The 72,089-nt window shown below is 42.5% G+C and overlaps 1 long non-coding RNA gene across 1 annotated transcript; it reads right to left on the bottom strand.

The window, feature by feature from the left end:
- Positions 1-33,072: 33,072 nt before the first annotated feature.
- Positions 33,073-53,816, bottom strand: LOC116981616. Its single transcript, XR_004414256.1, has 3 exons — positions 53,722-53,816; positions 42,026-42,108; positions 33,073-33,193 (listed from the first exon to the last, which is right to left on the bottom strand). It is a non-coding gene; the product is annotated as an uncharacterized LOC116981616 (long non-coding RNA).
- Between the last annotated feature and the right edge of the window lie 18,273 nt (positions 53,817-72,089).

Below are 72,089 nucleotides of genomic sequence, written 5' to 3'. Positions count from 1 at the left end.
CTGTGGGATGGACCACTGGGAAAGAATGTTGGAGGTTGTCATCCTGAGCTATTTGAGAAGCTTACTAGGTCAGCCCACATGTCCAAAACACACTTCGCAAGATCAATGAGAGCAGCTGCTTTAAAGTATGAGGAGCTCACTGCCCCAGTCCCTGAGGAACTTTCACCAAACGGACAGGTCGCCGTCAAAGTCCAGAAGTCACGTACATCAACCGCCAATCGGGACTTCTTGGATTGGTGGAAGTGGGATAGCATTGGAGCAGCATGTGAGCCAAAGTGCGGGGGTTGCCGCTGTGGAAACTGCCAGCCAGGCGGAAAAGAAATGACTCTTGCTGAAGAGAGAGAGCTCGAAGTGGTAAGGGAAGGCCTCACCTACGTAACAGTAGACCGTCACAGTAAAGACCCACATTGGCATGCTAGCTATCCTTGGTTGGAAGACCCAGCTTCTCTACCAAATAATAAAAGTACAGTGGAAGCCACATTTCTCAGGACGGAGAGGCAGCTATCCAGAGAACCTGAATGGAAAAGTGCCTACACAGCTCAGGTGCACGACATGGTGGACCGAAAGGCTGCAATCAAATTGTCCGAAGACATGATTGCAAACTGGAAGGGACCAGTGTGGCATGTGAGTCACCTTATTGCTCCAAACCCCCACTCTGTCACAACCCCAGTGAGACTAGTGTGGAACAGCAGCCAAAAGTGCAATGGTGTCAGCTTAAATGATTTGCTGATGAAAGGTCCAGACGTCCTCAACCAAATTCGCGCCGTCCTCCTCAGATTCAGAGGCGGAATCTATGCTGCTCTGGGAGACATAAAGAAGATGTATAACTCAGTCTGGTTGGAGGACCGTGAAGTACACTTACACAGATTCCTCTGGCGAGATTCCGAGGACGAGGAGCTGGGAGAGTATGCTATCACAAGAGTGAACATCGGAGACAAACCTGCGGGGTGCATTGCACAGTTGGCAATGCGTGAGACTGCTAATCTTCCTTCTTTTACCCACCTCAAGGATGAGCAGCAAGTACTCCAGAAAGACAGCTATGTTGACGACATCCTCACATCTCACAACAGCCTCAACCAGTTGAGAATCATCACAGCAAATGTGGAACAAATCCTAAAAGCTGGTGGGTTTGAGCTCAAGCCTTGGGTTCTGTCTGGCCAAAGTGGGAGGAAGGAGGACAGTGATGTTTTAAAGAAAAGCAAAACAAAAAGCATGATCCTACCAAACCAAATGCATGATGATGATAACAAGGCACTTGGTCTGGGCTACATTGTTGAAGAGGACATGCTCCACATTATGGTGGGAATCAATTTCTCCAAGAGAAAGAAAAGGATGCGGCTTGGTCAAAGCCTTCTACAAGAGCAAATCAAAACTCAGACGCCAAATCCCCTAACAAGAAGAGAGCTTCTCAGCCAGGTAGCAGGGATATATGATCCCATCGGCATAGTGGCTCCTGTTAAGCAAAAGGGAGCGATTCTAGTACGCAGAGCTTTCCAAGAAGCAAAAGAGGGAAGCTGTTCGGTCAGAGACACATGGGACATGGCACTCTCAGATGGACTCAGGAGGATGCAATTAAGCTCTTTGAAGAGTACGTACAACTTGGAAAAGTCAAGTTCGTCAGGGCACTGACTCCCTCTTGCTCCGCAACTGAACCCTTGGGAATCACCTTTTCTGACGGAAGTGAGCATACCTGCGGGGCAGTGATGTACCTGAGATGGGATTCAGACCATGGCCCAATTGTCAGACTTGTGGAATCCAAGGCCAAGTTAACTCCCTTGGACCACAGAGGAGACGCTGTTAAAGCAGAGATGTGCGGAGCAGTGTTCGCCTCACGCTTAAAGAAGTATTTTGAGCTACACAGTCAAATTCAAGTGGAGAAGTGGTATCATCTTGTGGATAGCCAAACAATCCTTGGTGCAATACAGCGAGAAAGCTATGGATTTCAGACATTCTTCGCCAATCGGATTGGAGAGATTCAAACAAGCACCAACATTCAGGACTGGCGGTGGATTCCTGGCCCACAAAACATCGCTGATGTAATCACCAGAGGTGCCAGCCCTCAAGACCTTGATCAGTATTCGGAGTGGCAAAATGGACCGAAGTTCCTGGTATTGCCTGTGAGTGAGTGGCCAATAAAATCAGCTAAAGAACTGGCTGCCACTGCCAGAGAGAACATCAACAAGTTACAGAAGAAAGCTTTTGTTGCAGCACTATCAAGAGCCAAAGTAGAGAACCAAGAACCGGAACCAACAAGCCCAAAGAGACCACCTGCAGGGTCAGCTATTCAGAACCTTGTTGATGTCAAGCGGTTCAGCATTCTAACTCGACTGATCAAGACAGTCGCATGGATTTGGAGAGCAGCGAAGACGTTTCTTGGCAAGAACAAAGCCCTAAACAATCCAAAGTGGGAGGCCATCTCTTTGACAGGAGTCATTACAATAAGAAAACAAGAAAATGCTCTAAAATATATTTTTTGTGCTGCGCAATGGGGCACAACTTTCCCAAGCACCACAACAGATCGACTGGTAGCCTATAAAGACCAAGTTCAAACCTAGACTTCAAAGTTTGACTTTAAAGCGTCGATCTCCCAAGTGGTTCCATTGGAAGATCGAGTGGGAGGTATCAAGTCAAACTGAAATGAAAGAACAGGTGCAGAGAAATGCTACAATTGAAATCACGAGACAGTGATTAAAGTGGGCGGAACCCCAGCCTGCCGAGTTCTGCCCGGGGGTCAAAAGGGCACACAGCACCAGAAGCCAGTGAAGAAGAGACTTGCGAGCAGAGAACTTGAACAGTAAATCAAAAGGACTGTCCAAAAAGACTGCCGCGAGAGCCAGAAAAGGCAAGCAGGACTGATTTTCTACAGACCCGATTGGCAGCCGGTTTTTCACCTGATAAAGACCAAAACTGATAAAGACCAAAACTGTTAAAGACCAAAACTGATAAAGACCAAAAATGGTAAAGACTAAAACTGCTAAAAACTGCTAAGGACTAATCTGCCAAAATAAAAGAAGGAGAAAATAAAAAAGGTGGAAAAGAAGTGTTTGGTCTGAGTGAATCCAGTTCATCATTTCGGGGTAGATAAATCAAATCCCTTTCAAGCGGGGAAACTGCAAAAACATTAGAAGACTTGACAGTTATATTTCACAAGGTGATGAGTTTCTCGTACAATCACGGTTGAATAAGATTACACCGATGAGGTTATTATGTTGATCAGGATTTGGATGGTAATAAATATTCCTTCAACTGCTTGTGAAAACTTTGAGTTTATTGTCCATTCCTACATGCCCTGAGGAAATTACATCTCAATTACATTTTGTGGAACTGAAGTTGGACATGTACCACTCTGATGGACTTTAGAGAATCACTCAGATTTTTCCAATAATCTTGTTGGTTTCAGATCTATTATAAACTATAACATGTTATGAATTAGTTTTGAAGGTGGGGGTGGGTGCATAAGTAGCTGCTTACCATTTTAACTAAATACATATCAATTGTTTAGATTCCTTGAAAGTAACACAAGGATACAAACTGGGTGGGGGAAGGGGGGGTGGGGGAAGGGGGGGGGAAGGGGGGGTTGGGGTGGGGGAAGGTGGGGGAAGGGGGGTGGGGGAAGGGTGGTGGGTGAATGGGGTGTGTGGGGGAAAGGAGGATGGGGAAGGGGGTGTGTGGGGGAAAGGGGGTTGTGGGGAAGGGGGGGGTGTGGGGAAAGGGGGAGGGGAGAGGGGGAAGGGGGGCGGTTGCAGCAGACGCAGCTCGCACTCTGCTCACCTTTTGATCAGAGGCTTCTGGTTCAACCTGCTCTCTGCCCGCTCACAAACTCAGCCCCGCTTCTGGGGCTTTATTCTTCGTGGGTGCCGGAAGGGGCATTACCTTCATGGTGACTGACAGGCGAGAAGACCAATCTGCTGATCTCAAGATTTTTTAAGCCTTCATAACTTTTGTTCTATTCCACCGATCGGAACAAATCTTGGTGGCTTGGAGAAGAGGAGAACGGTGAGTAAGGTGGAGGAAAAAAAATCCTAGCAATATACATTATTGTGTTGTATTGTATTGTATTGTATTCAAATGTATTGTCATTGTCTCAATTAGAGACAACGAAATGAATTTTGCTTACAGGCAGTATCATAAAAATAAATAAATAATAAATGATAAAACATATTAAAAATAAAATTGAATTAAAAAAAGAAAAGCACAAACACAGAAAGTCCACGACACAACATAACACAGTGGCACCAAGGTGAGGAAGGCACCATAGTCCAGCCAGTCTCCCCTCCGATCTTCCCAGATGTTCATCCGTGGTCTGGGCCTTCCGAGCACCCGCAGTCGCCGCCCCGGGCGGCCCGATGTTCAGGCCCTCACGCCGGGCTGGTGGAACGCCGACGCAGATCCCTGACGGTGAACATCCTCCTCCTCAGCAGCTCCGTTTCTGCGCAAATTTAAAAAAAAAACACAAACCGGAAATGGTTAAGCTGAGAGTTTTAGTAATAGTATAGAAGACAGATAGAAGATAGATAACCAGTCAGAAAGATATTATGTTATGAAAGACTGTGGCAGCAAAAATATTATTTTCTGAAAAACCAAAGCCAACAAATGTGATTGTTACTGCTCCCATGTTGGTTGCTGCACTGTTGTGTTGTTTTTAATCTGGTTTCCAATGCCTATGTACATGCATGCATATATATACCACATTTATAAAACTGTGATCCACATTATTCGAATGTTTTCTGGAAGAGTGTGGATTAAACAATTCACAACATCAGCCGATCCTTTTGTCTTGTCAATGATACTAAATTATAGATCAACTAATGCCAATGTTAAAGTCACACAGCTTAACTGGTCCAACAGTAGAAAAGACATTGCTCCAGTGCAGCTTAGCTGCCAATTGATTTCAATTGCTGTTTAGTGCTTCCAGACTTTGTTAATGTTGGTTAGGTCAGGATGGAGTGGAATGCTAAGAACGAGATGTGTGAGACATTCTATCCTGCTGTTCATTCTATGAAGCATGTAAGATCACAAATGCCACTTATTCTGAGAGAGCTGAGTACATCATTCTCCCTTCCCAGTGGCTTCGAGAGGAGTGGAGGCTCATGATATGGTGTAACAACGATTCCATTCCCACACTGGGATCCAGCTAGAATATAACCATGCAGGGAATCATACGTCACCGCCCAGTATCTGTAAATCAACTTGGTGCCTCCCTTCTGCACCAATAATATGCAAGTTTCTGTGGCCAACCCAGCGGTGGTTACAAGCCCTGACCACAAATCACACAGCTTTTGACTGCAGTGCATTGCCCACAAGAACCAAGGCAACCTGCATGTAATAAACACCACGCTGTCAAACACGATCTGCTTGGTGTTGTGGAGCAACAGGTTCACTCTCTTTAGAAGTGCTGCAGCAGCAAGCAGCGAGGATAGCAAATCTCTGCACCTATGTTCATCTGTCTGCAGTGTAAGCTTGCAATCACTGGCACAGATCATGCACCTGCCATATTGATAGCTGCAGAGCAAGAGGAGATGGAAGACGGGACAGAAGCTGAGGATGACTATTAAAGGAGGAAGTAGATTATGATGAGGAAGAAACAAGATGGACTCGATGGGCCGAGTCCATTAAAACGAGTGCAGATTAGTTACCAATTGATTTCAATTACTGTTTGGTGCTTTGAAACTTTGTTCATTTTGGTTAGGTCACGACGGAATGAAGTGCTAAGGGCAACTAAAACTAAAAACTAAAGACAAGTGAAACCCGATGGCCATCAACGTTCAGTGCCAATAACATCAGGTTGTGCTACCATTAACAACATTAATTTCCCATTCACCAACAATTATTTTCCTACCTGATAATCAAAAGAAAAACCAAAACCAAAAAAACCCAAATAAAATGTTACAATCAAAAAAAGATAGCCCAAGAATGCCACTTCACTATACTTGTGTATTCCTCTTGTGTCATTCTTCCTCAAGGCTTTTCTTGCTCCTACACGGGGTGAGGGGGAAATAGGATGTGAGACGCAGGTGTGGGAATCAGGAAAGAGCGTTGTGTAATCAGTCAGCTCTGCTGATGGCCACGTCCCCACCATTGGCCGCTCCAATCTTGTGCACCATCTCCCTCCATGAACGTATGGACATGCTATTATGCCCGTGTATTGCCAGTTATCCACTATTGGTTACAGCTGAAATTCATCTTCAACACTAAATAAATTAAAAATGAATGAGACCTCATCCTTGAAAAACCAATCTTTGACCACCGACAGGGTGGTTTGGCAATAATTAAGGCACAATCTTAAGAATTCACTGAGGCTGAATGAACCTCCCTCAGTGTTTTCTGCTGTGTGTAATGAGTGATTAATAGGTTATTAAAGCAAGGTCAGAGCAGTGATAATCAGATTTAGAAGCCGAAGTGTAAAATGACATTCCAGTGTGGCCTGTGGAGGAGCATGAAACTCAGAATACACAGCAAGGAACCGGGCTACTTGACGCATCAAGCCTACACTTGTTCTTCTTTCTTCCTATTTATAAAAAAATAAACAAATAGCAGAGTTAATATGCAATTGATAAATGAGGACCCTTACTATTTTGATAGCTGGAACCCCATCTATTAACAATATGTAACTGATAAACAAAATGTGTTTTGATTATGATATGTATATGCTTCTAATAAAAGTATTATTTAAAAAAAAGTCTACACTTGTTTTTTCAGTGCTCATTCCAATTAGAATTATTCCCTCCACCACACACGCTCCCTCCCTCCCACTCTGTTTTCCTTATATTACTGCCATTCTTTTAGATCTCAATATACTTTATTTTCCTTTCAAATTCAAACTCTCAGCAAAAAGGCCACTACCTTGAAAGTTAATGTTGTTTCTCGCTCCAAAGATGCTACCTGGCCTTCTGATTAGCCCGTATTTTCTGCTTTTATTTTGTCTCACATACTACCATCCAACTTTGAACTTTAAGAGTTTTTTTAAACTTTCAAATATTCATAATGAGTTAGTTATACAAGTACTGTGTATAGGTTTTGAAAAGCTTATACTTCTGTTTTTACAGTCCACAATATAATTATCTAGAAATTTCAAAGCATTGGAAAGGCATTGGAATGGAAGTTGAATTAATTTTAGTTTATGTCCCATAACATGAAAATGTATTTGCTACTGTGGCCAGACCTCTACTCAGGAGACAAAGTTATCAGCCTCTATGGCTGTGGGGCTGTGGATCCGTGATGTATTTTCATCAATGGGGCTTCACGACTGAACAGAATTGTGTTTGTATAGGAGATGGGGGAGCAGAGGGGGAAAGGAACCAGGTTAGTACATGGCAAGTGGAAGAATAAAAGTATCTTCAGAATAAAAAGGACACACCTTTAGAAAGGAGAAGAGGAGGAATTTCTCAAGTCAGACAGTGGTGAATCTGTGGAATTCATTGTTGCAGACGGCTGTGGAGGCCAAGACAGATTCTTAATGAATAAGGGTGTCGAGGCTTATGGAGAGTAGGCAAGAGAATGGGGTTGCGAGGGGAAGATGGATCAGCCATGATTGAACGGTGGAGTAGTTTTGATGGGCTGAATGACCTACATTTGCCCCTATGACTTATGAACCTATGATAGGAGACAGAATGTGGCGAGTACGTGGGAGAGGAAGTAACATTCATGAACATTCGCAAGGCTGTCTTGAGTTTCTTGACAATCACAAATACAAACACTGACAAACAAGGAACCGCCAGCATTTCTCAGAATAATCCAGGCTATTAAATCAGATTGAAAATAAGTCCTATGTCTTCTTATTCAACCAAACCATTGGAATATTCTTCTCCTTTTAAACAGTGCCATTTTGCATCTGTCAGCTTTGTCCTTCTGGTGACATTCAGCAAATGTCAATGAATAGTCCAGAGAACACTGACTGCTTTTCTCACGACGACTCCACTGATCAATTCCAGCAAATTAAATTCTTTAAAGTGATCTTTTCAGATCTTACAATTTCAAAGGAAAACGGAACAGCTCTTGATCTGACAATTCACTTTCCTTTTATAAACAGCTAATAGATTTTTGAAACTAAGATCTCTTTTTATATAGAAATCACAAGGGCTATAATTTATGTATTGGCTCCACAATGCCCCACATTGAGTATTCCTGACAGTGGAATGGATGAGACTTCTCCTTTGAAAATTATTCCAGGAAGGTGACTTTGTGATGACAGATAGTAGTAACTGGCTTATCAGGAACCCTGTCAGCTGAACAAATTACTAATGTTACAATTAATACCAGTACTTTAAATGGAAGTCTTCTGATCAAAGCTTTTTGCAAAAATAGGCGACACACATGATTTCTACACAGCAGAATATTTATATTCTATGAAGAAAGAGGTGTAATGATTTCTAATGTTTGCATTTTCCTCAAGGAATAATTTATTTAAGAAATACTTAATCAATGTGGCCTGCTAATTAATTGCTCCATTAATGGTTTCTTCAAGAGAATGACATTCTAGGGTATATTACATTTCTAACCTTATTTGATATCAATCTGTTTTATAGCACAGATTACATTAAGCTCTGATTTTGCCAGTTCATATCACATCAAACATCAGATTCATGGTGTACTATTAAGTAAAACGTTCCAGCCTATTTTTTCTCTGTTTTTGCGTGTTGGCTCTAACCTATTGCTGGTTTCCATTTTTCATGCTGATTTCCAACAACAGGAACAAATTGCTGTTGCTGATGAAGAAAAGACACGAACTGCTGGAGTCACTCAGCAGGTAACAGGTAACTCAGCTGGAGAACAAAGAAGGTTGTGACCCTTCTTTCATCTGAAGAATGGTCCCGACCCAAAACGTCACTTATCCATGTTCTCGAGATGCCACTTGACCCACTGAGTTACTCCGGCACTTTGTCATTTTTGTTTTGTAAAAAAGCATCTACAGTTCTTTGTTTCTCTGTAGATTAACCCTTATTAATCCATGCCATTTATAATCTCCACTACACATATATGCATGCCACCCTTTACATGGTATTACGGTAATACACAGCTTTACACTTGCAAGGTCAGCCGGCTCTCACAAGCCACGCCGAGCTGGATGTGAATGGCTGGCGGTTTTAATGTTCCGGATTGCTTATGGAATAAAGATTGTTCTTTCACTATGTGTGTTGTTGTGGATCATTCACAAACATTCTCCTAATGATGAAGACTGTAATCAAGAAATTAACAAAACCAACTTGTATTTAATGTTCTATGGTTCTGACACTCAGAATATTTGTGTTGATTCCAAAAATGGAAACCTATCTGCTCAATAATATGGTCTGTTTCCATAACTACCGTATTTACCAGCAAAGAAGACTATTTTTTACCCCAAAATAACGCCCGAAAATTTACCTGCGTCTTGGATGCCGAAGGTTAGTATGTTAGCCAAGAAATATAGACTTGGCTATCCCTCAGTACAGCAACATCAAGAACGATGTTGGTGTACTGAGGGATAGCCAAGTCAAACCCCCATTGCTGGCAGCTGATTTACATTCTCTGGCTGGGCGGCTACGTCCAGTGTCATCCTTGCAGACACTTTGCTGATTATGACATTCTACCAGGACTCAGGTCCGGTTCCCAGGGCAGGAAGACGGAACAGCTATCTGCCGGGGCAGCAGGGACAGTGGTCGTCGACTGGAGTGGAGTTGGCCGAGCAATGACACTCTCGTAGCGACTGCTCCATGGAACCTCTAATGTAAAATCAAGTCTAAAGTCTAAATCTATCTTATTCCCAGGATTACAGAATAAAAGGAAGAATATAATGGAAGTGAATATGTGACCCACTAAAGAACACCAAGAAAAGAAGAAATAATATGTGAACTCAACGTTCTTGTCACAGAATATTCTAATACTGAAACATAAGCTTTCATAGAAATATAGAAAATATGTGCAGGAGCAGGTCATTTAGCCGTTCGAGCCAGCACCGCCATTCATTGTGATCATGGCTGATCATCCACATCAGTAACCCGTGCCTGCCTCCTCCCCATATCCCTTCATTCCGCTAGCCCACGAGGGCTCTATCTAACTCTCTTTTAAATTCATCCAGTGAATTGACCTCTACTGCCTTCTGTGGCAGAGAATTCCACAAATTTACAACTCTCTGGCTGAAAACATTTTTTTCTCATCTCAGTTTTAAATGGCCTCCCCTTTATTCTTAAACTGTGGCCCCTGGTTCTGGACTCCCCCAACATTGGGAACATTTTTCCTACATCTAGCTTGTCCAGTCCTTCTATAATTGTATACGTTTCTATAACATCTCCTCTCATCCTTCTAAATTCCAATGAATACAAGCCCAGTCTTTCCAATCTTTCCTCATATAACAGTCCCGCCTTCCTGGGGATTAACCTTGTGAACCTACGCAGCATTGCCTCAATAACAAGGATGTCGTTCCACAAATTAGGAGACCAAAACTGCACACAATACTCCAGATGTGGTCTCACCTGGGCCCTGAACAACTGCAGAAGGACCTCAAACTCCTGTACTCAAATCCTCTCGTTATGAAGGCCAACATGCCATTAGCTTTCTTCACTGCCTGCTGTACCTGCATGTTTACTTTCAGTGACTGGTGCACAAGGACATCCAGGTCTCGTTACACTTCCCTTTTTCCTAAGCTGACAACATTGAGATAATAATCTGCCTCCTTTTTCTTGCAGCCAAAGTGGATAACCTCACATTTATCTACATTATACTGCATCTGCCCACTCACTCAACTTGTCCAAGTCACCCTGCATCTTTATAGCATCCTCTTCGCAGTTCACACTGCCACCCAGCTTTGTGTCATCTGCAAATATGGTAGTGTTACTTTTAATTCCATCATCTAAATCATTAATATATATTGTAAATAGTTGCGGCCCCAGCACCAAGCCTTGCGGCACTCCACTCGCCGCTGTCTGCCAGTCTGACAGGGACCCATTTATTCCTACTCTTTGTTTCCTGTCTGCCAACCAATTCTCTATCAATATCAATACCCTAGCCCCAATACCATGTGCTCTAGTTTTGCCCACTAATCTCCTGTGTGAGACCTTATCAAAGGCTTTCTGAAAGTCCCGATACACTACATCTACTGGCTCTCCTTCATCCATTTTACTTGTCACATCCTCAAAAAATTCCAGAAGATTAGTCAAGCAGGATTTCCCCTTCATAAATCCACACTGACTTGGATCAATCCTTTTACTGCTATCCAAATGCGCCATTATTACTTCTTTAATAATTGACTCCAGCAACTTCCCAACCACCGATGTCAGGCTAACTGGTCTATAATTCCCTGTTTTCTCTCTCGCTCCTTTCTTGGAAAGTGGGATAACAATTGCTACCCTCCAATCCACAGGAACTGATCCTGAATCTAAAGAACATTGGAAAATGATCACCAATGCGTCCACAATTTCCAGAGCCACCTCCTTAAGTACCCTGGGATGCAGACCATCAGGCCCTGGGGATTTATCAGCCTTCAGTCCCATCAGTCTACCCAATACTATTTCTCGCCTAATGCACATTTCTTTCAGTTCCTCTCTCCCTAGATCCTCTAGTACTCTAGTACATCTGGGAGATTGTTTGTGTCTTCCTTAGTGAAGACCGAACCAAAGTTACCTGTTCAACTCCTCTGCCATTTCCTTGCTCCCCATAATAATAATAATAATAATAATAATAATAATAATAATAATAATAATTCACTTCCTATAAAGTACATAAAAGCCAAATAAGGTGAAATTTGATCTTATTGAAAGCTCAGATAGAATGGGGCTTGGGGCTCTACTTTACAGAATAGATAATGTGCAACTTGGGTGCTAATTAATGCAAATAAAAATTTGAAGGTCTAAGAACCTGAAATATTTTGCGCTGGTTAAATAACTAATGCAATTCACTAGATCTCCGTTTCACCCATCTTGAATGGATGCGCTGAGTTAAGTATTCCCTTCGTGCCCATTTTGTGCAGCCTGTTATAATTAGACTACTTATTCACGTGCAAAGTTACTGGCAGACACCTGGTGAGTCGGAAACAATTTAAAATTTGAATAGCATGACTGAAACATGGTTGCCACTATTAGATATTGAAAGGATTTTTTCTGAAAGTAAATTCCTCTCTTTAACTGCTAAAACATTGGCTGATGTCTCAGTTCATGAAAAATTCTATATTCGGAGGAACACAAGTGAAATGATCTGAAATTTAAGCAAAAATTATACTCTGCAAATCCGTATCATTTTAAATGCAGTTTAAGTTCGATTTGCCAATTGCACCAAAAGCATTCATTTTCCTGTTGCAGAAGTTGTGAAGCTGCTACATTTGCCTCCGAGGGACAGAAACTACAACATTTGTGACTAGTTGGAGAGAAAAATTAGAGAACGGACGATGATTGGAAATGGGACAGAATGGGTAACATGTCTCGAACATTTACTTGGATATGGTGAACTGATTGATGCAAATGGCCTTCAGCTGTGTTTTTTCCCCACAATGTACATCAGAGCTTTTGCAATAAATAAATACACCTTTTCATTTTAATCTCACCACATGGAGCACATATCCACAAGGAATAATTATGTGAACACGATCTTCAAAGATTCCCAGCATGTTATGATTGATGGACTTCAGCAATTGCTCCCCTTTGTAATGTGCTTGAAATATTTGCTCATTTTTCCACAGTTTCATGTTGAGTTCTAACTCAGTCACTTATCTTTCTCTAAACATCCTTTCTCATCCCAGAATTAACGCCATCTGTCTCGTGAAATCTTTGAGAGTTTCCAAAATCAACACGTACTGAATGATGGGATTTCCTTTTTGGAAAGTCAGCCAACATTTTCCAATATAACGTTGTCTGCCTGGACTGAAACATAAATGGAATTTGTAGTATTTTGTCCATTATATAACATTAAATGATAAACACCAAAGCCCAGGTTTTCTGACAGCAGGATCCAGTAAAGCAAGCTGCAATCCCATCAGTGAACTTCTCAGCTCAGAAACCTCTGATCATAAATAGCACAGAAAGGTTTTGACAGCCTTCTTAAATCACACCCTTGAGCTGAACCAGCTGTCAAAGCTTTCAGGCAGCTTGAATATTTGTGAATGCTTAATAAGGAATCAACTGTTTAAAATCGTGTTCCTTTTTAATAATTCAATTTTGACAAGTCTGTGAAGAGCGATACGATTATATAATTTTTACGAGGATGTTGCCAGGACAAGAGGGTGTGAGCTATAGGGAGAGGTTGTAGGCTGGGTCTCTGTTCCATGGAGTCTAGGAGGATGAGGTATATAAAATCATGAGAGGAATAGATTGGGTAGATGCACAGAGTCTTTTACCCAGAGTAGGGGAATCTAGGACCATAGGTTCAAAGTGAAGGAGAAAAGATTTAATAGGAATTCGAGGGGTAATTTTTTCACACAGAGGGTGGTAGGTGTATGGAACAAGCTGTCAGAGGGGGTAGTTGAGGCTGAGACTATCCCATCATTTAAGAAACAGTTGGGCAGGTACATGGATAGGACTAGTTTGGAGGTGGGACGAGGGTAGCTGAGAAATTATTGGTCGGTGTGGGCGAGTTGGGCCGAAGGGCCTGTTTCCACACTGTATCACTCTATGACTCTAATTGGATCAGAAGTCCGAACTTTTAAATAAAATCTCATTAAAAAAGCAGGTGACATATTATTTAGGCATGGTGTCTTTTGCAGGTGTCGTGGTGTAGTGGCACATTCTGTCTGGTAACATCACAGTGGAGTTTATGCAGTGAATAGTTCTGTGTTGCATATTCCTTCTGGTTAGGCACAGATCACAAATTAAATATTCACAAACATTTAACAAATTGAACAAGCATACAAGCAAGAAGATAAATGTGAGGTTATCCACTTTGGTGGCAAAAACAGGAAGGCAGATTATTATCTGATTGGTGTCAAGTTGGGAAAAGGGGAAGTACAACGAGATCTGATGGCCCTTGTGCATCAGTCACTGAAAGTAAGCATGCAGGTACAGCAGGCAGTAAAGAAAGTGAATGGCATGTTGGGCTTTTTCACACAGAGGGTTGGGAATCTGTGGAATTCTCTACCTCAGAAGGCAGTGGAGGCCAATTCTCTGGATGCTTTCAAGAGAGAGTTTGATAGAGCTCTTAAAGATAGCAGAATCAGGGGATATGGTGAGGAGGCAGGAACGGGGTACTGATTGTGGATGATCAGCCATGATCACAGTGAATGGCGGCGCTGGCTCGAAGGGCCAAATGGCCTACTCCTGCACCTACTCCTGCATCTATTGTCTATATAGGAGAACAAAGAAGGAGCTGACGTGGGAGACCACCATGAGGGGGGAGGGGGGAGAACAAAGGAGGACCTGGCACGGGGTACTTTGTGACTTTGTAAGTGCCCTTTATGTGGTGACAATTTGCATACCTTGGGTGTGCAAGCAAAGAATTTCACTGTGACTTGTCACGTGAAACAGTAAGTTTAAGAAAGAACTACAGATGCTGGAAAAGTCGCAGGTAGACAAAAATGCTGAAGAAACTCAGCGGGTGAGGCAGCATCTATGGAGCGAAGGAATATTCCTTCGCTCCATAGATGCTGCCTCACCTGCTGAGTTTCTCCAGCATTTTTGTCTACATGAGACAGTAAAGTATTCATTAATTCAGGAGCCTGCAATGTCCAGGAACAACATTTCCCTTGCAGCCATCAGGCTATTAAACACCACACACACACACACACACACAATTGTTTTTCATGCTTATTATATTGCTCAGAGAGTACTATGTTTACCTCTTCTGTTGTTCTGCAGCAAATAAAAAAATATTATTCTGTCTGGGAAAAATGACAATAAAACACTCTGACTCTATTGAACAAATTAACAATAAATCAGAACTTTAAAAAAAGGAAACAAAAGTAGTGTATTTAAATTAACCTAATGAAGTAATATAATGCTAAATTACCAGAAACATACTTTTCTCACTTGTGAAATGAAGTTATTGAACTTGGTCTAAGTTGGCCTGCATTCAGCAGGTAGATTGTCCAGAAAGTGGAAGAAGTTATAGCTCCATTATGAAGCACATGAGGAATTACCGCAGAGGACAGCTCTGAGGGAGTTCAGTGTTTCTACTATTGCACAAGTTCCTGTAGAAGTCCCAGACTTTCTCACACTTTCCAAATTCCAAAGCTGTCTTGAAATTTTAGGCCATTATTTTCATTATCAAATATAGCTGATGTGATCATCTTACTTGACCAACATGCTGTTCAATTTTTTCCAAAGGAGCACTAGTGATTTGTGCATGATGAGAAATCGGAACTGTCGATTGTATAAATGAGACCAATATGCTACCATACTGAATGTGACACCGCACTTGCACTTTAACAGATACCCTGCATGAAAAATTTATTATCCATTTTAAATGACATTGTATTCACAAGTTCGAACTTCAGATTCAATTACACAATCATATCACACTTCACAGATTTGTCAAAAGCAATTTATCAAGCAGTACTATCTCAAACAGTCCATTAAAAAGTCAAATGTGTGCTTACATTTTAATTTTGTAGCTGTATGGGCAGAAGGTTTAAAATAAGGATCATCCAGTTAAAGAAGAAAATTTGTGCTCATAGGTGATTAGATCAGAGAATTGCAATTATTTATTTTACAATGAATATCAAGAGAACAGATCATATTTAAGCTGTATTCTACTTGTATCCAAAAACTTCCATCACAAATCGTGAAAGAATGGTAACCCATAGGATAAACCAAGATGCATACGACCAATCACTATATCTTGGCATCTTAGTCAAAAGTAACTGGTACAATAGTAAGTGGAATTATCTATAGATTTGCAATTCTGGTGGGCAGCTGATAAAGCGGGATTGTGGTTGTGAATCTTGCTTTGCCACAATGCTGTGAAATGATTACAGAAATCCCATTATAGTTGATATTATCCAGTAGGTAGCAGGTGCTTAAACTACATTAAAGAGTGGATCTCCTCTGATAGAGCTTATGGCTGAAGGAAATAGAATATGTAAGATCACATTTCTAAGACTCCCTTGACAGGATACAATTCTCTCTTTAATTTGAACGTACATAACAAATGGCAAAAGGATCCAAAAGCCAATGTAGTTCTTATTTTACTTATGAACTATATCTCTACATTTGTTAATATGCTAAGATGATTAAATAACTTCACACCTCTAATAAATTAGCACTACAATGAAATACTTTGTCAGATTAATGTATTATTCCAGAATGATTTGCATAATAGAAAGCACAAAATGCAGAGTATATATGTAGACAGAAGATAGACACAAAATGCTGGAGTAACTCAGCGGTACAGGCAGCATCTCTGGAGAGAAGGAATAGTGTTGGTTGAGAGGATAATATGGTAAAGTATTAAAATAAAACTTAAGAACCTGTCGGTTACTTGATCAAGAACACAGCACAGAATCATTAATGATAATATAATGTAAGTATTTAATTTTAAAAAGTGTTGAAATTCTGTAAACCAATCACATTACAAAAAAAGTTTCTCACTTTAATCCTCAGCAACCTCTGTGTTTGTGTTGATGGAAGAATTAAACACGAATATTTCCATTTCAGCTTTTCCCTGTAACACAGTGGACAAAATTCCTTCCCCACCCCCTTTAAGGTTAAACTATTCACTTGCCCTCATTAAATAGTTACAATTCAAGACAATCAAGACAATGAGGAATTAAACTGCAAATTCTCTTTGGAGAATTTCACTGTGGAGATGTCCTGTAGATCTGGTAGTGCAATGTTTCCATATAACCATATAACAATTACAGCACGGAAACAGGCCATCTCGGCCCTACAAGTCCGTGCCGAACAACTTTTTTCCCTTAGTCCCACCTGCCTGCACTCATACCATAACCCTCCATTCCCTTCTCATCCATATGCCTATCCAATTTATTTTTAAATGGTACCAACGAACCTGCCGCCACCACTTCCACTGGAAGCTCATTCCACACCGCTACCACTCTCTGAGTAAAGAAGTTCCCCCTCATGTTACCCCTAAACTTCTGTCCCTTAATTAATTTCAATAAGAAACAAAACAAAAAACTAAGCAAAGTGCTCGTAAAATAAATTGTTTTGTATCTATAAAGTGAAAGTTGCCATGACACACTTTGAGACTCAAGATGACATATTTATTGCAAACAGGATATGAATATTCCATATTCCAATGACCATAACACACCAGGCCTTTTCAATATCTCTTAACTGCCTGAAGCAATGTGCTTAAAATGTGGTTAACAGGTATAAAATGAGGTAGCATTAGTTCTTGATGTTAAATAAAATCTAAAATAAAGTCATTTAGAATATCACACCAACATTAAAATGCTTAGAAGCATTCTTGCTGCAACTTTCTTTAAATTTGAGATCACACAAAAGCATCAAGTACTCTTTTCCCCATCTCGACATATGTCATGCACATATATTGAATTCTGGTTAATTTAAACTTCATCATTCCCAATCTGGTTTTTGAATCAGAAATCCAGCAACTATTCCACCATTTAGTAAGAATTAAAAAGAGAAAATGTGGAAAACACTCAGCAGGTCAGTTATCGTCTGTGGTCAGACAACCAGAACTGATGTAGGATCCTGGATCAGGTATATTAGCTATGTGTCTCTTCCCACAGATGCTGCCTGACTTGCTGAATGTTTCCAGTTTTTTTGCTCATCTTTCAGATTGCCAGCATCAGCAATTATTTTTTGACTTTCAGTTATCCTTGGGACCATTTCCATATCTTCTGTAGTGACTAATGAGGTCAACACAAGAGCCACTGATTCTTCCTCAGATAGGGCTGGACCTGCACAAACTTTGTAGTTCATGAGATGGTAAGCTCCCTCTGCCATTTGTGCACCTGGTAATCTCAATACCATAGTAGAAATGTCTTTGCCACTTTGTATAGAACATTAAAAAAGTACAGCACACAAACAAGTCATTTGACCCATAATGTCTGTGCCAAACATGATACCAAGTTAAACTAAACTAATCTGCCAGCACATGATCCAAATCCCTCTATTCCCTGCATTTCCATATGATCATCTAAAAGCCTCTTAAAAGTCACAGCCTCCACCGCACCGCATTCCAGACATCCACCACCTTCTGTGTGAAAATCTTACCCCGCATATCTCCTTTAAACTTTTCCCCTTTCACCTTAAAGCTATGCCTCTAGTCTTTGACATTTCCAGCCAGAGAAAAAAAGTTCTGACTGTGTACCGAGCTTTGCCTCTCATAACTTTATATACTTCTATCAGATCTATCCTCAGGTGTTCAAGGGAAAACAATCCAAGTCTGTCCAACCTCTCCTATAGCTAATATCCTCTAATTCAAGCAGCATTCTGGTAAACCTCTGCTGTACCTCTCTAAGTCCCAACATCCTTCCTTCATAGGAAGCGGATACAATACTCCAAATGTTGCTCAACCAACGTCCTATAAAGCTGCATCATAATTCCTGAATCTTATGCTCAATGCATTTCATATGCCTTCTTTCCCATTCTATCTACTTGTGTTACTTTGAACGGATATGGGCCAAGGATGTTACTTTTTTTCCCCAAGGAGATTTATAACACATCTTTGAATAGTTTCCTCTATCCACCTGGTAATCTCTTCTCACAACAGTGTTTCAGATATTCATATTAATGCATGGCTATTAAAACTAAGTATTTCAACTAAACCTTTGAGCAGAGTATTCAATTATTGGGTAAAAAGGAACTGCAGATGCTGGTTTAAACCGAAGATAGGCACAAAAAGCTGGAGTAACTCAGCGGGACAGGCAGCACCTCTGGAGAGAAGGAATGGGTGACAGTTTCAGGTCAAGACCCTTCTTCAGACTGGTTAAGGATATGGGAAACGAGAGATATAGATAATGATGTGGAGAGAAAAAAGAGCAAAGAATGAAAGATATGCAAAAAAGTAACAATGATAAAGGAAACAGGGTGGAAATGAGAAGCTTGTGCAACTTGGGTGGGGGAGGAATAGAGCGAGAGAGGAAATGCCGGGGCTACCTGAAGTGAGAGAAATCAATATTCATAACACTGGGCTGTAAACTGCCCAAGCAAAATATGAGATGCTGGTATTGTGAATGAGCATATTATTTGCCCGTCATTATATTAAATGATATTTCTATCAAGCACCATACACAGCAACCTGCTTAGTTAGATTGACAATGTAATTGTGTGTGTTTCATAGCCAAATGTTCAAACCTTAATCACAGTGCATGACTGTATTAATATGAAGAAATACAGGTTGTTAGAGAGTATTCAAAATAATAGACAGAGACACTATGTTATCATATCATGTGTAAATAATGTCCATGGAAACAAAATGCCCACAGTTACTGAGTCCTGGAAAATATTGTGCATTCTGCCTGTATTATTCTGATATGCAGTGGCTATATGCCGGGTCCTGACAGCAGTATTAAAGCATGATGAATGTACCCTTATATTTTAAGTAATATGTCCAGAAATGGTTATATCTTACAAAATACGAACGGCCTGAGGTCAGGGGAGAATAACACAAATATTGGCCCAGAATTTGGCACTGCAAAGTTTCTAATATTGATATCAACCTGCATAACTGCATTTAAAGATGGAAATTAATAATTTGGTCTCAGTAATATCTTTGTGGTTGCAGATGCAATCAACACCAAATGAGTGTTTGAGGGTTACTCGAAAAATTGAAGTTCTCACTGTAAGAACTACTTAAAATGAAATGAATGCAACTTAATTAGGATATAAGATATCATATAGCTATAAATGAATTTTACACGGAGAAACAAGGAATTGCAGATGCTGGAATCTTGAGCAAAACACAAAACACAAACACTGGAAATGGCGCCAATGCCAGGTGACTCTTGCATGATGTCTCAGTGGACTATTTTAAATATGCTTTGTACTAATTGGACATTGGGTTTGGGTATTGCAATACTTTATTGAACTGTATGCACAAAAAGAATGTCACTGTATGTCAGTTCATGTGACAATAAAAAAGCATTGAACCATTAACTCAGCAGGTCAGGCAGCATCTATGGAGGGAATGTTTAGGTGACATTTTGGGTTGGGAACCTTCTTCAGACTGATTAGGAGTGGGAGAAAGCTGTAAAAGTGAGCTGGGACAAAGCCTGGCAAGCTAATAGGTGAATATAGGTGATAGAGATTTGATTGGCAGATGAGTGGAGTGGGTGACAAACACAGGAAAGAAAATGAAACAAAGGGCATCAGATAATGTTTTGTTTATATATTTTTCTGCATATTCAAGCCACATACCCAAATGCCCTGGACTTGAAATAGATTGAGTAAAATAAAAACATCTTATAATGTTATGTTTATAATATTCCAGTTCCTACTTTAATTTAATGTTTACTTTCACAATCAATATTTTACTTTTATACAAAATAATAAAGTGCTTTTCACTTTCTGGTTTAGTAATTGTGAGGATTCTGCTCACTGATTGACTGCCAAGACTAGTTGATGTCACCACTGTTGTAAGATGCCAGTCATATTTTAACAATGATATCATGGCACAGAACCAGATTAATTTTTGTTGGAGATAAACACAAAATGCTGGAGTGTCTCAGCGGGTCAGGCAGCATCTCTGGAGCAAAGAAACAGGTGACATTTCGGATCAGAACCCTTCTTCAGACCCTGATTGTATGAAGAACTACAGTCTGAAGAAGGGTTCCGACCTGAAAGGTCACCTGTTCCTTTTCTCCAGAGATGCTGCCTGATCCACTGATTTACTGCAGCATTTTGTGTCTATCTTCGATATAAACCAGCATCTGCAGTTCCTTCCTACAAATCATTTTTTTGTTGGGTATGTTCCACAAATGTTATCTGTGTCTCACTTTCACTACTGACCAGAAAAATAGAGCTGAACTGTTTTTTTTTTGTAAATGAGTCATTGGGAAAGTTAATGCAATGAAAGAATAGTTGTTCATACAATCCCTTAAAAAATATTCTAATAAAAAATAACAAGGCAGACAAATTTATTGGCCATGAGTCTTGTATTTCCTTGCGACATAGAAGACTATCTATTCTCAGAATAGATGATTCATAAATTACTGTGATTAGCTAGTTTTCAGATGACACTAAAGTGGGTGGTATATAGCAAAGATTGTTATCAAAAATTACAGCAAGATCTTGATCAGCTGGGCAAGTGGGCTGAGTTTAATGCAGATAATTGCAAGGTGTTGGATTTTGGGAAGTTAAACCAGTGAATGACAGGGTCCTGGTGAGTGTTGTAATGTAGAGGGATCCAGGACTACAGGTATACGACTCGGCACGGACTAGAGGGGTCGAGATGGCCTGTTTCCGTGCTGTAATTGTTATATGGTTATATGGTTATACAGTTCCCTGAAAGAAGGATCACAGTTAGATCACAGGGTCGTCAAGAAGGCTTTTGGTACATCTGTGTTCATCAGCCAGAACATTTAACCAACCTGATCTCCCGGTGGCTCAGCACTTCAACTCCCCCTCCCATTACAAATCCGACCTTTCTGTCCTGGGCCCCCTCCATGGCCAGAGTGAGGCCCACCATAAATTGGAGGAGCAGCACCTCATATTTTGCTTGGGTAGTTTACACCCCAGCAGTGTGAACATTGACCTCCAATTTTAGGTAGTCCCAGCTTTCTCCTTCTTACCCCTCTCCTTCCCAGCTCTCCCACGGCCCACCTCTGCCTTTCTTCTTCCCGCCCCACATCAGTCTGAAGAAGGGTCTCGACACAGAGCCCCCAACTCGTAGGCGCGTCTAGAGAGGGAGACGGGGTAGAGAGTGAGGGCAGAGAGAGAATGGGGAGAGACAGTGAGAGAGGCGGAGACAGAAGGGCAAGAGACAGGGGGAGTTGGGGGGGGGTGTGGGTGGAGGAGATGGAGGGTGGGGCCCACACAGAGGGGCCCACAGAGAGGGGCCCACACAGAGGGGCCCACACAGAGGGGCCCACAGAGAGGGACCCACACAGAGGGGCCCACACAGAGGGGCCTACAGAGAGGGACCCACAGAGAGGGACCCACAGAGAGGGACCCACACAGAGGGGCCCACACAGAGGGGCCCACACAGAGGGGCCCACACAGAGAGGGACCCACAGAGAGGGACCCACACAGAGGGGCCCACACAGAGGGGCCCACAGAGAGGGACCCACACAGAGGGGCCCACACAGAGGGGCCCACACAGAGGGGCCCACAGAGAGGGGCCCACACAGAGAGGGACCCACAGAGAGGGACCCACACAGAGGGGCCCACACAGAGGGGCCCACAGAGAGGGGCCCACAGAGAGGGGCCCACAGAGAGGGACCCACAGAGAGGGGCCCACACAGAGGGGCCCACAGAGAGGGGCACACAGAGAGGGACCCACAGAGAGGGGCCCACAGAGAGGGGCCCACAGAGAGGGGCCCACACAGAGGGGCCCACAGAGAGGGGCACACAGAGAGGGACCCACACAGAGGGGCCCACAGAGAGGGTCACACAGAGAGGGGCCCACAGAGAGGGGCACAGAGGCAGGGGAGCTTCCTGCCTTTTGGAGCTGGGGTTTCCGATTTGCGGCGTCTATTGAGTGGGCGACCCTGCTGGTGCGAGCGGAGCGGACGATCAAAAGCAGCAGAGGGCCGGCCGATCGAGAGAGAGAGAGGGGGGGGGGAGAAGGGAGGGAGGAGAGGGGCCCAGCAGCCGTCGGCCTCAGAGTGAGCCTCAGCTCCATGGCCTCGTATCCTCGGCTGTTCAGACCCTGAGTACGGGGAGGGTGGAGTGGGTGGGCGGGCGGGCGTGATCCCGAGTGAGCCTGCGGGCCAGCAGCGAGGACGCCGAAAATAGCAGCGGGGGAAGCAGCCGATCTGTGCCTTCCGCCAGCGTGACAGAGCCGGGCCGGGGGGGGAGTGGAGGAGAGCCGGGCGGCAGCAGCCGTTATCGTCGCACGGGCGGGCAAATCGAGCTGCGGGAGGCGTGGCGCGAGCGTAGTTGGAGGGGGGGGGGAGTTGAGGAGAGCCGGACTGCAAAATGAAGAGAGAGAGAGAAGCGGCTTGGATTGGTCGGCATGTGGGATTGTGACGTCAGCAGCTGGTAAGCCGTTTAAATTTTAAAATTAGTGGGGGGGGGAGGATTTTATTAAAAAATGTGTACATAAAAATGTCCAAATGTTTTGAGGAGTGGAGGAGTGAGCGAAATGGAAAAAAGCTCTGAGTTTTTGTGTGTGGTTTTGGCGGACGAAGGAATCAAAGGCCAAATCTGACACCCACAAATAAACACACACACACACAGAGGATAGATAGATAGATAGATAGATAGATAGATAGATAGATAGATAGATAGATAGATAGATAGATAGATAGATAGATAGATAGATAGATAGATAGATAGATAGATAGATAGATAGATAGATAGATAGATAGATAGATAGATAGATAGATAGATAGATAGATAGAATGTCGAGAATAAGTCGAGAAATTAAGCAAGAAATGTTCAGATAAGGAGAACCCAGCCTCGACGGGACAAATGGCAATCGAAATATGTAAAAATGTAATCGTTACTGCGTAGTATTTTTGCGAATATGTAAAGACAACCACACATACACACGCATATACACACTAACAAGATCAGACTTTTAATAAGTACTAGACCAAATGCAGACTCGTTGGGCCTTCTCCCCCAACACACCCGTTCCCTACCCATAGCCCCCATGGGAGGCATGGTCCTCCAACTCAACCTGTTCCCGAACGTAAGATTCCAGCAATCCCCTGCCTCCCTCAGCAGTGGGCTTAAAAAACATTCCAATTGTCAAGTCTTCTAATGTTTTTGCAGATTCCCCGCTTGAAAGGGATTTGATTTATCTACCCCGAAATGATGAACTGGATTCACTCAGACCAAACACTTCTTTTCCACCTTTTTTATTTTCTCCTTCTTTTATTTTGGCAGATTAGTCTTTAGCAGTTTTTAGCAGTTTTAGTCTTTACCAGTTTTGGTCTTTATCAGTGGGTCTTTATCAGTGGGTCTTTATCAGGTGAAAAACCGGATGCCAATCGGGTCTGTAGAAAATCAGTCCTGCTTGCCTTTTCTGGCTATCGCGGCAGTCTTTTTGGACAGTCCTTTTGATTTACTGTCCAAGTTCTGCCGCTCGCTAGTTTCTTGTGTCTTCTTCACTGGCTTCTGGTGCTGTGTGCCCTTTTGACCCCCAGGCAGAACTCGGCAGGCTGGGGTTCCGCCCACTTTAATCACTGTCTCGTGATTTCAATGTAGCATTTCTCTGCACCTGTTCCTTCATTTTAGTTTGACTTGACACCTCCCACTCGATCTTCCAATGGAACCACTTGGGAGATCGACGCTTTAAAGTCAAACTTTGAAGTCTAGGTTTGAACTTGGTCTTTATAGGCTACCAGTCGAACTGTTGTGGTGCTTGGGAAAGTTGTGCCCAATTGCGCAGCACAAAAAATGTCTTTTAGAGCATTTTCTCGTTCTCTTACTGTAATGACTCCTGTCAGAGATGGCCTCCCACTTTGGATTGTTTAGGGCTTTGTTCTTGCCAAGAAACCTCTTCGCTGCTCTCCAAATCCATGCGACTGTCTTGATCAGTCGAGTTAGAATGCTGAACCGCTTGACATCAACAAGGTTCTGAATAGCTGACCCTGCAGGTGGTCTCTTTGGGCTTGTTGGTTCCGGTTCTTGGTTCTCTACTTTGGCTCTTGATAGTGCTGCAACAAAAGCTTTCTTCTGTAACTTGTTGATGTTCTCTCTGGCAGTGGCAGACAGTTCTTTAGCTGATTTTATTGGCCACTCACTCACAGGCAATACCAGGAACTTCGGTCCATTTTGCCCCTCCGAATACTGATCAAGGTCTTGAGGGCTGGCACCTCTGGTGATTACATCAGCGATGTTTTGTGGGCCAGGAATCCACCGCCAGTCCTGAATGTTGGTGCTTGTTTGAATCTCTCCAATCCGATTGGCGAAGAATGTCTGAAATCCATAGCTTTCTCGCTGTATTGCACCAAGGATTGTTTGGCTATCCACAAGATGATCCCACTTCTCCACTTGAATTTGACTGTGTAGCTCAAAATACTTCTTTAAGCGTGAGGCGAACACTGCTCCGCACATCTCTGCTTTAACAGCGTCTCCTCTGTGGTCCAAGGGAGTTAACTTGGCCTTGGATTCCACAAGTCTGACAATTGGGCCATGGTCTGAATCCCATCTCAGGTACATCACTGCCCCGTAGGTGTGCTCACATCCGTCAGAAAAGGTGATTCCCAAGGGTTCAGTTGCGGAGCAAGAGGGAGTCAGTGCCCTGACGAACTTGACTTTTCCAAGTTGTACGTACTCTTCAAAGAGCTTAATTGCATCCTCCCTGAGCCCATCTGAGAGTGCCATGTCCCATGTGTCTCTGACCGAACAGCTTCCCTCTTTTGCTTCTTGGAAAGCTCTGCGTACTAGAATCGCTCCCTTTTGCTTAACAGGAGCCACTATGCCGATGGGATCATATAGCCCTGCTACCTGGCTGAGAAGCTCTCTTCTTGTTAGGGGATTTGGCGTCTGAGTTTTGATTTGCTCTTGTAGAAGGCTTTGACCAAGCCGCATCTTTTTCTTTCTCTTGGAGAAATTGATTCCCACCATAACGTGGAGCATGTCCTCTTCAACAATGTAGCCCAGACCAAGTGCCTTGTTATCATCATCATGCATTTGGTTTGGTAGGATCATGCTTTTTGTTTTGCTTTTCTTTAAAGCATCACTGTCCTCCTTCCTCCCACTTTGGCCAGACAGAACCCAAGGCTTGAGCTCAAACCCACCAGCTTTTAGGATTCGTTCCACATTTGCTGTGATGATTCTCAACTGGTCGAGGCTGTTGTGAGATGTGAGGATGTCGTCAACATAGCTGTCTTTCTGGAGTACTTGCTGCTCATCCTTGAGGTGGGTAAAAGAAGGAAGATTAGCAGTCTCACGCATTGCCAACTGTGCAATGCACCCCGCAGGTTTGTCTCCGATGTTCACTCTTGTGATAGCATACTCTCCCAGCTCCTCGTCCTCGGAATCTCGCCAGAGGAATCTGTGTAAGTGTACTTCACGGTCCTCCAACCAGACTGAGTTATACATCTTCTTTATGTCTCCCAGAGCAGCATAGATTCCGCCTCTGAATCTGAGGAGGACGGCGCGAATTTGGTTGAGGACATCTGGACCTTTCATCAGCAAATCATTTAAGCTGACACCATTGCACTTTTGGCTGCTGTTCCACACTAGTCTCACTGGGGTTGTGACAGAGTGGGGATTTGGAGCAATAAGGTGACTCACATACCACACTGGTCCCTTCCAGTTTGCAATCATGTCTTTGGACAATTTGATTGCAGTCTTTCGGTCCACCATGTCGTGCACCTGAGCTGTGTAGGCACTTTTCCATTCAGGTTCTCTGGATAGCTGCCTCTCCGTCCTGAGAAATGTGGCTTCCACTGTCCTTTTATTATTTGGTAGAGAAGCTGGGTCTTCCAACCAAGGATAGCTAGCATGCCAATGTGGGTCTTTACTGTGACGGTCTCCTGTTACGTAGGTGAGGCCTTCCCTTACCACTTTGAGCTCTCTTTCTTCAGCAAGAGTAATTTATTTTCCGCCTGGCTGGCAGTTTCCACAGCGGCAACCCCCGCACTTTGGCTCGCATGCTGCTCCAATGCTATCCCACTTCCACCAATCCAAGAAGTCCCGATTGGCGGTTGATGTACGTGACTTCTGAACTTTGACGGCGACCTGTCCGTTTGGTGAAAGTTCCTCAGGGACTGGGGCAGTGAGCTCCTCATACTTTAAAGTAGCTGCTCTCATTGATCTTGCGAAGTGTGTTTTGGACATGTGGGCTGACATGGTAAGCTTCTCAAACAGCTCAGGATGACAACCTCCAACAGTCTTTCCCAGTGGTCCATCCCACAGAATGAGATCTCCAACAGTTCTAATCCTCTGAGGCGCTAGCTGACCTTCTCTATGGCTTATGAGCAAATGTATCTCTTTTGGTCTCACAAGTTCCTCAAGTGGGACGTCTGGAAAGAACTTTTGCAGCTGCTGTGATGTCACATGTTTGTGAACATCTGCAATGCTGTCCAATCCATAACAAACTAACTGGTGCGACTTGAGTGTGCCCTTGGGAGTCTTCACTCGGATCTTTAGAAGGTAGCGTCTCGTCTCTACGTGCACCTTCATCCCCCCAACTCCATGGACGATAAGCGTGATGTCTTCACTCCTAAGGTTCAGTCTACTCGCAGCCTTGTGAGTTATGTAGTTGGTATCTGAAGCCAAGTCAATTAATGTCCCAACCTTTTGTCCAGCATTTGCTACGACCTCCAGAAGCATCAAAATCACTGGATGCTCTTGCAGTCCACCTTCCTTTAGGAGGCTTGGCTGATGCTTTGCAGTGTTGAAGGCTCTTGATGCAGTGTTGGAGAACACATCTCGGCATTGTTTTGCCAACTCTGGTGGAAGTTTGCTGAAAAACTCCTCTTGGTCCACTGTATATTTCTTCTTGCCTTTATCTTCCTCTGGACCAAATTTACTCCTTCTCTGATCCACACTGCTTTTCCTCATCTCATTATTGGGGCACAGATAAAAATGATGCTCAGGAGTCTGTTCATCCTTGCAGATTTGATTTTTACACAGATATGCAGGTTTGCAGTATGAACCATCATCATGAACTTCAAGACACTTTTTGCATGCTCCCAACTTCTTTACTGCAGCTCTTTTCACTGTCAGCTTTAGCCCTCGAAACTGCTTGCAGAAGTACAGCTTCCTTTTATGCTTTACGTCACCACAGACTACACAACTTGTGTGGTCATTTCCTGACTTGCTAGACTTGGTTCTGGCATGTCTTGGTTCAGTCCGAGTTTCCTTTCTACTCAGCTCCTCGTCCCTCAGTTGCTCGAGCTGTTCGTATATGCTCTCCTGCTCTTTGAGAAATGACAAGAGACTGTCAAACCGTTTCTCTGGTGCCACAGCATTCCTCTTGTCAGCTACATAAACCAGCCATTCCTTCTTGAGGGTTTCTGGAAGCTTGGTTTCAATTGATTTTGTCATCAGTGGATTTTTAATAGCGCCTGTGTCTTCGAGATCGCTCAAGTCCTTAAGCGCCTTTTCCACAGCTTGAATTAATTCCACTATTTTACGTGGCTGATGTCCTCTGACAGGTGGGATTCTCTGAAGCTCCTCCACTATCTCAATAGCAATTGCTGTTTGATTTCCAAACCGGTTCTCTAGGACACGAAAGATATCATCTGCAGTGTTATAACTTGTGAGGCGGAGGTCTCTTGTAATTTTGTCCTCCAGACTGTCCAGCAATTGAACCTTCTTCACCTCATTTGATCCAGTGGGTTCACCTTGCTTTTGCAGTGCTTCCCAATCCTTCCTCCATCTATAAAAGTCACGCTTGTTTCCAGTAAACTTAGGAAGGGCCGTGGGTCTCAGTCTGATGGCTGGTGAAGGATAATTGAAAGCATTCGCCGCTTGTGCTAATCCTTCAGCGTCCTTCTTTATTCTTGCCTGTATGAAGTCAGCCTTCCTGGAAACCAGCTTGGGGACGAGAAGCTTGAGTGTTCTTAGGTGTTTCTGGAAGCTCTCTTGCTCATCCAGAGGGACCCAACGTTTCCACCGACTGTACGTCTCCTTTGCAGTCTCTACCAGTTTCTGCAGGTGGTTAAGCATGAATTCATATGCTTCTTGGTTGCTATTTGATGGTGCGGTGGCAGCAGCAAGTTCACATGCACCATCTGCTGTCTGTAGTGAGGTGGATAATTCAACATTTCCAAAGTTTGCCCATAGAATGTCCTGGATGAGCCCTTTGACCTCTTTTAGTTTCGACTCACACTCCTTTGCAGTCTTTGCCAGGTCGGCATTTTGCTGTTCAGTTAACACAGTTTCTTCATCTGCGTCCAGCTCCGCCTCCAGCTCTGCAATGAGTCCAGCCTCCACATCGTCATTGGCTTCCATGACTTTTTCGGCCTCCTGCATGAGTTTGTTGAAATTGTTCCTGAGCTTCTCTTCAGACATTTCTTCATGGTTCCTAATGATGCTGTTAACAAGACGAGAGAATGCCCGTTTTGCTGTTGTCCTCTTCAGCTTGAGCTGCTCAGCTGACTTTCCAGCAACTTCATCAGCCATGTTTTATCTTGACTTAACTGTCTCTTTTCCAGGTTTCCTGGCCCCACCCAGTTTTTCACTGTCAAGTCTTCTAATGTTTTTGCAGATTCCCCGCTTGAAAGGGATTTGATTTATCTACCCCGAAATTATGAACTGGATTCATTCAGACCAAACACTTCTTTTCCACCTTTTTTATTTTCTCCTTCTTTTATTTTGGCAGATTAGTCTTTAGCAGTTTTTAGCAGTTTTAGTCTTTACCAGTTTTGGTCTTTATCAGTGGGTCTTTATCAGTGGGTCTTTATCAGGTGAAAAACCGGCTGCCAATCGGGTCTGTAGAAAATCAGTCCTGCTTGCCTTTTCTGGCTATCGCGGCAGTCTTTTTGGACAGTCCTTTTGATTTACTGTCCAAGTTCTGCCGCTCGCTAGTTTCTTGTGTCTTCTTCACTGGCTTCTGGTGCTGTGTGCCCTTTTGACCCCCAGGCAGAACTCGGCAGGCTGGGGTTCCGCCCACTTTAATCACTGTCTCGTGATTTCAATTTAGCATTTCTCTGCACCTATTCTTTCATTTTAGTTTGACTTGACACCAATTGCACTTGCCCTGCGTATTGCAATAGCAATTCGCCCTCCTCTCCTGTGAAGTGAAAAGTTCAGAGTGTTCCTGTGTCGCAACATTATATCAAAGTGTGTTGGAAGATGACTGGAATGATTTTAATAGGAAAAGTCTTGTGAAAGTTGGCATTTTTAAAGCTTTAAATCGAGGATAACGTGAAATATAGGATGAAATCTTCAGTGAAGCTGATCACTGATAGCGGAGCCATTGTGACATCATCAGTTGAAGCTGGTCGTTTTAAATTCAAAGTCTTTTGATTTTTTTAGACTTTAATCAGTAATGTCAAGAAATAAAGCATAGAATGTTCAGTGAAGGTGATCTCTGCACAAAGGGGGGGGGGGGAAATGTCAATCAGAATATGTAAAAATGTAATCGTTAACACGTTGTGTTTTTGCGAAGATGTAAAGCCAACCACATGTACACACACATACACACACACACATATACACACCTACAAGATCAGAGTTTTAATAAGTATATAATATAATGATAATACCCTTGGTGCCAAACTACTGTAAATCTCCATCATAAATGGAATGCTATCAAGCATTCATTTCTTGCCAATTTTCCCCAAAGAAGAATTACACTGTTGTTAAACCTCTGAAAATAAACTATTGCACACATAGACGATGTAGACGTTGTTGGCTGGATGGGTTTTCTTTTTCAGCGCATTACACTGTTAAAATAACTGAAAGTGACAACAAGAGATGAACACCATGAAAGCATGTGTAACCTTTAACAAAACAAACACACGAGAAACTTGTAGGTAGCATTTCTTAGAATACACAGTTGGTGAAACATCTACTGTCAGAATCTCCTGCCTCAGAAATTAGCCTGTGGCATTTATGCATTGTCAGTGCTTAAAAATGGCAAGGAGATTCTCCTCCTTTATATGAAGAATGTGTTGTGTTTATTACACTGTCGCAACAGCACTAAAAGAGATAAACCCACACAAAACATTTTGTATATATGCAATGTGAAATAATGAGCACATCAGTAATTAAATAGAGAGGCTGTATTATGAAATGGCATGAATAACAAGAACAAATTTGACTTTCTAAAGCAACCTCATCAAACAATCTGATAAAATCTTGCTAGCAATTTCTTTCACTCTTACAATATGAGAAGGATGTCGTTGCCTAATATACTTTTGAAATGTACAACAGCAGCCACAGAAGTTCAGCCCATGTGCTATCAAGCATTCATTACTGTTTCCAAGGCAACTTGGATTAAGACAGTTCAGATTCAATTATTTCCAGTGTTTGGTGTCATTAAAGGATTAAATGACATTTCTGCCGACTTGAAACAACATTAGCTACATATTTCTCAAGCAAGGTCAAACTAAGAATTTTTTAATTTACAAAACTAAAATATTGAAAACCTTGGCTATTGACTCAAACAAATCATTATCAATTGTTTCACTGATTGCAGCTCTTGGACAATGTCATTTGTGAGAATAGAAGGCAAAAAATAATTTTGACAACATTAAATTATTGTGTTATATCTTTCAATAGGATTAACTTTCAGGCCAGAGTGATCTATATTTCCAGCTCTGATCTATGTGGTGTGACCAGCAAGTGAAGCAAATATAATTTGAGTTTGAATTATTTGATAATTTGATTTAAGTTATTTTGAGATTGAGGTGTTGCAATCAAAATTATTTAAAAAAACATGTGCCTGAGGCTGAATTTCTTGGATGTGAAAGAAGGGAGCAAATGGAATGAGAGTTTTGCAAAGTGATGGATTGTGTTCTTGAAGAGAGAGATCCTGGATTGAGGTTGTCTTACATTCCCTTGGGTGGAGGCATGGAATGGTGCTGCAACTGTTCATACCTCATCCATCACCTTTGTAGTTTAGTTTAGTTTCGAGATACAGCGTGGAAACAGGCCCTTCAGCCCACCGAGTCTGCACTGACCATTGATCCATGCACAATAACACTATCCTACACACAATAGGGACACTTTTTTACACATACACCAAGCCAATTAACCTACATACCTGTAAGTCTTTGGAGTGTGGGAGGAAATCGAAGATCTCGGAGAAACCCCACGCGGTCATGGGGAGAATGTACAAATTCCGTACAGACAGAACCCGTAGTCGGGATCGAACCCGGGTCTATGGCGCTGCAAGCGCTGTAAGGCAGCGACTTTACCGCTGCGCCACCGTGGCCGAGTTTCTTGGCAAGAAAGATTCGTATATACAATCACGTTGAGGGAAAACAACATCCCAACTCACCAGCATGGCTTTCAGCATTCGCCAGACACAAACATTTTGTTTTGGAATAAAAAGAAACTGCAGATGCAGGTTTACACCAAACATAGACACAAAATTCTGGAGGAACTCAGCGGGTCAGGCAGCTTCTCTGGAGAATGTGGATAGGTGACATTTCGGGTCGGGCCATTTTCTTTTATGCCTGGCAAGACCTTGCAAGTGGCCCATTTAGATTAGATTAGATTAGATTCGTTTATTGTCATTCAGACCTTTCGGTCTGAACGAAATGTTGTTTCCCTGCAGTCATGCATATAATTAAAAAATGACAAAAACACACAATCAACACAAATTTAACATCCACCACAGTGAGTTCACCAAACACCTCCTCACTGTGGTGGAAGGCAAAATCTTAAAGTCTCTGTCTCTTCCCTTTGTTCCCCCTCTGCGCCGAGGCGACGGTTCAAACTCCGCGGGTGGTCGCTGCCGCCGCCACAGCTCCGAGAGTCGGGTCTCCACTGCCGCCACCACAGCTTCGGGGCCGAGTCGGGTCTCCGCTGCTGTTGCCGCCGCCGCCACAGCTTCGGGGCCGAGTCGGGTCTCCGCTGCTGCTGCTGCGCCACGGTTCCGGGGCCGAGTCGGGTCTCCGCTGCTGCTGCTGCAGCCGCCGCCACAGCTTCAGGGCCAAGTCGGGTCTCCGCTGTTGCTGTTGCCGCCGCCACAGTTCCGGGGGCCGAGTCGGGTCTCCGCTGCTGCTGCTGCAGCCGCCGCCGCAACTTCGGGGCGGAGTCGGGTCTCTACCGCTGCTGCTGTTGCCGCCGCCACAGTTCCGGGGGCCGAGTCGGGTCTCCGCTGCTGCTGCCGCCGCTACGGCACCGATGCCGCAAGCTCCGCCATTAGGCCTCGGCGAAGACGGAGACGGGGAATACGACAAAAAAACAGAGTCGCATCCCCGGAAGGAAGACCAAAGCATGTTTCTCCCACCCCACCCACACACATACACAACTTAATAAAACAAAATTAACTAAAACATGACAAGAAACAAAAAGAAAGAAAAAAAACAGACGGACTGCAGGTGGGCCGCACTTAAGCCAGCACTGCCATCTTGAAGTCTAATCTAATCTGTGTACTAATTTCCCCTTTGACTCCATTAAACCAGGTAACCTACAGCAGCTACCACATTTTTACCAGGTAACCTAGATACCATATTTTTACCAGGTAACCTAGGTACCACATTCAGTCAAGTGTTGCTCGATGTAAAACGTAGCCATTCCCAACTCACCGATGAAATTCATTTGGTCACAAGTTGGAGCATCAGATGGTTCTGTCAAAACACATTCAGAGCATCAGTGAACAGTAAATGGTACATGATAAGCACTCAATGACACCTTCCCCCACTCTCTAGATGATTGAGAGCTACTTAAGGAGCAGTGACTGACTAAAATTAACTTATTACAGGTTTGATGAGGAGGATTTTCCATGTTGCAAATATGCGAGTGCAGTGGCTGCACTGGAACAGCTTGGTAAGAGGCTTCACTTACCCCGAGTACAAATCTCCAGCCATACAGCTGAAGTGTTCTCAAATCTTTTTGCTGTGCAGCAGTGTACTAATCTACGTTTTAATGTACCTTGTTATTGAAACTGCTTCAATTATGATAGGAGCCTCAGAAAAAAGGCCATCCACACCAATCTGGTTGCAAAAAAGATTTAACCTCATTCACATCTAAGATTCTATCACATCCGAGGGAAGACAATTTTAATTGAGCTCCTTCCTTTCAGCTGTTCAATTATCCGTCCCCATTAGTGATTGGGTGCAGCAAGACTTATGATCTGATCAATAGGTCACAGCTCAGGATGTTTAGTGTTTATGTTGCCTGATGTTAAGAGTTTCATCAAGCTGACATACTTGCTTTGAGCTACATCAGGGGGCTGCTCTTGGTATGCTCTGCTGCACTCTTCATTGATTCAGGGTTGTTCCACCATCCTGTAGACAGTTTAGTTTAGTTAATGATTGTCACGGGTACAGTGAAAACCTTTTTTGATGCGTGCTGTCCAGTCAGAGGAAAGACTCCACTGAAACTAAAGTGTAAGAATAAGAGAAAGAGTGAAAGACTAGCGTGTAAGATATGCTGGATACAAAGTTACCAATTGCCACGGTGAAACCCTTCAGTGTCTTGTGGATGCCTGGGTTTGAGTAAATTAGTTCTATCTCATTTAACATGGAGTGCTTTCTTAATATGAAAGCAATACTTGGGTTTCACAAGGTCTGTCTTACAGCCATTCTTCCATGAGATGTTGTGTTTGCAACGGACAGGATGGTGAAGAGTATTCTACCTCAAAGGACACCAAGTGCTGGAGTAACTCAACGGGTCAGGCGGATTCTCTGGAGAACATGGATAGATGGCATTTCGGGCTGGGAACTTTCTTCAGACTCAACCTTCTTCATGGTTAATGTCCTAACCAGAAACATCACCAGGAGCACCACAGTGGCGCAGTGGTAGAGTTGCTGTCTTACAGTGCCTGAGATGCAGATTCAATCCTAACTACGGATGCTTGTCTGCACGTTTGTAGGTTCTCCCTGTGACCCACGTGGGTTTTCTCTAGGATCATCGGTTTTCTCCCACACTCCAAGGATGTACAGGTTTGTAGGTTAATTGGCTTGGTATAATTGTAAATGGTCCCTAGTGTGTGTAGGATGGCGTAAATGCGTGAGGATCGCTGGTCGGTGCGGACACGGTGGGCCAAAGGGCCTGTTTCAGTGCTGTATCTCTAAACTAAACTCAAAGGTTCAAAGGTTATTTAATAGTCACATACACCATAGGTGTAGTGAAATGCTTATTGCCAATGCAGCACATAAAAAAAGAATAGACATAACAATAATAAAGCGATTTAAGCATAAAAAACATCCCCCCACAATGGTTCCCATTATGAGGGTAGGCACAATGTCCAGTCCCCATCCCTTGTCCACCCATAGTCGGGTCTATTATGGCCTCCGCAGTCGCCTTTATGGAGGCCCGATGTTCCAGGCTCTTCTCGCTGGATGATGGTGCTCCGGTGTCGGGAGAATCCTCACAGCAGCATAGGAAACCTGGAACGGCCACTTCTTTACTGGAGACCACGGCTTCCGATGCTGACAGGCCACGCTGGATGGAGCTCCACCACTGGTGATCTCGGCAAGAGATCCCAGGCTCCCGATGTAGAGTTCAGCGCCGCCGCCCGCAGCTGGCCGCTCCACAGACCCGCAGCTCCACGATGTTTTTCTCGGCGGTCTCAGCTCACCGGAGTTCCAGCGCGGCAACCCAGGCAAGGCATCGCCCGCTCCGCTCTGCGATAGCGCTCCAGCGCTGTGCCGCTACCAAAGCCGAGGTTCTGGCCGGTCCCGACAGGAAACGCCGCTCCAGGCCCGCTGGTAGGCCACGAGGACGGGTCGAAGGTGCTGCCCGGAGAAAAGCTGCCTCTCCGACCAGGTAGGGGCACCGAAAAGCAGTTTCCCCCTTCTCCCCCCCACCGCCCACATAAAAAAGACTAGAGCTCCAGAAACAATACACTAAAACTCACTAAAAATAAAAAAAGAGGTGAAAAAAACGGACAGCTGCAGGCTGGGCAGCCATACCATACAGGACGGCGCCCCCTATCACGTTCTGCTTAATCCACTGAGTTACTCCAGCACTTTGTGTTCTTTTATGTAAAACAGCATCTGCAGTTCCTTGATTTTACCTTAAGTTAGTTTTCTCACCACTGGCCTCAGCATCAGCCTGACAACTACATTTCTCAGAGCTGTCAACCTGAGCAGCAGCAGTGCCTCCATTTCTGGTGCTAGATGCTGAAGCATCTCACCCAGCATATATTCAATGTAAGCATCGAAGTATTAAAAGAAGGCAAATCGTGCAATATTCCCTTAGAAGTGGAATGAGATATCAACCAAGATTAGGCAGCCATGCACAGGAGTGGAGATCAAACATACTATTTGTAGAATAGTAGGAGACGTGTCAAAATATGAATTATGTCAAGGAAGGAACTGCAGATGCCAAAGAGAAACACAAAATGCTGGAGTAATTCAGCGGGTCAGCCAGCGCCTCTGGAGAAAAGGAATAGGTGACATTACGGGTCAAAACCCTTCTTCATACTGAGAGTCAGGGGAGAGGGAAATTAGAGTTATGAGATGGTACAAAACCTTTTGGACATAGGTCGGGAGGCATTGGACCAGTTCAGGTACGTGGAACATATTTCAGTGGGGCAGGTGCAGGCAGAAACAATGGGTGGCCAAGGCAGTTCTGTTTATGGATTTTGGGGAAAAGGTAAAACCAGGCCGTGCGGGGCTGGGGAACGATGTTGGAGGCTGTGGAGGGCAGACAGACGGAAGTGATAAAATCAGAGATGGTCTGCCAAATCTGTCAGAGATGTACCTTTTCATAACTAGTGTTTAGGAAAAATCACAAAATATGAGTTAAAATTGTATAGACCTTGAAACCCGTGCCTTGAAATACCACACCCAGCTTAATTGTCCGGCTAGAAACAAAAACTATGATGTTCAGGTGGAAATGATTGATTCAAAAGTGGGAATATACCCTTGGTGTTCAAAATCACTCAACCCAGCCCACATCGAACAGGCAGGATTTAAATCACTCCACTCTTCAATAATATAGCATGGTTTAACTCTCTGCACATTATTTTGGAAATGCCTTTACACGTTGAATATTTTTTTCTCCTTTAATCAGTCTTTGTACTGACCTCATTTTGCAGACATACAAAAAAAAGGTTTTGGCTTCCACAAAACTAATTTGACGAGTCATTAGACATTCAGAAGGTCACTTGGAATGTGAATGTCATTATGAGGGGCTCTGAAGTATTTGATTAGTAAGCGAGAGAGGCACAACATTAAATATTCTGTTCCTATAGAAATCTTGTTCCATATTTGCTCCTATTCTTAGAAGCAGTCTAACTATAAATTTTGCTGTGTGACTATTGCAACATGGGATTCACAGCAGGTGAGTAGGAGAGAGCATCATATTACACAGCACAATGTAAATGCATTTTCTGAGTGCTTGTGATTCCAATCTTGAAAGCCTAGTGGGACAATAAATTATCCATTTTCCTTTGTGAAACGCCATGTATTTGATACAAATATTTTTGGGCGTCTGCATTCAGAGGAAGTTTGACTGAGCTCAGGGTTCAGAGTTCAGTGAACCAGACCCAATTTTGGCTGGGTTTTTAATATAACCATATAACCATATAACAATTACAGCACGGAAACAGGCCATCTCGACCCTTCTAGTCCGTGCCGAACACATAATCTCCCCTATGACAGATGGTTAGATTTTTTCATTTGCTTGGTCTTTTTTCATGAAATATATTAGAGTGTTTTTAACTTGACATTTTAGGGAACAGGAAAATTTGATTTTGTGCAGAAATTAACTGTTTTTAGTTTAGTTTAGTTTAGTTTAGAGATACAGGCTCTTCAGCCCACCAAGTCCATGCTGACCATCGATCAACCGCAAACACTAGTTCTATGTTATCCGACTTTTGCATCCACTCTCTCTACACACTCGGGCCAATTTGCAGAGGCCAATTAACCTATAAGTCTATGGGATGTGGGAGAAAACCAGAGAACCCAGAGGAAACCCACTCAGTCGCAGGGAGAATGTGCAAACTGCACACAGACAGCACCCGAGGTCAGGATCAAATTCGGGTCTCTGACGCTGTAAGGCAACAGGTCCACCATCTGCACCACTATTTTAAGTATTTCATCAGAAACCTGCTTGGTTATTGTTAGTATAACAAAAATTACCAGTTGTGATGCCACTTGAGAATGATGATTAGTTGACTGGCTTTTTATAGCAAGGTACTGCATTGTATATTTATAGCAGGTTCAAGCTATGACGGCTTTGCTCAAGTTCAGGAAGAGCCATACATAATAGTTCAATAAATAAAGAGTAGATAAAGAATAAACCAAAGAATACAAAGTGAAACGACAGAATTAAAGTTATTTATTTCTTCTTGGATGTTGAAATATTTAAATATTTTCAGTTCATATTTTTGTGCAAAACAGTCAAGGCTGAGAAATAGGTCCTTCAGCTCAACTTGACCTGATGATCAGATTTTATAACGGAACTAGTCCCATTTACCTGTGTTTGTCCCATAACCCTCTAAAGCGTTTCTATCCACGTACCTGTTTAAATGTCCTTTAAGCAACCCTATTGTACCCACTTCTGTAGCTTCCTATGGTAGCTCATTTCATATGTTCACCACCTGTAGGTCCTGCCCATTAGGTCTCATTTAAATCTTTCCCCTTTTATATTTCTGGACTCTCCTACCCTGGGAAAAAGACTATGACCATTCATCTTATCTGTGTATGTCATGATTTTGTATATTGTCACCTCTCAGCCTCTAACACTCCAGGAAAAAAGTCTTAGTCTATCTTTTTTAATTCCTAGTAACATCCTGATAAATCTTTGCTGCATCCCTTTCCAGCTTAATGATGACCAGAACTGCATACAATACTTTAAATGTGGCCTCACCGATATCTTGTACAGCTGCAACACGGTGTCCCAACTCAATATCAAGTGTCCAATGAAGGCAAACATGCTACACATCTTCCTCCACACTCTGTCTACCTGTGTCACCACTTTCAGGGAACTTTGTACCTGTATCCTAGTAGAAACAAGGAACTGGTAGATGGGGTGGTCAAGAAGGCTTGTGACGCATTGGTCTTCATCAGTCAGAGTACTGAGTGTAGTTGGGAGGTAATGTTACAGTTGGACAGGACCTTGGTTAGGTCCCATATGGAGTATTGTATGCAGTTTTGATCACAGGTTGCAGGTTGGAAAGATGTTATTAAGCTGGAAAAGGTGCAGAGAAGATCTACAAAAATGTTGCCAGGACTCGAGGGCCTGAGCTATAAGGAGAGATTGAGCAGGCTAGGACTTTTGTTTTGCATTTATCAACATTTGACAATGTATTTATTGAATATAGTCTTCAGTGTTTCAACAACTAATTAATTTTTCGCATGGTTCATGTGTGCACACCAGTGTTGCCATGGTCTCCCTTCCAAAGAATACTTTTCAAGTGAGCTGTAGATAAACTCAGTTCCATACAATTTATTTAAAATATACAACATGAAATAATTATGCCCTGAATTTTATTCTGTAGTCTTGTTTAAAAAATTTCTTCACAAGAACATTAGAGGAGAAAACCTATAAATGATTTTTTTTGATGGAAGAACAGAGGTTAGTACTGAGTAAATTACAATTAGTACTCTGAAATACTCAGCAAATCGGTCAGCATAATAATAATAACAATAACAATAACAATAACAATAACAATAACAATAACAATAACAATAACAATAATAATAATAATAATAATAATAATAATAATAATAATATCTTTTATTGTCATTGCCCAGTTCAGGGGGGCTCCCTTTGGAGAAACAGAATTAACATCCCAGATTAATTTTGTTTTATCAGAAGATCATTCTGTCATTCACTTTAGTATGCAGAAGTAAACGTCTTCTATTTTAATTCCTTCAAGTTGCTTTGTAAAGATACTACACATTGATAATTTCCTCTGATAATTAAACCATAGAAGAGCACAGGAACAGGCTCTTCAGCCCACAATGTCTGTGCCAAACATGATGCCAAGACCAACTCTTACTTGCCTGCACATAATCAATATTCCTTCATTTCCTACATATCCAAGTACCTATCCAAAAAAAATCCTGCACCGCATAGCTCCTTTAAACTTAGCCCCTCTCGGTTATGGCCTCTAGTATTTGATATTTCCATCCCGGAAAAAAGATCCTAACTGCCTACTCTTTCCATGCCTATTTGCCTATCTATCTTGGCTATGCCTATGTAATTAACCGACTTGCAGACAAAACAGTAGATATTTAAATAGATTAGTTTATTGCTATATATGCCAGGCTGCAATGAAATTCCTTGCTCATTTAAAGCTCACAGGGTAAATAGTACATGCAGTACATAGAGTGATGATAAATACAATGACAAACACAAAAGAGCAAATGGAACATGACTGGTAACCCAGGCAAAGCCCAGTAATAGTATTTTTTATACAGTAGCATTTGTATCACTAAGAATGTCTCAGAGTAAATCAAAAGAAAATGAACCCTGTCGATTTAATTGCCTTTATATTCTCACTTTTCTTATAGCAAAGAATCTTAAAGCTTGTGTGCAACAGAGCCTCTCCTGCACTATGTCGGAACATACACTCTGTGATTAGCTTCAGCTAACATCAGTCACTCTGACTTCTGTGATTGCTTTTAGTAAGGTGCAGGAAGGAACTGCAGATGCTGGTTTAAACCAAAGGTAGACACAAAATGCTGGAGTAACAGAAACGTCACATGCTGCCTGTCTTGCTGAGTTACTCCAACTATTTGTGTCTATTGCTTTTAGTAAGATAGACACAAACTGCTGGAGAAACTAAGTGGGACTGGCAACAACTCTGGAGAGAAAGAATAGGTGATGTTTCAGATTGAGACCCTTCTTCGAAGAAGGGTCTGAAGAAGGGTTTCGACCCGAAACATCACCCATTCCTTCTCTCCAGAGATGCTGCCTGTCCTGCTGAGTTACTCCAGTATTTTGTGTCTATCTTCGATGTAAACCAGCACCTGCACTTCCTTCCTCCACATTGCTTTTGGTAATATTGGTGATCAAAGGTTGGATTCAATTGTCCAGGAATAATACAAATATTGTGTTTGAGTAATGCACAAGATTGTGCTTTTTATTGTGGTGTAAAGGGGATTATAATCTGCTAATTCAGCTTTGCTTTTACATTTTAAATGGGTTTTCAAAGGGAAATGTTGGATTCATCATCCCTGCAGTTAGCCAATCTCCTGTCAAACTAACATGTCCCTTGTCACTAAAGATGGTCTGGAAGAACATAGGTTTAAAATAATTATGTTCTGTTCTTGTTGGAATTAATTTTGAAATGGAATAAGCTCATAAATGTATAATTAATCCATGCTTTGCCTTACTTACTGTTACATTTTATCTTCTACAAACTCATTTTGTAGGTGCTTGCCTGTTATCTTATCATGTACTTCAGGTATCAAATTCATTTTAAAATGGGGATCATAATTCCTTTGACAGGGATTTTTTTCATTACGAGAGAGACAAAGATTTTTAAAAGTACCCAAATGGTCCACATATGCTAACTTTTGCACTAAAAATGTGAACAGGACTAGTGCATTTAATGAAGTTAGCGTTTAGATTGTCAACCACATTATTGTGGATATGGAATGACATCCAGGCCAAGCTGTTTGGGGATAGCATATCGTCATCATTACAGGGACAGGGTTGAACCTTCTCCATATCAATAGATCAGGCATGTGGACAATGGTGGAACAATTTAATAACTGCGCCATCGTTCTTATTTAGCAATGGTAAGAAAAGTAGTGTGCCACCATTTACAGCAAAGCACCTAATTCTATGTCGGTCTACCATTGAATCAAAAGAGAGTGGTTGGTGCAATGCATTGCGACACTTTCACGTCCTGATAACTTTTTGCTAAGTCTGGAGGGTTTGACATATAAGGAGAGGCTGGATAGGCTGTATGATTTTCCCCTGGAGCATAGAAGGCTGAGGGGTGACCCTAGAGGTTTAGAGAATCATGAGAGGGTATAGATAAGTCGAATAGCCACTGCCTTTTCCCCAGGATAGAGGGGTCTAAAATTAGTGGGTATGGTTTTGAGGTGAGAGGGGAAAGATTTAAGAGGGACCTGAGGGCAACATTACCATTGGAGAACATGCAAATTCCACACAGACATCATCTGAGGTCAGGACTGAACCCGGGTAACTGGCACTGTGAGGCAGCAGCTCTACTAGTTGCATTGTGCAAATAAAAGAAAATAATTAACTAACCACCAAATGACATACCCTAAGGATATAACCAAATAACTAACTATCCAAGGACCCAACTAAATCACAATGCAAAATGTATGGAAATTAAATGGTAAACTTGATTTTGAATATAAACCTGCAGGAACAGTCAGCCCAAATGTAGTCCACTGAGAATGGCCCTGCCAGCTGCACCACTTTTAAGTCAAACATTGTCCTCTTTTAAGTCAAACATTTCCATTGATGCAATAAACACCGTTAACATTAACAATTTTTATAAAGCCATTATTAAAAAAACTCACGCTGTCAGCCACTTGTCTGTCATGTATAATTGCAAACTTGCATCTAACTCAGTTGAAAGTTCTTTACAGATTGTTCTCAATCCCTGGAAGATATATAAAGGTTCATTCAAAGTTTAGCACCCATCGGTAGAGCAAAAATAATAGCGATTTCAACTAATGTGTGCGTAATAGAAGGAAAAACTATTGTGCACAGAGTGGTGATGTTAGCAATCAGGAAGCAAGTGACTGCAATGGTATGTTATTATGGGAGAATCTAGGCAGGCAAGGCACCCTGCAGTAAAGCAATCGGATTGAACTTGAAGCCTGTGTATTTTATTGCTTGCAGGAAAATTAGATGTTCAACAGTCTGGGTTGTTTATTTGCATTTTTCAAATCTTAGGTTAATAGTATTTGAATTAATGAACCATCTGTCAGGATTCCATTAGCCATCATTTCTGTCTGGTCCCTTTTCTATTTTAATTTAAATAAATTGAATGGCATTCGGAATTTAAGAGACAATGAAGATTCTTGTCATACTGGTCATGCAGTCATCCATTCTAGCTCCACATTTTATATTCTTTATTTCTAATAAATGGGTATCAGTTGGCTTGGGATATCTGTAGTTTTCATTAAGAAACTTTGGAATTTCATTCTCAATGGTCATTTACACAAACTTTTCCTGGATAATGGGTGAGGTTTGCCAATTTCACTCAGTACTGTAAGAGATAACCAAGAATTCCTTCCCAATTACAGTCTTTCCCCATATGAGGAGCATCCAGCCTATGGACATCCCTCCATATGTACCAGCTTCTGTAACACGATTACATTTAAAGGTCGACATACCTTCATACAAATGGCAAAACTAGTTTTCTCCCTCCCTCCACTTTAAATAATTATTTATTCTTATCAGCTGTGATTGACACAACTTACAGCATGGAGCCATGGATACAGGCCCTTCGGTCAAACTTGCCCATGCTGATCAAGATGCCCCATCTATGCTGCTCCCACCTGCCTGCGTTTGGACCATATCTCTCTAAACCTTTCCTGTCCATGTACCTGTCTAAATGCCTTTCACAAAATGTGCTTTTAAGGCTATTTGTTACATTAATGCCGAGGTATTATTACCACGTTGAGTGATTTTTTTGCATTTTCCAATTTAACAACAAAATTAACGTGAACCTGTCTAAATAGAATCCATTCATTAACCAGTGACGGCCTGTAGATAATGCAATAAAATAAAAATAAATAAAATAAAATTATCAAACGACTGCCATTGAAACAGGCTCAGCGACATAGACCATTCAGTTCACGGTGAATGTTATTACTGCTGGTTGCTCGCTGAAGGAGAAGAGGATGGCAGTCATGACTGCAACAGAGCAGCACACTCTGGCGCCAATGCAGCAGGCTCCGGCGCCAGTGCAGCAACCTATCTGATGGCAATCATGGGATTCTGAAACACAATTCACTCCTTTGCAAGGCAATGCCCATCTTCACAGTTGCTCCTCAATCCCACATCCAGTTTTTAATAATCCCATACTCATTCAAGTAGGCAAGTGCTATAAACCTGCACGGGAAGGTAGACGCTCCCGCCCTCATGAGTCTCAGGCAGATGGGGCTCGTCAGCCTGGGAAGGCAGTCCATCTAGGAGAGGGAAAACTTTGATTTAAAACCTCCACTGCCTTGTGGCCATATCCAGTCATGGAAAAGGCTCCTGGAGTAAACCTCAAGAAAAACCGGAATTGGAAACCCCAAGGCAGTTCGTCGTTGTCTACAACCTCGCTCTGGCAGCTCCTGCGACGGCGCTGGTGCCAAACTGTAATGGCCCTGCTGTTCCTTTGGATCGATCAGCGACGTGGAGAGGGGGAATGTGCTGCACGGGCAACAGCCTGTCCTCCATATGACATCGCCCAGGCTTGCATCCGACCACACATCACCTGCAAACTAGGATGCATCACCCCTGTTCAGACATGACCCAAGGGGGCCTACTACTACTCATTCAATGCTCCACTAACTGGCCTCTACTCAATACAATTAACCCTATACAAAACTCTGCAGTTCATACCTCATCCACATCAAGTCCTTCTCCCCCGGTGCCCACTGATTGCAATGGATTCTTTCTCCACCAAAACCTCTTCTTCCAATCCTCGCATGGGCGAGCTTTTCCCCACCACCTCTAGCCATGCAAGCTCAAAACGGTCAACTTGTGGGTCAGCAATTTCACTTGTCTCCCTATTACATGCACTTTGAGCAAATATTGACGTTCAAAATCTCTCTCTCGAAATCCCCTCCCCTGCTCTCTTGCTTTTTCCTACTTTAAGATGCTCTTTCAATTCAGCTCTTTGACTAAGTTTGCTCAGCATCAGAATTGCTGCCTGGCCCACTGAGTTACTCCAGCACTTTGTGTTTCACTCAATATTCCAGCATCTGCAGTTTCTGGTGTCTCCTCTTTGACCAAGTTATTGGTTTTGGTCACCTGCCCTAATGCTACCTGCTGCCATAATTTGACTGAAAAGAATACTGCGCGACCATTGTGTTTAAAAGAAACAGAGCAAGTGATGAGCCAAAATGGTCTCTCACTGGCCAATAATGAACGCACAGAACATTGAAGTTATCAACAAAAATTGGGCTGCAATTATATTGATCAACACCCAGAAGGATAAAAACATATAAACTAAAATGTACAGGTAAACATAATGTGTTACATTACTATAGCAGTTAGCAATTGAACATGATTATAAAAACTTAAAAGACTATTTGGCTGGCAATAGAATGCAGATGACAGATTGCATGACCAGCATGTAATGGACATGGATTTAAATAATTTCAGCCTTCATTTAAAGTGATATGCTAAACAGCATTGTTATCTTAACCAGGCTTGACAAGAAACTATGGTGCTTTAAATAACCAGCTGTCGCCAACCTAAAAAGTTGAATTTATTCATTACTGGCAGTCAGAAAAGGCATGCACTCATTGCAGTCTGAATGTAAATGAAGGCCAAAAGCCTTTTCTGTCTCCGTTCACTGAAAGACACCCGCTGTGTAAACTGCGCAGTGAAGTTTATTCATTTGCATTAAAGCTGGATTAAAGCTCTCTTTGATATAATGAACAAGCATGTCTACTGGCTGAAATGAACAGAAATCATGTTCGTTCTGCAAAAGAGCTGCTGCTTCAGCTTGAAGTACAGGATTTATCTTCTCTGCAATAGTAATTTTTTTACTATAAAACTGAAAATGAAACTAGCATTGACTGAAGCGTGGCTTTATTGTACTATATCTTGAGGAATTATGCATTATGGTTCTGAGGTAGGTTCACATAACCACATTGTTGTCTAGCCCATGTTGACGCCATTTGGCCCATCTTGTTTGTGCCAGCTCTTATAGTTATATAACAAAGGAACTGGTCCTTCGGCCCAACTTGCCCATGCTCCCCCAGATGTCTCATCTACACATCCCACATTCCTGCATTTGGCCCATATCTCTCAAAACCTTGTTGTTATAGTCTGTGCTTCAACTACCTCTTCTGACAACTTGTTCTATGCACCCACCACTTTCTTGGAATAAAATACCAATAACATTGATTCCCCTATATTTTTCCAATTCCCAGCAAAGAATGAAATCAATTCCCTTTAATGGGCTGGAAAATGGTCAAGAAGTGGAAACTGCTCTCCTTTCTACTTTAAGATGCCCCTTCAAATCTAGTTCTTTGACCAAGCTTTCGATTTTAGTTACCTGTTCTCATATGTTGTCTGACAATGATCCTCTGAAACTCTTATGTTTAACAGGGTGCTAATGTAAATCCAATTGTAATTTGTAGAGAAAAAAATTATATAGAAATTGCAGTCCCAAGTCCTTAGCGGCCTGCAATCTGGTGCCTAGATATTTGATCGCAGGATTTTGTGCCCGTGCACTGCAGCAGGGAAGTAGAGAATGCACTGGAGGTAGATGGGAAAGGCGCATTCTAGTGTAAATCAAATCTGCTTCCACCACATCTTCAGTCAAGTTCACCATAAATCACTGATTTTTAAAAATATATAAAACATTTACTAATTTCTCCTCCACCTCTAGATAACTTGGCCTCTTTGTCAGTAATCTTTAGCCCACAACCTGTGTTTAACAGACATCTTGCCTGTGAGAAACAAACTACTGCAGGAACTGAGAGGGTCAAGAGATAAAAGTCGGAGGGAGGGGTGAGGCAAGGGCTGGAAAGCTGTTGGAGTGCAGTCAAAATGACTGAAGAAACGTGCAGGGTCTTGATCTGAAATATTGACCATCTTTTTCCCTCCACTGATGCTTCTTGACCCACTGAGTTCCTCCAGCAGTTTGATTTTTGCTCTGGATTCCAGCAACTGCAGTCTCAACCTTGCCAGCAAAAACAGTTTCTCCTAACTTATTCCAACAAAATTCTTCATAATTCCATATGCCTCAATGATTAGTCAATCATTGCTCTGGGGGGACATCATTTATGGCAACAACAATCTTATTTTCCTCTCATCCATCTGTTGAAAGTGACACTTGCTCTATAATTGTTACACTTCCTCTTTTGCTCATATATCAGCCACTGAATGTGGGTTGACTGTAATGCAAATAAAGCATAAATCTACACTTTTGTGCTGGTTGATGTCAAACATGGAGCATCCTTCAGTCACTTGATCATTAATAGTCAATAGTCTCGGTCTGTTACCAACCATAAAAGGGGCTTGAAATAAAGTGAGCAGCTAAACGGACTCATTTTCCTATTGTTACTAGAAGTCTAAGATATAAATTTGAAAAGCTTTTCAATGTACCTTTAAGCTTAAGTTATTTAGAAACTGATTATCCTCTGCAAACATAATTCTACATATTTTTTATAGAATTGCAGAAGACTAACATAAGCTTGGTGAATTGACACCAGTATTAAAATTGCTTAGATGTTGTGAAAATCCCAATTTTAGTTGTTTTATAAACCAACCAGCCCAAGGAGGGGAGATATTTAAAAGAGACCTCAAGGACAACCTTTGTCATTCAGAAGGTGGAAATGGAGGAAACATTTTTAAAGCAACATTCCTTTGTTAAAAATTAATTTCAAAACACTATTTTGTTGCATTTGTTGCTGGCAGATTTTGAACTTGATATTTTGAGAGAAAACTAAGAAGATAAACAATTTTCTTAACCTTGACACAGTTTTGAGTGTAATTGTGCTGGGTCTATAGATGGGGTCAAAACTGAATATCCTACCTTGATATAAGTCTCACATCCTCCTATAAAGTAGTACCAACACACTGTGGTTGTCAACCCATATGGCCCAACCCTGCAAATAATGGCTGTAGCCAAGGAGGACTTCTGCTTCAATTTGGAGAAATGTCCTAGCTTACATCCCATTAGGAGACACATTGATGCACCTGAGAACTATGAAGTGTGGAACATTCCCCAATATCTCGGGTGCCACCTCTCATTCAAGGAAAATATTGATATAGTTCACTGTCACCTGAGGACACCGGCAGTGTTTAATTGTCTGAGATTAGTTCAATGTAGTGTATGATTGTCAAGTGTACAGTGAAAAGCTTTTTGTTGCGTGCAATACATTCAGCGAAAACACTATACATGATTACAGTTAAGCTGTCCAGTGTATAGATACAGGATATGGGGTATAACGTGTAGTGCAAGATAAAGTCCAATAGAGTCCAATTAAAGATAGTTCAAAGGTCTCCAATGAGGTAGATGGGCTAGGAGATGTTGCCCCAGAGATCCCTTTAAATCTCTTCCTTCTCAGACAGATTTTGTTTTAAAATAGAGTTTTTAAATATCAAGATCTTGAACTTAGAACAAAGTTAAAGGTCTAGCAGCAGAAATGATCCCTCCATTTCTGTATCCTTCCGACACCTGGACTATCTGCAGAGGACATCTTCATGCATTGGAAAAATGCCATCCATGTATAATCCTCCAAAGGCACTGGCAGGAAGAGAGTCCTCACCCATGTTAATATCTCCAATATTGCAGCCTTAATTGGACTTATTTACCTCTATAACCATATAACCATATAACAATTTCAGCACGGAAACAGGCCAACTTGGCCCTTCTAGTCCGTGCCGAACACTTATTCTCCCCTAGTCCCATCTACCTGCACTCAGACCATAACCCTCCATTACTTTCCCGTCCATATAACTATCCAATTTATTTTTAAATGATAAAATCGAACCTGCCTCCACCACTTCCACTGGAAGGAAGGCTCATTCCACACAGCTACCACTCTCTGAGTAAAAAAGTTCCCCCTCATGTTACCCCTAAACTTCTGTCCCTTAATTCTCAAGTCATGTCCTCTTGTTTGAATCTTCTCTACTCTCAATGGGAAAAGCTTATCCACGTCAACTCTGTCTATCCCTCTCATCATTTTAAAGACCTCTATCAAGTCCCCTCTTAACCTTCTGCGCTCCAAAGAATAAAGACCTAACTTGTTCAACCTTTCTCTGTAACTTAGTTGCTGAAACCCAGGCAATATTCTAGTAAATCACCTCTGTACGCTCTCTATTTTGTTGACATCCTTCCTATAATTAGGCGACCAAAATTGTACAATTTTAACATTACATCCCAACTTCTATACTCAATGCTCTGATTTATAAAGGCCAGCACACCAAAAGCTTTCTTTACCACCCTATCTACAGTACATGAGATTCCACCTTCAGGGAACTGTGCACAGTTATTCCTAGATCCCTCTGTTCAACTGCATTCCTCAATTCACTACCATGTACCATGTACGTCCTATTTTGATTTGTCCTGCCAAGACAAATCAAAATAGGACCTACATGGTAAATGGTAGTGAATTGAGGAATGCAGTTGAACAGAGGGATCTAGGAATAACTGTACCTCTACCAAGCATATAATTTTCATTTCATTATCGCCAACCTCCTGAAAAAGATGCTCTAACCCAAGCCCTGTCTTGGAAAGGTATAGCTATCCTACTAACATACAGAACTCCATAGAACACAGGACATAGAACAAAACAGTACAGGAATAGGCCCTTCGGCCGACAAAGTTTGCACCAATGTATGTGGCCATAGCCCACAGCTACTGATAACTGCTCAAAATGGAGATGGAGCAGTTGGGATGACGTTGACAACAGCACCTACCCATTGGGAACATAAAAAAGCTACAGTGGCAGAGTGGCAGAGTGGCACAGCTTGTAGAGCAAATTACCTCTCAGCGTCAGCGGAGTTTACATGTTCTCCCTGCAACTGCATGGGTCTCCTCCGTGTGCTATGGTTTCCCTCCACATCACAAAGATGTGTAGGTTTGTAGGTTAATTGGTCACTGTAAATTGCCCCACATGTGGTGAGTGGTAAATTGCCCCTCCTGTGCATATGAGTGGTGGTATCTGGGTGGAACTGATGACTATATGGAGAGAATAAAATTAGATTAGTGTTGGATCAGTGTAAATGGGATTGAAGATCAATATGGGTGTGGTGGGCCAAAGGGCTTATTTCCATTCTGCATCTTTTTTTTAAAAACACACTTAAACATGTTGTTTGATCCAGAGAGAGTAAAAGATGGGTTCATGCCAAGGTAATAACTGCTGCAGCTAAGCCGAGGGTCAATGGTGCAAAGAGTGCATCACCTCCCAAACTACCCACCTGCCCAACAAGCAAGTACCTTCAAAAGCAAGGTGCACAGGCACCACACACCGGCCACATCAGCCACCTCAGAACCCACAGAACTGGAGAGGAAGTGAACGGTACTCGGAGGATTGTTCGTCTGGGTTGGTTTATCCTTCTTGCAAATTTAAGTGTAATTATATTTTCCTGTAGCTCAAATCCCGCAGCACCCAAACAGAAATAACAACCTATTAGTGCTGTGCCTCAAAATAATTCGTTGCACTGAATCATGACATTTATCTGTCTCTCTCCCGCCTCACTAATAAGAAGCTACGTTAGCATGAGATGAGAAAAGGATTCTTCGTGCATTTTCTTGTTTCACCCTCCCAGCTAACGAATACGCAGCGAGGGACATAACACCAGTTTGATGTTAAAAATAAATAAGATAATCCAAATCAATTTCTGAGCTGACAGAATAATAAGTGAATGCTGATTCTAAATCTGGCACCACTCTTCCTACAAAGCCCATTGAGTACATTAATATTTACTTATCTCAGCAGGTCTGACTGCTGTTGGAAAGAAAGACACCTTTGTCACTTAGGGAAGAGTGATTCAGTGCCAATTTGCTGTAAAATCGCTGTGGACATATCTTGTGGTAATGAAACCTAAAATGAATGTGATTGGAAGAGTGTGGCTGTTGTAATAGAGATATACATCTATCTACATTGTGAAGATCATGAATTAAAAAAAAAATAACATCCTTAGAAAAATCACATGCAGCGCTGATTTATTTTGCACAATATGTAGGTATGTTGCAAAGCCTACCTGAAGCGTCTTTGAAAATCTGCCGCTGAGGGTGTGCGCGATTTTGGCGCCGTTTAGAGGGGGCGGGTTTAAAACGCGATTTTCTCTAGGCTGTTCAAATCGAAGATGTTCAGCCTAGTTAATTATTAACGAAAAATCGCTGGAAGACCCCGTCGCAAAAGCTATTATTAGTTTTAAAGGCCTCGTAAAATAGTTATAGTAGTTTAAAAATCAATCTCTAAACCCGTGACCGCCAGCAACCGCAGAGTCTCATAAAGCAAACAGCTGAAGTTAGGCTGTATATATTTACATTAAAAAGGGCTTCTAAAGATCCCTTTATACAAAGTTTAATATTGCGAGTAGCTCAATTTGGGCCCATTATATCGCGCAGTATTTTTCTGGGCATTTGGGGCACAAATCTACCGCAATGTGAACGTTCTAAACCAGCGCGTTCCACAGGGACCCACTAGAAAGCTGATTTAAATGGGCATTTATTTACAGCAATTGAACACTAAATTCCTTCCATTTGGCCTATAAATTAATGTAAATGAGATTTAAAAATCATGTTTTATTGTGAATTATTTGTGAATATTATTTGGACATTTAGGCTATTTAAAAATGTTAATCATTTATTAAGAAATGGATAGATGTTTAGATCTAGTAATTGAAGTCTGAAATTAGCTACAATTAGGTAACTAACTAATTATATGCTTTAATTTCAGGTCATCCAAGTAAGATTATTTTATATTTGTTTCAGAATGCTTCAATCTATGATAACTGAAAATTTCATTCAGTTTTCTTAATTTTTAAGAAAGTTATGGGCTTTTGACTGTTCAAGATCACAGCTTTTTTGTTATGTCCATAGAAAATCAATAGGGAACAAGATGCTCATTTCCCAGTATGAAAATGGCCATAACTTATTAAATACTTGAGATATGAAAGTGAATTAGGTGTCAAATTAAACTTATTTTTATGCTTTATCTGATGGGATAAATTACAGACTTGATTTTAAAAATCTCAAAATTTTGTAACATTGCTACAATATGGTTGTCAAACATTAAAGGAAGTGAGTGATAACTGAGGTGAACAGAACAGAATTTTTAATATGCGGTTTCTCCGTTCAAATGGAACATCAAAAACAGAATAGTCCTGAACAGATCACTTAGGGTATTGCTTGCAGGTTGGGATTGAAATATTGTTGAGATGCTCTTTGTACCCATGGTAACAGAACCACTGGCCTAAACATTCAAAAACTTAAATCAGTCACAAAGACTCATGACCACTGTGCAGCTCAGGACCCAAGATTTACTTTTGAACTTTGGTGATTGGTTTGCATCTCTAACCACCATGAAGCTAAATACACTGGACGAAAAGTAAATTAATTTCCTGCAGCATTGTTCAATGGGAAATATGCACCATTCAGATAAAGATCTTTGCCATTCAGTTATATCAGGGACATTTCTGGAGGCAGAAAACAACTGCAGATGCTGAAATCTTCAGCAAAAAAAAACAAAGTGTTGGAGGAATGTAGAGGGTGTGGCCATCCCACTATCGAACCACTCGGCTCGGGGATGGACTAGTCCGGGGGCGGCCCTTAGCTACAGGGATAAAGGGCAGGGGTTTGGACGCGATCGTCCTCTTGCCGACCCGACTGGACAAGAGAACAACAACTAATAAAATTCCTCCCGAAATACCCAGCTCCTCGCCTTCATTTCGGGCTTATCGCCGCGCCACAAGGGTCAGACAGCATCTGAATCTCAGGAAGGGTCCCAACCCAAAATGTCACCAATCCATTCCCTGCACAGATGCTGCCTGACCCGCTAAGTTCTTCCAATGCTTTATTTTTTGCCCATTTTATCTCTGTTACTGGGATGAACTCAGAACTGAAGATGAAGTGCAGAGAAAAAGGTGCCTGCTGAACAAATATTAAAGGAAGTGAGTGATAATTGATGTGTACAGAACATAATTTTTAATATGCAGCTTCTTTTATGCTAAAGGACACAAAGTGGCGAAGTATCTCAGCAGGTTAGGCAACATCTCTGAAGAACATGAACAGGTGTAGTTTCAAGTCGTCTTTTTATATTGTCAAATAGGAATAAAGACTTTGTCTCACATTTACCATGCTGATTGGCTTATTTTATTTTCTACCGAGAGGTGAAACTTTCAAACGTTTAAATAGCTCAACAATTGATGGACCTGAACACTCAAAAATGAAACTTAATGAAAATGTGATTATATCACCTCCCTTCAACTATTTTGTGTTTCAGCATGAGAGGGATTATAACATTAGAGACATTCATCTTGTAGTGATGTGTTAATGAAGAATTGCAGACATCAAGCTGATAGTAAAAAATATATGTATTTAACAATGAGGTAAACAAGCACTGACAATCAAACTGCTGAGGTAAAAGCTTTATCACACTTCAGGCTATCATAAAATGTGGAGCCACCAACAGAAACAAAGTAATGCCCAAGAGGAAAAGACACACATATTAACATACAGACATTTATAAAGGATATTGAGAACACCTTTTTTACTCACCTTCTGTCCCCTCTGTCCAGCTTCCGGGTTCACCGTTCGCAGGAGTTCCCACGGTAACCGCAAGAGTTATTACGGATATCGCACGGATATCGCACTGGCCACTACGTTCATATAATGTTGCAATGCTCAACCACAAGTGTACAAGTCACTCTTGGAGAAATTCAAGCTTGCTTGAATTTTCTCCCGAGTCACCAAGTTACACGATTACCTGCCGTTAGCGCCACGGTGGTCCACGGTGGTCCACGAATGCCGTACTGTTATCGCACGAGGTTCCCACGATGTTAAACTCTGGTTAACTCTTGCGTCAAGTCGCCCCGTGAGAAAGGCCTATGAGAATTCATTCACTCTGAGGCACAATAAAACATCCCAATGAACTGAAAAGTTCTGAATTTTAGTTTGGAGCTGCACTATATGCAGTATCTCGTGGGATGCATTTGCTGAAGAGTTCTGCATTCCTAACAGAATGGATATCCACTTGGAATATGCACTTGAAAACTGATAACCACATTCCAATTTATTTAAGACAGTATATGGAAGATAGAGGCGTACAGTACGGGCACAGGCCCTTCAGCAAGCAACGATGGTGCCTAACATGATGCCAAGACACCCATCACTCTTCGTGTAAAAAAACTATCCCTGCATATTGCCTTTAAACTTTGGCCCTCTCACCTTAAAGTTATGCCTTCTAGCCTTTGATATTTCCACCATGGGCAAAAGGTTCTAACTGTCTACCCTACATAAGCCTATCATAATTTTTGAAAATTCTATCAATCCAAGTTCATCCTATTTTTCCCATACAGTTAATACCTTCTGATCCAGGCAGCATTCTGGTAAACTTCTTCTGCACCCTTTCCAAAGACTCCACATTGTTCCTATAATGGGGTGACAGAGTAATATCTGTAATATGTGCAATGAATACTGTAATTTCACAAATGTTACTACATCAATCTCACCAAAATTCTGGAAGGTGAAAGCTTTTTTATTTGTCATTTGTTTTGGATCTACATATTGCTGGCACAGCCAGTATTTATTGTTTAATTGTCGTCAGCATTTATCGACTGATGTCTATTACAAACCCACTGACTCCCACACCTATCTCGACTACACTTCTTCCCACCCTGCTTCCTGTAAAGACTCTATCCCCTACTCTCAATTCCTCCGTCCATGCCGCATCTGCACCCAAGATGAGGTGTTCCATACCAGGTCACATTCTTTCGGGAACAGGGGTTCCCCTCTCCCATCATAGATGAGGCTCTCTCTCGTGTCACCTCGGTACCCCGCAGCCCCGCCCTTGCTCTCCCTCCCCCTAGTCGCAACAGAGCCAGAGTCCCCCTAGTCCTTACTTTCCACCTCATCAGCCTCCGCATAAAACACATAATCCTCCAAACTTTTCGCCACCTCCAATAGGATCTCAACACCAGTCACATCTTCCATCTCCAACCATTTCCACCTTCCGCAGAGACCGTTCCCTCCACAACTCCCTGTTTAACATCCCTTCCCATCCAAACCACCCCCTCCCCAGGTAACTTCCCTGCAACCTCCTTCCTCGACTCTGTCCAGGGACCCCAACAGTCCTTTCAGGTTAGGCAGAGGAACACTTGCACTCCTCCAACCTCATCTACTGTATCCGTTATTCAAGATGTGGACTATTATACATCGGCGAGATCAAACGTAGACTGGGCGATAAGTTTCACTGAACATCTTCGCTCAGTCTGTCTGAACCTACCTGATCTCCCGGTTGCTGAACACTTTAATTCTCCTTCCCATTCCCAACAAACCTTTCTGTCCAAGGTCTCCTCCATTGTCAGAGTGAGGTTAAACACAAATTGGAGGAGGAGCATCTTATTTTTCGCTTGAGCAGCTTACAGCCCTGTGGATTGAATAATGATTTCTCTAACTTCAAGTAACCCCAGCATTCCCTCTCTCTCTATCCCTCCCACACCCAAGTTGCACGAGCTTCCCAGTTGCACCCAACAAACAGCTAACAATGGCCTGTTACCTTTATCATCGTTACTTTGTTGCATACCTTTCATTCATTGTTCTATATCTCTCTCCATCATCGTCTATATCTCTCATTTCCCTTATCCCTAACTAGTCTGAAGAGGGGTCTCGACCCGAAAAAACACCCATTCCTGAAATTACTCCAGCTTGTTGTGTCTATCTTTATTGTTTAAATGCTGTGAGCTACTTTCTTCAACTGTTATCATCCTTCTGGTGAAGGTACTTTCACAATCCTGAAGGGAAGAGAATTTCAGGATTTGGATCCATCAATAATGGAGAAATGGTGATATATCCTCAAGTCTGGATGATATAGAATTTGGAAGGCAATTGGAAACCAAGAAGCTGACTGATTTCAAATAACAGCAGACCCAAAAAGAAGAGATTTCCATGGACTGCAGTTGAATCGCTCCCTACAATGAAAACACATAAACAGTTCATAATACAGATCTGGCTTCACTTTTATGGATCATTACTCACTGAGCTAACAGGTTTTAATCTCAAACAGGATTTCCTTCCTGAGAATGTTTCCATTGATAGTTCTTGCATATTGGCTCTCCCTCTTCTCTCCCACTGTATATTTCTGCGTATTCTTTTTCAGATGAAAAGGAAGCCAAAAACTTTATCTGCCTTTCAAAGAAGCGGAGCTCGCTTTCTCGTGCCAACAAATAAATAATTAACTGAGCTTACTTAGAATAAGCGCCCCTGGTAAACTGACACGAATGGAACAAACACTTCACCAAATCTTTCTTCCATTGAGAAAACAAACCTGATTTATATGTAACAGATGAGAAATTCTATCCCGTGGATAAATAACTTTGAGAGGACCTACTTCATTCAATTCTGACTATTTATTGTGGGTTTAGAACTTGTTGATTTAATTTTATGTAATGAATTCCGGCTAACTTTAAAAAAGACCCAATGTGCTGGAGTAACTCAGCGGGTCAGGCAGCATCTCTGGAGAACATGGATGGGTGACGGTTCCGGTCGGGACCCTTCTTCAGGCAACCCAGAGAGGCTGCCTAACCCACTCTGTCTTTTTTTGTAAACCAACATCTGCAGTTCCTTGGATCTCCAGCTAACTTTACATCACCTGAAATTCTCCAAAGTTAGTCTGAAATAAATAATCAGCACCACCATAAAAACATCTTCAACATAAAATATGAACTCTGCATTCTGTGAACTCTGCAACTATGAACTCTGGAGGAACTATTGGTGACCTGCTTGATTATTTTCATCACTTTTGGCAGTTATTTTACATAAATGCACCTTATATTATTTCAGTGTACATGCATCTTATCAACCCACATTCAGTATTGGGATGTGGATCACCTGCAGGCAGATGAGATTAGTTGAACTTGGAACCATGTTCATCACAGACATTGTGGACAGTGGAGCCTATTCCTGTGCCGCACTGTTTACTATTCTAACATATTTAGATTTAATGGGTCAGACCACACTAGCAATTGCATGTGGCTCAAAACTTAACAATTGGTGTTCAACCGTTTAAATGGCAGTCTGGAACTTCCTCACATCCACCAAATACAGAATCCCAAGACTGATCAGCAGATTTAAAGCATCAAATCAGTCCGTTTGCTTCACCACAGGTCTCTACATGGGGTGGGGACTTGGGGTTCTCAGATCCTGCACCAGCTTTACCTGGCACAGGGACCAAGACCCCAAAGATTTCACTGGGAATTGTCGGGTGTGGACCAGAGACAAGGGGGTCAACTCCAACTAGAAGCTCCTTTTAAAAAATTGGCATTAATAAACTAGAAGAGTTTAGTGAATTCATTCCATTTGAAGACTTTTGATACATTTGGGTAATGAACGGCAGGCCTTTCCAAGTGTTCAGCCAGACCTGTCTCAACCAGGCTATACCAATGGAATCTATAATAGAGAAGAGTACTGCACAGGAACAGGCCCTTCGGCCCATGTTCTGTGCTGAACATGATGCCAAATTAAATGCCCTTTACCTCCACACATACCATATCTCTCCATTCTCTGCATCTCCGTGTGCATATCGAAAAGCCTCTTGAACTCCACCGTCCCTGGCAGATCGTTCCAGGCACCCACCATTCTCTGTGTAAAAAAAAAACTTGCCCTACACATTTATTTTAAACTTACTCTTTCACCTTAATGGTATGCTGTCCAGTCTTTAACATTTTCACTCTTGGAAAAAGTTTCTGACTGTACTAAAAATAATTTTATATAGTTCTTCGGGTCTCCCCACAACCTCCAACACTCCAGAGACCCAATCCGAACTTGTCAACCCTCTCTTTATAAATAATACCCTCATCCAGGCAGCGATCTGGTAAACCATTTCTGGACCATCTCTAAAGCCTCCACGTCCTTTCTGCAAATGGGGTGAACAAAACTACACCCAATACCACAAATGTGGCAGAACCTAATTGTTATAAAACCGCAACATGATTTCCTGATTCTTCTACTCAATGCTTCGACTGATGAAGGCAAATGTGCTAAATGTTTTCTTTACCACTCTATCTACTTGTGTTGCCACGTTTAGAGTGCTATCGACTTGGACCCACCAAATCCCTGGTAACGGTCTTGCCATTCATGTACACTGTCCCGTTTCGTTCGACCTGTAACTCATCTAAATCCCGTGTATCCTTTGACAGCCTTCCTCACAGTCCGCAATCCCGCCAGTTTGGGTATCTTAATCTTCTGGATCAGCCTACCATGAAGGATTTAACTAAACACCTTCCTCAAAAAACACAATCAAGTTAGTAAGACATGACTTGCCATGGATAAAGCAATGCTGACTGTCCTTAATGGGGTGGGAGATTGCAACCTTCACGTGGTCCACCCTGTTCCGGCTAATGCATTCAACCCGACGTGCACAAACAAGATCAAATAGAAACGTTGACACAACTTTAGGCTGTGCACGCCATACGCAAGAAGAAGACTGTCCTTAATTATCCCATTTTCTTCCAATTGCAAGAAAATCCTGTCCCAAAGAATCCTAATACCGGCTGTATGGCTCACTGGCCTCTCATTTCCTGGATTATCTCCAGTTTCCTTCCTAAATTCAGTAATAATATTATCTACTCTCCAGTCCACCGTCACATCGCCTGGTGTGACAGAGATTACCAGGATCTTTGTTAAGGCTCCAAAAATCTCTTATCTCTCACATTAACCTGGAATAGTTCCCATGAGGCCCTGGAAGGTATTGTGGCAGTAATCCAAGCCCTCTGCTTCTAGAGGAGTTAAACAAAAATGGCATATTCATTTATACAGCTATATCTGAGTCTTCCCCATGGGTGCTAAACTCAACTCAAATCTATTTTTTAGGACACAGAAAAATATGGGATTAAGAGGCCTGTGCACATTTTTAAGACTGGCTATTTTGCATTGACAGAGATGCCATCCATGAATAAGATATCAATGCAATAATTTGAATTTAAAAAGGTCCACTGAACAATTTCAAGCAAGAAAAGTGTTTATTAGGTGGCCTCACCAACAGTTTGTCTGTCTTTTCATCTTTTTTGTTATTTTTAGTGTGTTTTAAAAGTATGTGTTAATGTTCTCTGGTTTGTTTTATGTGGGTGGTGGGGGAGGGGGGAGGTGGTCGGGGGAAACTTTTCTCAATCTCTTACCTTGCCGGAGATGCGAGTTTTTTCTGGATTGTATCTCCGGTCGCTCTTGCGACTAACATCATGGAGCTAGAGGCCTTGCTCGAGACTGACTTTGAGCCCCACCGCGGAGCCGTGGACTTACCATCGAGTCCTGCGATCCCTTGCCTGCGGATTCCAACATCGAGGAGCTCGCAGTCTCGGGTAGAGACTGATGTCGGGAAGCTCCAAAGTCACAAGTGGTTCGACCAGCCCCGACCTGGGGTCCAATCGCCCGGCGCGGGGAGCTGAGATCCCCCCGATGCGGGAGCTTGATCGCCCCAACATGTAGGGCCTGACCGCCGGTTACGGGAGCCAAGATCATCCCGTCCACGGAAGGCTCGAGGCCCCGACCGCGGAAGGACAAAGAAGGGAAGAGTTTGAACTTTTTTTTCACCTTCCATCACAGTGAGGAATGTGGAGGAGTCACTGTGGTGGATGTTTATGTTAAAATGTATTTTGAGTGTCTTGTTGCTTTTTATCAGTATGACTATATGGCAAACCAAATTCCTCGTATGTTGCAAAACATACTTGGCCAATAAAGTAATGTTATGATTATGATTATTTTCCATTCCAGTCCAATTTGCAGCAAAGTTTCTGTTAATGTTCTCAAATCTGTATCTTTCTGTTGTGCAACAACTATTGCTACTTCACATTGACTCCTGTAAACATATCAACTGTTATCTATATATACTTATCTATATATCTCATATCCAAGTTAATATCTTGACCGTTTTTGCACATAAAATCATCTGTACGGTCGTTTGCTTAAAATACTCATTCACTTTAACGACTGATTTTATTTCTCCTGCACAAATTTCCCCTTAGTTTAACAATTGCTACTTCCTACATAACCATGTCAGTTCATTAGCTCAATTCCACTCATCTATTCCAGTGACGCAGCTTTCATTTCCCCCAGAGCCGACGTCAATGACCCATAAAATAGAAATGCTTGCCCAGCACCATTTTTAGTCTTATGTTAAGCTCTGTCTTTCCGTTTTTCATTATTTCATGTAGTTGGAAAATAATTATTCAAACATGTTCCTAAACATAAAGAACACCCTTTTGGTATATCTCTGAACCTTTGCATCCTCACCTGGTTCCATTTTCATCCCACCAGCAAGACTGTGTAGATGCACCTTTACTGATGAGATTTTGAGGTGATATTTATGGTCAAGAACTTCACTCCTCCATAGCAGCCAGCACCTGCCCACCAGTGGCTGGATCAAGGAATGATGTCACCCGCATCAATCACAGTCATCTCCGATGAGATTCAGTTTTAAGCATAACAACTCATCTTTTATCAGAGTGCTGGTGCTAAAAGACATAACAATTCCAGCATATCATGAACAACAGCAAAAGGGCTGCCGAGAGTGAAGGGGACAATCAAGAGAGAGGTGGACTAGAGAGAGAGAGAGACCAGAGAGAGTGGGGGACCAGAGAGAGAGAGAGAGAGAGAGAGAGAGAGAGAGAGAGAGAGAGGGGGGGGGGGACAACAGAGAACAAGGAGAGCCGCAGATTGCTTCCCAGCGGGTGCTGCCGATAACAATGGGGGGGGGGACCCGGCTGGGTGGTTGGAGGTGGTCATGAAAGATGGGGAACACATGGGGGTGCCAAAAATGAAGGGAGACCTGGCAGGGAGCCACCTACTGGCATGTGCGGCAGCTGGCAGGAGATAGGACCGTTCAATTAACTTTTGTAAATTTGTCAACACCTGAAACATGTCGACATTTGTCTACTGCCTTGGTGAGGTCTGCAATGATTTTACCGTGTTTTATGCAAAACAAAGTATTTCATTGTACCGAAGTACATGTGACAATAAAGTATCATTCATTCATTCATTCATTCATTCACATGTTTGGGCTCGCTCCTAAATTCTTTACAGCTGCATTGCTCAGATTTGCTGAGGTTGAGATCTCTTTGATAAAATGATCTGATGGAATGTAGAAGAAATGGTTTCCTGTGACAGAGTGGTTGGTAACTAGAGGGCACACATATAACAAGCAAAAGAAGCAGGAGACATGGAGATGGCTTTTATGCAGGCTGGTATTATGATCTGGAAGATACTACTTGACAGGACAGAAGTAGATTTAATAACAAGTTCCAACTAAGAATTGGTTACATACTTCACAAGGGAAATAACTGCTGGGCTCTGGAGAAAGAGCGAGGAAGTATAACTAATCTTAACGGGCTGTCCCACTTGGGCGACCTAATCTGCGAGTTTAGAAGAGTGTCTTCGACCTTCAAACTCGCAGCATGGTCAACACGTGGTCCTAGGAGGTCCTATGAGGTCGCTGGAACTCTCCTTCATGCTCGAGGGAAGTTCCCAAATACTCGTGGCCTCAGCTAGATCGCAGAAAGTTTTTCAGCATGTTGAAACATTTTCCGCAAGTAAAATTTGGTTGGCATAGTTCTTTTGAACTCGTAATGCAGTGGAGTGGGGTCGCTATTTAGTTACAGGCATTCTAGGGCAGCCGTAGGCAATCTCCTTCGCTGACCGGGCATTCTGATTGGCTCATTGGAGTTTTCAGGACCAAGGAAGACCTACCGGTAGGTAAAATGCCCGCCCAACTTTATTATACTTCTTAAGTCTCCACTTCTTCTCCCCCCCCCTCCCCCCCCCACCACTTTCTAAAGGGCTTACTGTTACTGTGCAGCTGTTTACCTTCCCCTTCATCGCGGGTGTGAATTTCAGACAGCGCTCCCCCGCTTTCCCTGGCCCCCGCCTTTGCTGTGTGTGTGTGTGTGTGTGTGTGTGTGTGTGTGTGTGTGTGTGTGTGTGTGTGTGTGTGTGTGTGTGTGTGTGTGTGTGTGTGTGTGTGTTGTCGGTCGATCCAGCGGTTTCAACGCAGATGGTCGATCCAGCTCGAGGCTTTCCAGGCGAGTGCCCTCGAGCTTGAAGGTCGAAAACACTTCAAGGTCGCCCAAGTGGGACAGCCCCTTGAGACAGCAAAGGCTAAGATATAAAAGGATACAAGGGCTTCTGTGTTGAATCATTCATTTTGATTTAAATGTGCCTTTTGATGAGCTTTATCCTCGTGGAGTGAGCCTGCCATAATGAACTGGCAAAATAGATATTTAATTGAATTGGTTGGCAGCTTTCAGATCGAGGAGAGACTTTATTTAACATTAACATGTTTTGATTCCAGAGACTATTGTGTACATTTGTCCAGTCCCATACTACAACAAAATAAATCCAGGCTTATACTTCAGCAAACAATAAACTGACAGTGGTCTTCAATTTTTTTATTTTACTAGACTAAGTGGGACCCGTTGTGTCCCAGGTTCACGCGGGAGGGCTGGTCCCCTTACGCAATATTCCACATCTCCACCAATTCCAATATTGGTGGCCAGTGCGGGGGGGGGGGGGGGGGGGGGGGGGGGGGGGGGGGGGAGGTGGGGTGTTCTGGAGCGCTAGCATGGGTGTTGTGGGTCAAGTGAAGCACAGTGAGTCCAGAGCCAACAATCCATTTCAATCCATTTCATGTCAAGTCAATCCATTTCAAGTCAAGTCAAGTCAAGTCAAGCACAGGGCAGGCGAGGCCATCCAACAATACAATACATTTGCTTTCAATTCAGGTGAGTTCAAGCAAAGCAAAGGCAAAGCAAAAGCAAAAGCACAGGGCAGGCCAAACAACTAATTTCATTTCATTAAGGGCTAACAAATAATTTATTCCAAGCACATTAAGGGTTAACAAATCACCCACACTGCAAGCAAATTGCTGGCTAACAAATCATTTATTGCTAGCACATTAAGGGTTAACAAATTATCATTCGTTGCAAGCACATTACAAGCTAACAAATCATTTATTGCAAGCACATTAAGGGTTAACAAATCATCATTCATTGCAAGCACATTACTGGCTGCAAAAAAATTTATTGCAATCATATAAAGGGTTAACCACATAAACCACCTAATGGGTAGACTCACAGCTCAGTAGACTCACAGTTCAGTAGACTCACAGCAGAATCACAGTTGTGGCCTCTCCTTCGCGATCTTCCAGAGTGACTAACTCACGTCCAGGCATCCGGGGTTTTATAGTCCTGCCGCCCCCCCCCCCCCCCCGGAAGGGGCATTACCTTCATCATGGTGATTGACAGGCAAGAGGACCAATCCGCTGATCTCAAGATATGTTAAACATTCATAACGTTTTTTTTCATCCATCGGAAAAATCCTCGGGGCTGCCTCAGCGGAGGAGGATTGTGAGTAAGATGGCCAAAAATCATAGCAATATACGGAAGCATCCTTTTCTAAAATCAATATACAGCGCAGACAGAAAGTGGTCAAGATGAGACTTTTAGTTATATAGATTTTACTAGACTAAGTGGGACCCGTTGGGTTCCTGTCACATGGGAGGCCTGGTCCCCCAACGCAACCCGTTCCCCAATGCAATATTCCACCACTCACCTGTTCCCCCAATGCAACCCGTCCCCCCAACGCAATATTGCACCACTGACACATAGCCCCAACTGCGCAGGCACGGCTCATTTCCCACATCTCCCAGCACTCCCTCCCTCTCCTCTTCTTTCCCCTCTCCTCCTCCAGACCCTCCATCACCTCTCCTTTCCCCTACCCTCACTCCCTCCATAACTCCTCTCCCCACCCCCCTCTATCCGCCACTCACCTTCCCCTACCCCCCCCATTATCCCTCCTGACCTCCCCCACTGCCCTCCTCGCCCTCTATTTCCCACTACCTACCTCCCCCACTCCTCCCTCCTCTCCCTCTATTCCCCCACACTCATCACATCCCCCACTTTCCCCCGCTCCCTTCCTCTCCCTCAATCCCCCCACACTCCCTCCTCACTTCCCCAGGACCTTTCCCCTCTCCTCCTCCCCTCCCGCAATCCCTCCCTCACCTCTCCTTTCCCCTACCCTCAGTCACTCACTCCCTCCCTCCCTCCACCCATCCATAAAAAGCAGCATCTGCAATTCCTTCCTCCACAGGTCATTAGATGTGGTTTAGATCCCGTTGACTTGACTTGTGTGTGTGTATGTGTGTGTGTGTGTGTGTGTGTGTGTGTGTGTGTGTGTGTGTGTGTGTGTGTGTGTGTGTGTGTGTGTGTGTGTGTGTGTGTGTGTTACTCAAACCGCCAAATTGCTCGGCCACCCTGCAACCCGAGTCTCCCTCCCTCCCTTTGCCCACTCTGACACAGCCGCTGCTCAGCCCGACCCCGTTCTGTCCGACCGACCGCCCGCTGCTGCTGCCGTTCGGCCCGTCCCCGCCCTGCCCGCCCGCCGGTCGGCCCGTTCCCGCCCTGCCCACCTGCTCGCTGCCGCTCCGCTGGGGGGGGGGGGGGGGGAGGATAGAGTCGGTGTTTGTCAGGGTGGGCACCACGAGTTTCGATGAGCTGGTGGGGAAGATCTCTTCCGAGAAGGCCATGAGGGTGAGTTACCGCAATGGCGATGGCTCGCGGTTTCATCGCTGACGGTCGATCCAGCTCGAGGTTTTTCAGGCGAGGGCCCTCGAGCTTGATGGTCGACAACAATCGCTGAAAAGTAGCGTGAGTGGGACAGGTCCTTTAGCAGGTCAGCCAGCATCTGTGGAGAAAAAGGATGGGCGACGTTTCGGGTCGAAGAAGGGTCCCGACTCAAAATGTCACACATCCTTTTATCTGCAGAGATGCAGCTGACCCGCTGAATTACTCTGTGTCTATCTTCAATATAAACCAGCATCTACAGCTCCTTTCTCCTCAGGCAAATCATGGTCTTGCTCTGGTTGTCCAACAAACCCAAGTGGTTACCTGCTTCATGAGATTCTGAAGCAGCCATTATATTAATTATTCATGTTCTTCTTCTTACGTATGGCGTGCACAGCCTAAAGTTGTAGGACAACTTGTTCTATTTGATCTTATTTGATTGTGCACGCCGGGTTGATTGCATTCGTCGAAACAGGGCGGAACACGTGAAGGTTGCAATCTTCCACCCCTATTGTTCATGTTAAGAAACATAAATGGCCAGGAGCATAGGCACTTACAATACTGTGCAGTAGAATCAAAATCATTTGATGGTGGGCCACTGTAAAACATGGGATGAGCCATGCTCAGCTCAAGTACTTTACAAGCAACCCAACACCAGCTCCTCTAATGTACAGACTCATCTTGGTTGGATTGAGGAGACCTGCATGCTCTAAACAACCTTGTAGAATGTGGAATGAAGGGACTATATAAAGTATAGGTGGTATGCCACAAATTGGTGATCTGCACCAATATGCAACATTTAGGATGTGGTCACAGCAAGTATCAATGAAGCGGTTGTGTGGTTCTGCCACATAAATGTGCAGAGGAGGAAAAGAAGAAAATGTGAAAATACACCACCAAACATTATGAGGATATTAGGACCAAAAGCTGTGTTTGAAGCATTTAAAAGAGGACAGATTGACCCAAGAGCTTTAAGGACGGAATTTTTGAGCTTTTGTCTTTGACATTTTAAGGCATAGCCATCAACGATTGAGTAAACAAAATGGGGAATATGCAAGAGGCCAGAATTGGAGCATTCAGATATCCAAGATAGGGCCCAGGCCATTGCAAGGAAGCATGAAATAAATGGCAACACCCTCCATAGATCAGTCGGTGTTTAATGGAGAAAGTGAAGACATACAAGATGGTGCCCAGCAGAAATATAGTTTCAAGGAAATGATTGCCAACATCTGTTGTCTTGAGAAAGTGAAACGAGTGATTAGGCCCTAAAAGTGCTGAACACATGTTGAGGGTGTAAAATACCCAAAGCAGTCTGCACACCCACATTGCCCTTGTTTTCTTCATCTCTACTTAGTTCCCTGGTTCTGAATTTGCTTCTGGTTATGAAGCGTATTGACCTGAAACATTAACTCTAAATTACAATGCCTTCAACACCAAAGAAGAAAAATCTCACCATTAAATGACAACGTTATATTTTGTAAAAGTGAAGAGGTACATATTTCAGTGCCACCAAATATTAAATGCTCACGGTTCTTGCCAAAGGACAGAAAGTAAAGTTCCACCTCTTTTCTAAAAGGGTCAGGAGAAAATGCTTGTAACTAACTACTAGTTACAAATATATTGTTTACCAGTGGCATAAAACAAATGACTTTTAGAATGTAGAAGTGAATCAGAGAAGCGAAACACAGTTTGACATCATGGGTTCTGGAAGAAATACCCATGCAAAGGAGGACAATTAGACCATGAACTGTTGAAATTTTAACAATGGTAAGAAGCAGTGACTTGGCATGTGTAAATGATTGTTTATTACACAGGTCTGGAGTTTAAAGTCATCTTTAATTGTAACACATAGTATAGCCGTACAGCAGGTTGTTAGTTGTTAGTTCTTCACTACTGCTTCCAAGATTACTCAATGTAGGAAGTGGGTGTTAATATAAAGCATACAGTAAGGTGGGGTTAATGACGCTACTCTACTATGATTGGTTCACATGCAATAGCCAGTCTACAGCACGTATGGAATCATGAAAAATACTTTAAAAAGTAAACATAATTTAATTTCAGATGTACGGCCATAACAATTAAACCATTAGAAAAACTGATGGGGCAAAATATATATCTCTTGGTAAAATTTCAGCATTCAGTCTAAAAGTGCATTCGTCAAATTTGTTGTTAAAGTAATGTACAAATTGACCCATTTACAAAATATTTATGCCTACAATGAATAAATTAGATACTATCAAACTTGCTTCAACAATGCCGTATTATTATATCACAAACTCAATGTAGAGCATCTTGTTATATTGCAGTTTCAGATCTACGATAGGTATCGTCCACCAGGATGGCAAGAGGACGATATAAACTTAACTTATAACATGGGTGCCTTATAACACAGGCAATACTGGTGTACCCTCACAGCGGCTTATTATCAAAGTAGTGCTGAATTAAAAAGGTTATTGATACAAATACATCGATAGATGCTCTTGAACACATCATCAGTGATGTAACCTGGGGTCATTGGGTGTTTCGGGTCTTTCAACATCAGACGCCCTCACCCAGGCGACCCAGCCGTGGTTGATCAGACCACGACTTGTGTTCAGGTGGCATTCGCTCCTCCCCGTGGACCTCCTCTCCTGATCCAGAGCCATCTCGAGGCCTTCTCCGCTGCCTCTGTGGTGTTCTTGATGGCCCTTCTCCTCGCCATTCCGTTGATGCCCAGTGCACTCAAGGCTTTGTAGAGCGATTGCCCTGCAAAACCTCTGCAGCCAACCTCGATGGGCATACACCTTGCCTTCCAGCCCTGCTTGCGGCAGTTTATGACCAGCTCATCATACTTGGCCATCTTCCTCTTGTGGGCCTCCTCCAGACGGTCCTCCCACGGCACTGTCAGTTCCAACAAGACGATGTTTTTGTTCGCCTCTGAGACCAGGAGGATATCTGGCCTCAGGGTGGTCGTGGCAATGTGCTGTGGGAACTTCAGCTGTTTCACCAGGTCTACGGAAAGCTGCCAGTCCTGCCAGTTAGAATACTATGTAATTATAAAAAAGTATGATTAATGTTGCATCATAGCTGTCTTTTGAAATTGTTCATCATACAAATAAGACAGGTTCTCAACACAACACAGCCGGGACGGCATAGTGGCACAGCTGGCAAAGCCTCTGCCTCACAACACTGGAGACACAAGTTTAATCCTGACCTCAGGTGCTATCTGTGTGGAGTTTCCTGTGTTAGTTTCCTCCTGGTATTCTTGTTTCCCCCCGCATCCCAAGGACGTGCAGGTTGTAGATTAATTGGCCTCTGTTAATTGCCCTTAGAGTGTAGGGAGTGGATGCAAAAGTGAGATAATGCAGAACTGGTGTAAACGGGTGATCAATCGTCAGTGCATGCTCAGTGGGCCGAAGGGCGTGTTCCCATGCTCGATCTCTAAACTAAAACAAAACATTTTCAGGTGCATAAAACAAGGTCTAAATCGGGGTGCAGAGACAAAATATCTGACAATGGTATTTTGCCTACCAATTTGCAAGTCAGGTAGTATCTGCAACGCTGAATTACATTAAAACCCAGCTGTAACTACACCAAGATGATAACTGCTCATGGAAGCTCTTATGAAAGAACAATACTCAAAATGTTGGAGATTATATACAAGCAAAAAAAAAATTATTGCAAATGTTTCCAACTGCAACACCTTTTAGGCTTTCAAAAATAGGTTAAAAAAAGAAATATTTTTACTTCCAGCTTAAATACGTTATCCATGATGCTCAACAGTAACTCAATCAGCTCAGTTTTTAATTTGGTCTTTAAACCAATACGATGGGAATAAGATTGGTGATCACTGGAATGCAATTACAGGTACTTGAAATTATAGTAAAAACGTCAATAATCTGCAAAACCATTGTTCTGAGATACTGATGGTTCAGCAAGTTGCTCAGGGCCCATTTCCAGTGCTCCCTTTAAATTCATCAAACCCATGTTCCCCCGTTCCCTTTAAACCAACTCCTGCACTCCTTTTAAACTCAAAAGGGCTTTGCTCCTTTAAAAACTCACCAGGGTCCTTTCTCTATGCTCCCGAGAAAATTCACTAGGTTTCATTTACCAGTCCCTTTACTCTCCTGACATATTTTTGGGGCTATTGGATACAACTTCTCTTAATGCACCAGCACCACTTCAAATCACTTTATTAAGATTTTACACTGTAGTATAAATTTTCCAACGTGATTTAAAGATGTGTTGGTGCATGAATGGAAATATTATCCAGTAGGCTCAAAAATGTGGCAGTCTGGCACTACAAAAGTACTGAGGATGCTGGATTGAGGTAGCTTTACTATGGCTGCTGAAAGAAGAAAGCAGGAGGGTGGAGCTTGAATGGATAATTGTGGCTTTCTCGCAAGACACTTGATGGGTCTTATGAAGAACGAGTATCATGACTTAAACACAAACTGCTGGATTAGCTCAGTGGGTCAGGCAGCATCGCTGGAGAAAAAGGACAGCAAGAGATTCCAGTTACCAGATGAGCTCTTTGGACTTGCTGCCTGACCCACTTTGTCACTCCAGGACTTTGTGTCTATCTTTGGTATAAACCAGCATCTGGAATTCTTTGTTTCTGCAGTATCATGACTTATTTAGAACAATGCTATTACCTGCTAGTACGCTTATCTAATTTTAAGTGAAACTCCTTCAGGAACCATTCAGCCACTTGGATTACTACACTGAATATTTTCAAACAGAAACCAAACAATAAGTTCAGCCAGGTAATGCATTGCCTTCTTTGCATCCTAAAGAGTAGGAATCTTCACCATTTTAAAGCAGATTAGCCACAGGTAAATTTCTTCTTCTCTGATGAATGGATGAAAATCAAAATTTCAAAAAAAATAAAGCCTGCTAACTGGAATATCATTGATGTGCTAAAATGGTGGCAATTGATCTCTTTTTATTTTGCACACCTTGCAAAATGATGTTGATGAATCCCAAGCGTAAGTGCTTTTATCCACATTTCTGCATCTGCAATCTCTAGCCTCCTACGCCAACTATGGAAAACCAATAAGTGTTCCTCACAGAAAAGGAAATAAATAGTTTTCATGAATGGAGTAAAAGAAGTCACAAAATGTGTCGAGCAATGGATTTAAACAATAACCTTTCAGAACAACCAGGGACTGAACCAACTACAGAGATAATACCTCTCGCATGAGTACGAGTAATAACTCGCTCAGATGGTCAGCTGTTTTGTTGTTGAACTCCCAAATAATTTTGCTCGCATGGATGACGAAAATTGATTCAATCAATTGAAAGGTTAGAGAAGAAATTGAATGTTGGGGGAAAAACGCAAGTTCAGGATACAGTGTGATATTCTTTCATGCGAGGGGCAGCTGTGTCATGAAGTCAATTTCCAGATGAGAACTCTGAGACCAATAATACGAGTCTCAAATGGATAAAATTGTAAATGCAGCCAAAATTTAGGTTATTTTTTATCAAATGTCAAGTTATTTCCTGACAAATAATCTTTGCTGGTGTTGATCATTCTCCGAGTTTACAGAACTCTCAATATAGTTTTGAGGAAGCACTTCAATCGGTTTTTGATGTAGCTTAATTACAGGTCTCACATTGCACCTGTAATGTAGGTTTTATCTTGTGCAAAAATAGAACTGATGAAAAATCTTCCTGTTTAAAAATAGTGTGATTAGTATGAATAACTCCATCCTAAATCTCAATAGCCTATTCACTGGTGTTAATATATTAATTTAGATTAATTCAAGAAAAGCATTTTGGCTTTAACATCTTGATAATGCTTTGTGAATTGCCTTAGTCCTTTGAGATTGAAGTTTTAACCGATTGCACGTCAGAGGATTCATGCTATTGAACTGATCAAAGGTTAAAATATAATACAATTTTAAATGGAAGGTTTCAGAGGTCAAGTCACATGGTAATTATTTTACTGATTTCTCAATATACAGTCAGAGACAGCACCAAATTTACTGTCAATAGCAAAATAAATTAGGTGATGTTTTTGGAGAAACAAGGAACTGCAGATTCTAGTTTACAAAGAGACAAAGTGCTGGAGTAATTCAGTGGGTCAGACAGCATCTCTGAAGAACATGGGTAGATAACGTTTTGGGTCATGATCCTTCTTCAGCCCGATCCGAAACGACACCTATCCATGTTCTCCAGAGATACTGCCTGACCCATTGAATTACTGAAGCATCTGAATTACTGTCCCTTTTAGATAAAGATTGTTTTAATTGGATTTTGGTACATGTGACAATAATAAACAATACCATAAACATGCTGCAACTAATTGGAGTTGGTAGTATTAAATAAAAACGCCACTTCTGGTGGCAATGTACTTTATTTTCTGACCGCATGCTAAACCCTCCGTGGATGTGATATCCCATTAATCCATATGAAACTTACCCAGTAATTGTCAGAGTCCAAGTCATACAGCATGGAAACAGGTCCTTCGGGCCCCACTTGCCCAAACCAACCAACACTAGTCCCACCTGCCTGCGTTTGGCCCAAATTCTTCTACACCTTTCCTATCCATGTACCCGTCCAAATGTCTTTTAAATGTTTTGATCATACCTGCCTCAACTACCTCTTCTGGCAGCTCATTCCATATACATCACACTTGATGTGAGAACATTGGCCCTCAAATTCCTATTAAATCTTTCCCCTCGCACCTTAAAGCTATGTCCTCTAGTTCTTGATTCCCTTCTCCCGGTAAAAGCCTCTGTGCATGATCATATATCATCTGGATCATATGACATCTGGAGTATTGTGTGCAGTTTTGGTCTCCTAATTTGAGGAAAGGCATCCTTGCTATTGAGGCAGTGCAGCGTAGGTTCACGAGGTTAATCCCCAGGATGGCAGGACTGTCATATGAGGAAAGATTGGAAAGACTGTGCTTTTATTCACTGGAATTTAAAAGGATGAGAGGGATTCTTACAGAAACATATAAAATTATAAAAGGACTGGACGAGCTAGATGCAGGAAAAATGTTCCCAATGTTGGGGGAGTCCAGAACCAGGGGCCACAGTCCATGAATAAAGGGGAGGGCCAGTTAAAACTGAGATGAGAAAAAACGTTTTCACCCAGAGAGTTGTGAATTTGTGGAATTCTCTGCCACAGAAGGCAGTAAAGGCCAATTCACTGGATACATTTAAAAGAGAGTTAGCTAGAGCTCTAGGGGCTAGCGGAATCAAAGGATATGGGGAGAAGGCAGACACGGGTTACTGATTGTGGATGATCAGCCATGATCACAATGAATGGCGGCGTTGGCTCGAAGGGTCAAATAGCCTCCTCCTGCATCTATTTTCTATGTTTCTATATATACCTCTATAGGATCACCCCTCATCCATCTTTGCTCCAAGGAATAAAGTCCTAGCCTTTTCAATCTCTCCCTATAGCTCAGGCCCTTAAGTCCTGCAACGTGCACGTAAATCTTCTTTGCACCCTTTCCAACTTAACAACATTTTTCCTTGAACAGGGTAACCAAAATGGAATACAATATTCCAAATGTGACCTCACCAATGTTTTGTACAACTGTAACATAACATTCCAATTTCTACACTCAATACTCTTTGACTGATGAAGACCAAAGTGCCGAAAGCCTTCTTGACCACCTTATCTATCTATGATGCCATTTTCAAGAAACTATGTACCTGCTCGCCTTGATCCCACTGCTCTACAACACTCCCCAGACCCCTGTCGTTCACTGTGAAAGTTCCGCCCTGGTTTGCCTTCCCAAAATACAACACCTCATACTTATCAGTATGAAACTCCATTAAACAATATCTAGAATTTGATAGGATCACAACTCAAACTTAGGGGTTTTGGGATACAAGTTATGAACAGGCTATATAAATGCTAATTTATTCTCATTGGCGATGTAATTTAGCTACCCGACTGACTACTTATTGTTGCAATAATTTATCATCACAAGTGGCGATAAATAATGATAGAGAAAGAGAGTTTGAGTAAAACAAGAACTAATTTACTGTAGCGATACGGTTTGGAGATGCAGCGTGGCAACAGGCCTTTTGGACCGCCAAGTCCACGCCGACCATTGTTCACCCGTACAATAGTTCAATGTTATCCACCTTTGCATTCTACACACTTGGGGCAATTTACAGAGGCCAA

This window comes from Amblyraja radiata, chromosome 15 (assembly GCF_010909765.2).
Source record: "Amblyraja radiata isolate CabotCenter1 chromosome 15, sAmbRad1.1.pri, whole genome shotgun sequence".
Taxonomy (NCBI): domain Eukaryota; kingdom Metazoa; phylum Chordata; class Chondrichthyes; order Rajiformes; family Rajidae; genus Amblyraja; species Amblyraja radiata.
This window is presented reverse-complemented; position numbering and strand designations above follow the sequence as displayed.